At 34.8% G+C, this 51,609-nt stretch overlaps 4 protein-coding genes across 7 annotated transcripts; 3 read left to right on the top strand and 1 right to left on the bottom strand.

The window, feature by feature from the left end:
• The first annotated feature begins 20,879 nt into the window (after positions 1-20,879).
• On the top strand, positions 20,880-30,452 carry LOC146951673 (Ubiquitin-like superfamily protein). Of its 4 annotated transcripts, none has more exons than XM_085753996.1 (18): positions 20,880-21,030; positions 21,156-21,314; positions 21,428-21,545; positions 21,646-21,753; positions 21,855-21,976; positions 22,122-22,202; positions 22,801-22,935; positions 23,030-23,099; positions 23,173-23,324; positions 24,111-24,275; positions 24,357-24,428; positions 25,458-25,578; positions 25,646-25,966; positions 26,144-26,295; positions 26,383-26,610; positions 28,175-28,936; positions 29,780-29,935; positions 30,058-30,452. In XM_085753996.1, exons 2-18 carry the CDS (start codon positions 21,183-21,185, stop codon positions 30,127-30,129), a joined length of 2,967 nt encoding a protein of 988 aa, XP_085610122.1. In that variant the 5' UTR covers positions 20,880-21,030; positions 21,156-21,182; the 3' UTR covers positions 30,130-30,452. The 4 variants fall into 4 exon arrangements, with proteins under 4 accessions (XP_085610122.1, XP_085610129.1, XP_085610139.1 ...); XM_085754003.1 differs by having other exon boundaries at positions 20,880-21,025; positions 21,155-21,314; XM_085754013.1 differs by having other exon boundaries at positions 20,880-21,021; positions 21,155-21,314.
• A 5,329-nt stretch (positions 30,453-35,781) lies between these two features.
• LOC146951674 (L-ascorbate oxidase homolog) lies at positions 35,782-39,030 on the top strand. The gene is made up of 6 exons (XM_085754052.1): positions 35,782-36,114; positions 36,239-36,348; positions 37,084-37,354; positions 37,428-37,530; positions 37,646-38,357; positions 38,437-39,030. Exons 1-6 carry the CDS (start codon positions 35,974-35,976, stop codon positions 38,726-38,728), a joined length of 1,629 nt encoding a protein of 542 aa, XP_085610178.1. The 5' UTR covers positions 35,782-35,973; the 3' UTR covers positions 38,729-39,030.
• Positions 39,031-40,268: 1,238 nt separating this feature from the next.
• Positions 40,269-45,499, top strand: LOC146951675 (Pseudouridine synthase family protein). The gene is made up of 13 exons (XM_085754063.1): positions 40,269-40,385; positions 40,488-41,028; positions 41,115-41,203; positions 41,309-41,380; positions 42,141-42,209; positions 42,308-42,388; positions 42,471-42,590; positions 42,677-42,751; positions 43,377-43,457; positions 44,384-44,457; positions 44,561-44,621; positions 45,012-45,067; positions 45,254-45,499. Exons 1-13 carry the CDS (start codon positions 40,293-40,295, stop codon positions 45,333-45,335), a joined length of 1,494 nt encoding a protein of 497 aa, XP_085610189.1. The 5' UTR covers positions 40,269-40,292; the 3' UTR covers positions 45,336-45,499.
• Positions 45,500-46,663: 1,164 nt separating this feature from the next.
• Positions 46,664-50,570, bottom strand: LOC146951676 (uncharacterized). The gene is made up of 11 exons (XM_085754036.1): positions 50,134-50,570; positions 49,759-49,959; positions 49,587-49,663; positions 49,248-49,410; positions 48,571-49,164; positions 47,983-48,363; positions 47,812-47,887; positions 47,659-47,722; positions 47,368-47,503; positions 47,148-47,261; positions 46,664-47,063 (listed from the first exon to the last, which is right to left on the bottom strand). Exons 1-11 carry the CDS (start codon positions 50,464-50,466, stop codon positions 46,998-47,000), a joined length of 2,205 nt encoding a protein of 734 aa, XP_085610162.1. The 5' UTR covers positions 50,467-50,570; the 3' UTR covers positions 46,664-46,997.
• Between the last annotated feature and the right edge of the window lie 1,039 nt (positions 50,571-51,609).

Genomic DNA, 51,609 nt, shown 5'->3' on the forward strand with positions numbered 1-51,609 from the left:
AAATCACGGTTCGCTTAGTGAAATCGTCGACATACACCGATCAATTTCACCCCCGAAATAGGGCTTAAGCCTTTGCCCATTCACCGTCCAGTCGGACTTTGTCATTGGAACTTCTACACTACCGTTCCATAAGGCCTTTTTTCTTTGATTGTAAACGGATTAGACCACCTAAACTTGAGCTTTCCCAGAATTAACCGAAATCTTGAGTTACAAAATAACACCATTTGTCCTAGCTCAAAGTTTTGTTTCACAATCCGCTTGCCATAATAGCGCTCACCTTCTACTTGTACACTTTTAGAAGATTCAACGCTTGTTGCGCATTTCTCCGCATTCTTGTATTTGAACCTTCCTCTATTCGCCCACTTACTCTTGGTCAAAATTAAGAAATCAAAACGCTTTGTGCGCACAAAACGCTTCGTGCTCTAGTTCAACCGGCAAGTGGCACGACTTTCACATGCCCCATCAAGCTTTACTGACCAATCTATTCGTGATGCCAACACGACCTTCTTTTCTAAGATTCCTTTGAATACTTGATTGGACACATCGGCTTGACCAAGTGGTTAGTAACATAAAAGAAAGTATAGGTGTATATATGTACAACAAATTTACAAGAACCAGTTTGTGCAAAATTGCTTAACATGACAAAATTGTTTCGATACTTATGAAATTATCCGCTACTCCCCGGCAACGGCGCCATTTTGATGTAAGATTTTTCCTACACGTCATATAACTATGTACACGTGAGTATATATAGGATCGTTTCCACAGGGAGTTACGTTTAATCATAAGCATTTACACAATCGTTCACATTAAGGGTTTGGATATAATTTGTTTGTGTGTAACACTATATCCATGTTTGACACTAAAGTAAAAACGAGAGGGGATCGAACTATTTCGCTTGCGGTATAAGATAACGAGCAAGCATAACAGCAGCAATCTCTCGATCGATTAACAGACTCTAGCTTTATAACCAATATTATCACAATCATTTCTACAATATCCTTCGTGTCCAAAGCGACATCGTTATTTCCAAGTTAGCGTTTAAACATTCGTGTCCAAATTCCTTAAACGATAACAAAGTCGATTGGATAACTTAATCGACCGTGTCCAGCCTGATTAAGTATCCGAAAGCATTAAAATCTTGATTAAAAGTAATTATCAAAGGTTTACAAACTTGTCAAGAGTGATATAACATAAGATAGATTGTTATTCTAGTTCTAGATTCAAGAGTTTGTGTCCAAATCATCTTGAATCTCTTTGAAAGCATTAAAAGCAAGAATAACAACAATATTGAATCATTAAGCTAGAACCTTATATATTAAAAGATCAAAAGATTACATAATAGCTTGATAGTTTCCTCAATACTACAAAGAAGATGATAGCTACACATAGACATGTATACTATAACAAGGGATGAAGGAAAGATGAAGATTCCATGTCAAGATCCTTGATGTCTCAATGAATCTAGGGTTGAATCTACTCCTAAACCACTTGCTTTGTGTTTCTCTCTATGAAATAGCTCTAACCTCTCTCTAGAAATGTATAAAATGTTTCAATGGAATAGTGAATACCTAAAAGAGAGGTAAAAATGCTATTTAAATGGCCTGTGTTTTTGCACCTGCGCTAATAGCGCAACTCACGCTAATAGCGTGGTAAGGCGGCCTATAATTTGGCCAATGGGAGCCTGCCACGTTGTTCTTGCCCTGCTGCTACGCTCCAGCCACGCTAATAGCGTGGCTCTCTGGAGCATTTACGCTAATAGCGTGAAATACGCCAATAGCGTAGCTCTTCAAACCCAGCTTCTGCTTCCACGCTCCAGGTACGCATATAGCGTAGCTCTCTGGACATTGTACGCTAATAGCTCAGAATACGCTATTAGCGTACTCTTCAAGAGTGCTCCAGATCCACGCCCCAGGTGCGCTAATGGCGTATCCCTCTGACCTTTGGCATTTCTTCATCACGCCAATAGCGTAGGACACGCTAATGGCGTAGCTTCTTTGAACTTTGACATTTCTTGCTCCTTGCTTGTAATTTCCTGCACAAAAAGGGTAGACTAAGGCTCAAAAGCATAAATGACATATTAACACACTATTTGGAGTTTTCCATAGAGAATCTTGCAAAACAAGTCACTAAAACGCCTAAACTCCTATGCGAAATATATCACTTTTAAACACTTATCATTCTCTTCCAAAAAAATGTTTTTGTTTTTGTTGGTTGATTTTAAGTTTGAAAAATGGGATTTTGAAGAATGAGAGAGAGAGGCCTCAAGGGCATGAGGTTGTGAAAATGTGAGGTGGGATTAGTTATTTGCAAAAGAAGTCCAAGTATGATTAGAGTTCATTAAAGTTTTTATTTAAGAAAAGAAAGGGAAAATCAATGGGATCTTGGATCCCAAGGTTTATTTAGAAAAATATTTGAGTGATGTTGTTCATATTATTTGGAAAAAAGGATTTTTGTCTAAGTTTCAAAGTTCCTAGACATACATCTAAGCATACATTCCCTAAACATACATCTAAGGCATGCATATCCTAAACATACATCTAAAATATCTATGTGATGTGTGTGCATGTGTCGGTGCTTGTGTCGGTGTACATCATTAGAGTCCATTGTCCTTTACATATGCCCTAGTTTACATTCTATGGTCTTGCAAGAATTTAAAAGCATAAAAGAAAATTACGAAATCCCTAAATCTTTGCATACTAAGTTTTCGTAAGAAATATAAGTTGCAAGAAAATTAAACTAGAATATGAGATGAGATGAGCTTATGGAATGCATGAAACATGAAATAAGAGGGGTTAGTAGCATAAGACATAATAGAATGGAAATTATAAGCAAAAGAAACACTAAAAAACTTGACAAAAAGTAATAAAACTCTTAACCTAAAAGTAGCAAAATATGCCTAAGGTTTACCATAACATCAAAGCAATTATATGACCCATAATCCCCATATCATGACAATTTTCAAAGGGTTTATTTCAGCCATGACATAAGAAACACCAAGAAATATCAAGCCAAGAGTTATGACATATTCATAGGCATATTTTTACACTTTATTTTAACAAACAAGTGTTCACATGACTTGTAAAACAAGTAACTAACCACACATATTCACATACAGCAAGAAACATATCTAAATAGTGACAAATCAATCCTCAATCCACACATCCCAACTCACAAGTATACACCAAAAATTGGGATCAAAATTATGCATATTTTCACAAGTTCTTAACCTAAAATTCAAGAAATAAAGCAACACACAACACAATATTTCTTTCAATTTTGTATGTCAAAATATCCTAAGTAACAAGTTTTAAGTGTCAAAACTACTTGCGAGGAGGTTCACAAAATTTTTAGAAGCTTTCAACAAGATTTTTTTTACAAAAGATAAAAAAAGAATTGAATTAACAAAGCACCAATTATTTTCAAGTATTTTCATCAAGATTAATATGTAAAATACATCAACATTCATTGAAAATAACAAGGAAATATTAAACCAATCTTTTAGGAATTTTTATCAAAGTTTTTAGGCAAACAGTGGCGCAAACAGCAAGAAATAGTGTGCATATAGTGAGAAAATAAGGAAAAAGTAGTAACAAAAGTCCAGGCCCAAACACACAAGATCCAGGTTCATACAGGATGAACAGGAACCGTATGATTGATCCAACTGGATCAAAACATTGATCCTGCGATCCTGGAGGCGAGGGAGCATGGTATGGGCATGTACTAGCGCGCATGGATTGAAAAATGAAACAAGAGCTTCTTGAAACAAGAACACGTGAAAGAAAAGTTCATATCAAGAAAAACTTTCTCTCTCTAAAGCCAAAGCATGTGTGAACTCTCTCTTCTCTCTCTTAAATGTTCATCTTCAACCTTATGAATGTCACCGGAAAGTTCAACAAACTCGCCAGAATCTTCAAAGGCTCGCCGGAAAATTCATAACTCCAGCGATACTTCCGGATTCCGGCGAGCTCCGATTCGATTTTTTTTTACACTTTTGAAATCGGATCGTTATCCTCTTTTCGAATATGAACTCGGAAACATTCAAAACACAATCAATGCACCTAAATCTATAGCTACAGCCGCGAAAATCTGAGGCAAAAGAATGAGATAGAAAGCTTGGATCAAGAACAATACCGTAATGCTTCTCTAACTCGTTTCTGCTTGCTCTTTACCTTTCGATCTGGACACTTTCTTCACGTTTTCGCGAATCCGAATCCCTTCCCCTGGATCAGGCCTGAGTTTCCTTCGATTCACTTTGCTTCTTCAGCCTTTGATTCGGTTTTGAGAATGATGATGCGGTTTGTTTTGTGTATGTGATGGTGATTGTGGTTTGTGAGGATTTGCAAGGAATCAGATTGAATTTAACAGTGTGGGATCGGTTTTGTGAAGATTTTTGGTGAAGGTTTGCGATGATGGAGTTTATAGGTGGTTATGGAGGTTTGTGGTGAATTTTGGTTATGGATGTTGTTGATGATGATGGTGGAAGAAGAAGATTGTGGTGGAAGAAGTTTGTTAGAGATGAAGATTGTGGTGGAAAGAGTTGGTTATGGTGGAGATTAGGGATGAAGTTGGAGTTTGTTATGCTGGTTAGAGATTGAAGATGAAGGACACGGTTTGGAGAAGAAAGAGGGAAAAAGAAAATTGATTTTTTTTGTGATTTTTGTGTATTTGTGAAAAATGATTAGTTAGTCCTTGACTTTGACCAATGGGACCTATTATATAGATGGTGAAAGGGATGTTGGACCAATAGGAGTAGGACATGTGGCGTAACTAACTTTTTGGACAAAAAATGAACTAAGATGCAATTTTAACGACTTGAGGACTAAAATGCAAAATTAACTAAAGTTGCATTAAAAAAGTAATTTGAAAATTAACGTAAAGTGAAACGATTAAAAAAATAACAAAACGGACTAAAACGAACCAACTACTAAATGAGGTACTTTAAAGTAACCTCTCTCTGTCAAAATTACATGTGAAACGACCAAAATGCCCCTAGGGACTAAAATGACTCAAAATGACTCAAATGCAATTTTAAAATGGTTTTTTAACAGGGAATAAAAGCAAGAGTTTATACAGGCAAATCAAAAGACTCAGAGACAATTTTTAGGGATTAAAAGGGGTTTTAACACAGGAAATGACTAAAATGCCCCTTGGGGCTAAACTGACTCAAAATGACTTCAACTGCAATTTTTTGAAATGGATTTTGACATGGAATTAAACAGAAACTCATTTAAACCAATTGAAAGGACTCAGGGACAATTTTTCAAGGATTAAAAAGAGTTTGAATGCAGGGAAATGACTAAAATACCCTTTTTCATGAATTTTGTAAACAATATTGAAATAAGATGCAGAGAAAGATGCAATTGATCAGAGACAAATTCAAATGACTTGAAATGCAAGAAAAAATGTTTTTTGGATGACTTGGAATGCAAGAAAACATAGACAAATACACAGTTGAACAGATTTTTAAAGCTAAATTGAGAGATAAAGCAGAGTAAAATGTCAGTGTAAAACAATAGCAAATTGGCAATCTTTCAAGAGTAATAGACATATATTCAAGATAGAAGAAATATTTTGAATAAGTATTTTTAGGTCCAAAATTAGGGTATAACACCGTACAATTTTGCTAAGACCTCCCTGTAGTATTTTTCATCATAACTCAAAGACTAAACTTCATTTTCACGTCAAACCAAAGCCAATAGAAAGCTAACAAAATTATCTAAAACTTTCATGTTTACGCCTAAGACCAATTCTGTACCGATCAATACCAGTTTTCATTTTAAATTCGGAAAAGTTGTGCTGAAAGTCCATAAAAATTCACTGTGACCTACGTGCAGTAATTTGACCATAACTCAAGTTCTATAAATCGTTTTGACATGAGACCAACGGCATTAGAAAACTAACATCCATACCTACAACTTTCGTGTTTACACCTAAGACCAATTCCGCACCGATCAATACCAGTTTTAATATCAAAATTCGGGCAGAATGCAGATTTTCTTCAAGTTTCACCTAATCTCATGGTGCTAACCTCAAAACTACTTCCAATAATCATCATACGGATTATCTAAGGTCTGTACACAATTTCTACATCAATTCAACAAGTTTTCATCATCTAAATCATCAAATCTCTCTCAAAACCCTAATTCTCAAATCTTCACAAACTCTCCCCAACTTGTTAGATGTAATCTAATGATTTAACAACTTAATATTAATGCAAGATAGTCTCACCCTCACCTTAGATTAATTCCTGAATCAGCAACAACGTTCTTCTTTCCTAAGGTATTCTCCTCTTCTCTTGACTTTTCTCTTCTCTTCTCTTCTTTCTTGTTCTCCTCTTTTCCAAAAAGCGGTTTAAGGTAAACTCTTTCCAACCTAAGCTTCTCTATTTATAATACTAAAATATTCTTCCCAAATCTATTTAGGCCCAACAACTTATTGTTCTTTCTATTATAACCTCCAATTTTACTTACACTAATAATCCTCATATTCTAATGAATAATATTTCTCTACTAAATATATAATAATACACCAAATAACAAATATATATCTATAACAATTAACAAATATATTATGCTAGTAAATACAAACATATAACATAACAAAATATCACTCAACAAAATATATTAACTAAATTATAAAAAGACATCTAATCTCAACAAATCATATATCCCTCATATACATCATATAAATATATAAATATATTCTAAAACTAATTAAAATAATTAAATAAAAAGGAGGGCGTTACAAGTGTATTTGGAGGAGGAAGATCAGAGAGAAGGGAAGGAGGGGAGAGGAGAGGGGTGATGTGGAGTAGGCTGGTGGGTCCCACATGTTTATAGTGAATGTCTTACTTCTCAAAACAATTACCCTTCTAAAATCATTACCATTGAAATTTAAAATTATAGATCAATGGCTTATATTACATTTGAGGTATGGTACACAAAAAGTTTCATTTGTGTATCCTAAATGCCACCTCTGGCACATCACATAAAACATGTCTTTCAATTTTTGGATCATTCCATTGTTTTCACCAAAATCCCAAATTTTGTACTCCCTCCGTTTCAAAATGAGTGTCGTTTTAGGTGTTTACACACATATTAAGAAATGCAATGATTAAAAGAAAGAGAATGGTTATTTTACCAAATTATCCTTATTAACTATTGGTTAGTTTTAAAAGTAATACTTTGGAAGTAGTGTGCAGAGTATTAATTGGAGGGTACAATTGAAAAGAAAAAGTTATTATTGCATTGGAAACTGAAAGTGACGTTCATTTTGAAACAATTTTTTTTGGCTAAAGCGACACTCATTTTGAAACGGAGGGAGTAATATATAATAATAGTAAAAAAAGTTCTAGAAACTGAACCAACGAAAGTCATGGTAGTAAAGGCATTTTTGAAAAATTTACAGGGCGCGTTAGTGATGGATAGAGTGAGAAAAGTAATAGTATTTTTTTCCTCCAAAATCCCAAATTTTGTAGTCGTAAGGAAAAAAAGCCCAATAAACCGAAACAACAAAGTCTTGGAAGAAGAACGAAATTTTGAGCTATTTTTTCCTTGGTCTTGCATCACATCGCAGAGAGTAGGGCTGAAAATGAGTCGAGTCGAGTCGAACCTGTTTGTGCTCGACTCGATAAGAATTGGTTCGACTCGAAACTCTACTCAAGTTCGAAACGAACCTTTTTTTTTAACTCATTCGCCTCATTTAAAGTTCACAAACAACTCGGTTCAACTCGTTAGACTCAACTCGTTTGCTCAAATTACATATTTCAAAAGCTTTTTTCTATATAAAAAAAAAACTATATAGGCCTTTTACCTTTAAAAAAAAACAAAATAATTTAAATAAAACTATCAAGCTTTTGGTCTCAAGAGTCAAGACCATTAGCTATGTCTTGTTGTCCGTATACTGCCGGTAGTAGTTGCTATGCACTGCGTTTTTATGTACACTCCTCCTGTTTAATATTTCCAAACCTCCCCGATGTGGGACTATTTTTTTGCACATGTTTGTGTGAAAGCATTCAAAAGGTATTAACTTTTTTTTCATCTCTCTATTTTTAAAATTGTCGTTGATATTTAATCAAATTAGTAATAATTTCTATGAAAAAGTATATAATTATTAAAAGAAGCTTGTAATAAATTACACATTATCGAGTTGGTTCATGATTCAAATGAGTCGAACCATACTCAGTTCAAGTTCAACTCATTTATTTAACGAGTTTAATTTTCAACTCAAGTTTGGCTCATTTGGCTCATGAACCAAGTTCAACGAATCATTTATCGAATCGAGTATCGAGTTATTTTCGAGTTGGTTTGGTTCATTGTCAGCCCTAGCAGAGAGCATATCTGCAAATATTCGATCCTTTCCAATTTTTTTCTCATAATTTTGTGGTCTATAGTAATGAAAAAAATCCCTAGAAATCATACGAAAAATACTTGAAGGGGAATCAAATTTTGAGTTATATTTTATTTCAAAGACTTCTAACATATCACGTAGATTTTGCCTTTCAATTTTTGGATCATTCCATTTTTTTTCACCAAAATCCTAAATTTTGTAAACTATAATAATGAAGAAAAAAAGCCCTAGAAACCAAACTGTAATGAGTCAAAGAGTTGAAAGGGGCATTATAGGAAATGTGAATGTGGACTCTTATAAATAAGAGAAAGCCAAGAGAAAAAGACATGGAATATGTGTGATGTCAACATTCTTCTTCTAACCTCTTCTCTCATTTTACTATCCTTATTTTCCTGCAATTTTATTTACTGCAATATTATACTCTCTCTTTGTGTGTTCACATTATCAATTAATTGAGATTTTTATATCAATTTTAGTACCATTACATTGGTGCTTTCATTTTCACCATGGCAGAGCATAGATTGATGACTGATGCTGAATATGCAGAAATGGAGGAACGCCGCAATAAGACATTCGATCGAATTTTTGCTGTATTGGACACATTATTGCAGCGACAGGGTTTACCACCAGTCTCTTCCCATGGTGTTGAGAACTCATCCAAGGAAATAAGTAGCTCTTCCCGTGGTGTGATGAACTCGTGTCAGGAAACTGTACAACAACCATTACATTCCAATTACATATTCCCTGTTGTTGAATCGTCAAGAGAAATTAATCTCCGCACGGCGGAATTGTCGCGAGAAATCAAGCAATCTTATACAAGAATGATGTTGAGGATGACTCAAAATTTGGTGTTTTGGAGTTTTGGAGGAACAGAGAAATCGTGACACGATTTCGTGAGCGTGGCACGATTTTGGTATGTCGTGAGCATGTTTTCTGGATGTTCAATCGTGACACGATTTTGGGAAAACGTGACACGATTTTCGGCTTGCTGGGCAAGTTTTCAGGATAAGGTTGGTCGTACCTTGGGTCGTACGTATCAACCGTGTCACGATTTGGACAAACGTGACACGATTTTGACAGATCTGAAACACGTTTTAAGCACTCCATGACCCATTTTGTTGGGTAAGCTTGGTGAATCTCATGGAAACCAAAGGAGGGAACTTTTAGGGTTTTAGATACTAAATGTTGAGGGTCTTTGGGTGAGGTTCAAAGCTTCAAGATGTGAATCTTAGAGAACCAAAAGAGGGGGTTCTTGGGAAAAGGGTTGGTGCCTTTTGGGGAAGATTCATGGGGTTGGGAAACACATGAGTGAAGAGTCTTTTGTAAGCAACATGGGTGAGTCTTGTGAAACCAAAAGAGAAGATCCTTAGTGAAATCAAAGGCTAAGGGTTGGTTCTCTTTTGGGGGTTAGATTCTAGTGTTGGGAAACAATTGTAAACACCTTGGGAGAGTGAAAATTCATGAGTGTCTTGTTCATTGGTGAGATTGGGAAAATGGGTAGAAATTAGGGTTGTTCTTTGTGAGCTTGTTGAAGCTAATTTCTTGTAACCCATTTGTATCTCTTTGAAAGAACTCATTGATAGTGGATTGGAGAGATCAATCTCTCCCCCAGAGTAGGTCAAGTTGGACCGAACTGGGTGAACATTTCTTGGTGTTGATATCTTTTATTTACTCTCTTTATCTTGTTTATTCCTTGGTTGGATTGTGGTTTTGCTATGCACTTGGTTTATAGACTAGGTTTATATTGTTGTTGTTGCTTGTGGTTAATTTTGGTTGTTGGTTGCCATTGATACTTGCTCCACACATCATAGTTTGTATTGGTGTGAAATTTGAGTCCGGAATTCACAACAATTGGCGCCCACCGTGGGGCAAGGGGAGAAGTTTGTCAAGTGTGCACCATGGGTACCAAAGGTTACATCTTGGAGATGGAAGCAAGCATGGTTCAATGGAAGTGTATGGAAGCATTGAAGGTTGAGGTTTCGAAGCCGGTCATCCTAACACAATCAAAGAAGGAAAAGTATGAAGAGAGGAGGTCATGATGGTGATGTCGTGGCGGTGATGTGTGTGTTCCCAATTATCAAGTTCGGCTTGGAGAGGCGGTGTGAAGAATACTCGCGATCAACCTTTGAGGTGGAGTGGCAAGGTGGAAGCATAGTGTGAGTACGCATTTGGAAGTTGAGGTATAGAAAGCTCAACTTGAGGTGGAGTTGATGACACCGGGAATGGTACGACTATGGAGGCCTTGGGTGCTATGCTCTAGTTGTGAGCATGTGAATTCTTCAAGAGGACGGAAGGCATTCCGGGGGTTGAAGAATGTTTGGCATGGCTTGTGGAATTACCGGAAAAGGCCAATGGTAATTGGAGGCAAGTGAATCTTTGGGAGGACGGATTTGATCACTCCGGGGGCCGAAGAGGTTATGGTGTAGGCTTGTGGAACTACCTAAAAATCCTAGTGTAGTTGGATGCAAGGAACTTCAAGAGGGCGGAAGGCATTCCGAGGATTGAAGAGGTAAAGGTGAATTCTTGTGGAGCTACTTGGTGTAGTTGGATGCAAGGGAAAAGAAAAGGGAATTGATGGTTGATGGTTAAAGTGGCATCACCACAAATTTAGAGTCAAGGTGGAGAATTGTTGAGGATGACTCAAAATTTGGTGTTTTGGTGTTTTGGAGGAACAGAGAAATCGTGACACGATTTCGTGAGCGTGGCACGATTTTGGTATGTCGTGAGCATGTTTTCTGGATGTTCAATCGTGACACGATTTTGGGAAAACGTGACACGATTTTCGGCTTGCTGGGCAAGTTTTCAGGATAAGGTTGGTCGTACCTTGGGTCGTACGTATCAACCGTGTCACGATTTGGACAAACGTGACACGATTTTGACAGATCTGAAACACGTTTTAAGCACTCCATGACCCATTTTGTTGGGTAAGCTTGGTGAATCTCATGGAAACCAAAGGAGGGAACTTTTAGGGTTTTAGATACTAAATGTTGAGGGTCTTTGGGTGAGGTTCAAAGCTTCAAGATGTGAATCTTAGAGAACCAAAAGAGGGGGTTCTTGGGAAAAGGGTTGGTGCCTTTTGGGGAAGATTCATGGGGTTGGGAAACACATGAGTGAAGAGTCTTTTGTAAGCAACATGGGTGAGTCATGTGAAACCAAAAGAGAAGATCCTTAGTGAAATCAAAGGCTAAGGGTTGGTTCTCTTTTGGGGGTTAGATTCTAGTGTTGGGAAACAATTGTAAACACCTTGGGAGAGTGAAAATTCATGAGTGTCTTGTTCATTGGTGAGATTGGGAAAATGGGTAGAAATTAGGGTTGTTCTTTGTGAGCTTGTTGAAGCTAATTTCTTGTAACCCATTTGTATCTCTTTGAAAGAACTCATTGATAGTGGATTGGAGAGATCAATCTCTCCCCCAGAGTAGGTCAAGTTGGACCGAACTGGGTGAACATTTCTTGGTGTTGATATCTTTTATTTACTCTCTTTATCTTGTTTATTCCTTGGTTGGATTGTGGTTTTGCTATGCACTTGGTTTATAGACTAGGTTTATATTGTTGTTGTTGCTTGTGGTTAATTTTGGTTGTTGGTTGCCATTGATACTTGCTCCACACATCATAGTTTGTATTGGTGTGAAATTTGAGTCCGGAATTCACAACAAATGATCAATTTGTTGCAAGAAGAGATCGATGCATCTGAATCGGCGAAGGATTCTCTACCAACTTTGAACAAAAACTTTTCTGTCGTTGAACCAATTGAGCGACATTCTATCACCGGAGAAGATTATGTTGGTTTGACGATAACGACGGAGACGGCGGATGCTCTTTTGGTACCGACGGTTTTGCATCCCTCAACGGAACAACTTTAAAAGGTACAAGTCACACAAATTTCAGAATCGTCGAACAATCCAATTTCATACGTAATTAATGTGCAAGCTACGGATCAAAAGAAACTGGAAGACGATGTCGTAATTATACCTCTTCTACATGATGCGACTCACTATTTCACCACTCATGCGTTAACCATACATAACTTCCCATATGACCCAGGATCATTCGACACACCGGCGGCAATACCCAAAGTAAGCAACCCTCGCGATTCCTTACTATTTGAACAAGAGGTAATGTCACAAACCCTGTCTCACTTTGACAAAGAAATTCATCCTCAAACTATTACCATCTTGTGGAAAACAAACTGTGCAAGAGTTGCTACTGGTTCACTTCTTATTCCAACTTCTCTGTGTCCTATTGTGATTCATATGCTTAGTGCTGGTGGTTATTTTGGGTATGGAACATGTGCAATTGATGCATCCAACAATTATATGTCCTCATGTGAAGCACACAATGTGTTTGTTAAAATGCCACTGAAAACTAATTTCTCTTGGGGTCCTCTTACAAGCTTGCTAATTAGAATGCACATCCATGTATTTTTTATACAAGATGATATGGTGCCATGGATTCATGTTTTGCTTTGTGTGAGTGTACATAGTAAGGTTGTGCCTGCTAGGTGTTGGATGAAATCATCGGAAAATGCAGACTATGCTTGGGCTGTTTTATCTCATGGTAGTGTTCCCGTATTGCAGAGTAATTTTCATATTGTGATCAGGCTTCAAAGTGTAAGCCAATCCTTCAATCCTAGAGCTGATTATTTTTCGGTTGTGGATCTTTCTTCTACCAAGTATACAATATGTATGGTGAAATTTTCTATATGTTCTGGTTCCTTGGTTTATAGACAAAAAGGGGTTGGTTTCATTCACATAGTTAACATTAGCAATATGGGTCTTCCGAGTGATTATGGCCAATTTGGATTTTTTGATCTTTTTCATCATACATTAAATCCAATTACCACACCATTTCCAAGTAGAAAAATTTGTGTTGTCCCCATTTGTGCACACATTGTTGCATCTCTTATCAAGGATATATGCACATGTCTTGGAATTAAGGTCTTTGATTGTGTTCATATGATGCCCACTTATGAATTGCATTTTGCCACAACTATTTTCATTTCGGTGCATTTTGACTTGTCAGAGGCATCATTATATGTAGAAGAGTTTATTACATGTGTGATTAAAGGTGATTCAGATGATACTGTGCATACAAAGCTTATAGTTGACCCTATGGTTATCATTTTACCTATTGAGAAGTTGGAGGCTTCAATCAGTTTCTTTTTGCCACTTTTGAATAGTATGTTGATGCTTGATTGTAGAGGTAAAAAGAAGAGTAGTGTTGGAAATGACCACTTTTATGTTCATAGGAACATGTATGCTTCTCTTATTCGCAAGGTTTCCAATATCAAATATCATGTTAATACTAATCCTACCTCATTGCTTGTCTATGTTGGTAGTTATATACAAGATCTTTTAGTAGTTTTTGAAGAATTTTCTTGGGTCTCTTATTCTGATCAAGTGGCTCTTGCAAGGATGTGTCCTGAAGTTAATATGAATTCTGCATTGTACTTGATTGTTGATTGGTTCTATCAGAATTTTTGGTTTCTGTCCCTGTCCATATTTGAGCAGATACAATATCAAGGTTTTCCTTCTCAAGTACCAAACGATGGCAGGGAGAGTGATATCAACAATTGGTGTGGTTTGTGTTCTAGGTTCATGTCATGTGGTGATTGGTATGCAATGATGGGGCAACTTGAGAGTTCTCTATTGTTTTCTGCAGTAGACTTTGGTCTTAGATTTGGGGGCTCTACACTTCGGACACTGAATGAAGCAATGAAAGACATTCAGTACCAAGGTTCTATTATTGCCAAAAAATGCTTCATGGTTCCTTTTGTCACAGTAGCCTATTTTGATGAGAATATATACAATGAAATTCTGCACTGTTCACATACAAAAGGTTGCTGCTATTTCAAACAATGGGATCCGGGTGGTAATGGCTATTTTTTCTATACCGAATGGTCTCTACAATTTCATCAATGGGATCCGGGTGGATGTTCTCTTGTTCATGGGAAGGTCCATCTGACTTGGAAGCAAAGGAAAGAAATTACTATCACTCAACAAACATTGAGTCAACCTTGAGGACAAGGTTGATTTTTAATGGGGATGGTAATGTAATGAGTCAAAGAGTTGAAAGGGGCATTATAGGAAATGTGAATGTGGACTCTTATAAATAAGAGAAAGCCAAGAGAAAAAGGCATGGAATATGTGTGATGTCAACATTCTTCTTCTAACCTCTTCTCTCATTTTACTATCCTTATTTTCCTGCAATTTTATTTACTGCAATTATACTCTCTCTTTGTGTGTTCACATTATCAATTAATTGAGATTTTTATATCAATTTTAGTACCATTACACAAACCAACAAAAATCTTTGGACAAGAAATAAATTTTGAGTTTTTTTTCCTTGGACGTGTATCACATTGCATAGAAGCTATATACAAATATTCGGTTCATTCTTTTTCACCAAAATTTATGATCTATAGTAAGGTAAAAAATCGCTAGAAATTGTACCAACAAATATCTTGATTGAGGAATGAAATTTTGAGCTATATTTTATTTCAAGGATTTCCAGCACATTGACATAACTTATATATTCGACACGATCCTATATTAAATTTATTCTTAAAGTCACTAATTCAAATTGTGTAGTGATGTTATTGTTGATAACATCTAAGTTCAAACAAAATGTAACAATGATAGCATAATATACCAATTCAACTAGTTTGAGTTAGAGATAAAAAGTTGGAGGTTTTGAATTCCAATTCGAACAAAAGAGAAAAAGCTAATCTAACAATTAATTACTTACATTCACTATTAAAAAAAACTTGCATAATGGACTAATATGATTTTTGACCCATCTAAACAAAAATTGAAATGTGAGAAAAATCATAAAAATACCAACATGCATATAAAATGATTTGCTAATTGGAAGTACTATAACGTTATTTTCTAACATAATATATTATGCAAGCCACAATTCTTCAAATAAAAATTATTAATAAAAGGTCTCTTATGTGTATTGATATGTTATGTTTGTCCCTTTCGATCAATAAACATCTTAATGGTCATTATAGCTTATTCTTTCTTTTATCAATTTTTTTATATTGTTTTTTTCTTCTGGAAACAAAGCTCTCACAACTCTCATAGGGCATTCATTGGAGAAATGGGGGTCCTCCGCATCTAAATAATCTCAATGATAACGGTGACATGACTCGTTTGCCACTGCATCACGATGTTGTGCATGTCTACCATAATGTCATAGCCTCATTGATTGGGTCCTCCCTCGTACCACAAATTATCCTCTATCATCATTTCTTCAAATCTTATAGTGCAGTCATCAACAAACATCACCAAGTTCACAATTGAGGAATCACTAAATTTTAAAAATAGCTAATAACTTCATATAGGAATTACAATGATCAAAATTGTCAAAAAGTTTTCAAATACCAGCACATTAAGTCAATAAAACATGAAAATCACAATCAAACAGTTGAAATAAAGCTAATATTAATTAATATACAACAATTATAATTTAGTGTATAAATGAGTATTTTTTTAGTCATGAAATGTTAATTTGAAAGTGCAAAAGAAAATATTAGAATTGAATAGTATGATATGATAATGAACGTGAGTTGGGGAGGGGTAGATAGAAGTTAAAGTGAATGGGCCGGATAGTGAGCCTAGTTCGATAATGACTTGCTGATGACTCTAGATTTCAGCTCTTCTCCCAACACATTTTGCTTGCGTCCAGCTGAAATACTTAAACTACCCTTGCGTTAGTTAACTAATGCAAGTGTAAAAATTTGCGCAAATTAAGTCATGCTACGTGATTTAAGTCACGCAGAGTGACTTAACTCACTTTTTTTAATTTATTTACTATATTCAAATTAATTTATTTACTTTATTCTAATTTATTTGTTCACTTTATTCTAATTTATTTATTTTCTAAATTATTTGTTCACCTTATTCTAATTTAATTATTTTGTAATTAATTTATTTACTTTATTCAAATTAAGTTATTTACGTTATTCTAAATTATTTATTTGCTTTATTCTAATTTATTTATGCACTTAAAATAAATATTTATTCGAATTTATTCATTAAATAAATACAAATATAAATAAAAAGAAATGAACTAAATTAATATTTATTCGGATTTATTCATTAAATACAAAATTAGAAAATAAAAGCAAATATAAATAAAAAAGAAATGAACAAAATTAATACATATAACAACATCTCAATTTATTAATAGAATTCATACAATAATTGATACATTTATTCGAATTCACTAAATAATCTACTTATTTTCTTTTTACCCTCTTGGGGTAAAAAGTTCTTTTTACCCTCTTGGGGTAAAAAGTGAGGAGCCTTCTTCGGGTAAAATAGTGACCAACCATCTTGGGGGAAAAGATGTAACAGCCCGATTTTCGTTAGATTTATTTTAATTAATTTTTATGTGTTTATATGTGCTTGTACGTGATTAATTGTCTATGTGTGTATTTTGGTTGGGATTATTAGAATTCGGTGTTAGAAGGGTATTTTAGTCATTTTGGACTTACGGGTATTTTGGTCATTGTGTGAGCAAGGGTAAATTAGTAATTTCTCTGTGAGGATTATTTTTTAGTGTTTCAAGTGGGAACCATTAATTTTACCAAGTTACTAGTGGGTTGTGGTAATTAATTAAGAACCGGTAACTATTCGTTATTTTTATTCGTAAGTGGGTAGAAACGTTGTGAATTAGTTGTAATAGTATTAGGCCCATTAAGACATTTGAGGGTTGAGCCCAACAGTGAGGAGCCTATTTAAACTCTAGTCTTTGAGGAAATTAGGTCATATATAATCATTTACACATTTCACACTTTTGAGAGATGTAGAGAGAGAAAGAGCAAGAACAGGGGTTAGAGAGAAAAGTAGAGATTCAAGAGGGTGGAGTTAAAGTGAAGCCTAAGCTTAGTTTGTGCTCAATTGAGCTAATGGGGCTAGTATTCGCTCATAATTCTTTAGTATAATCTATTTTCTATAAACTCATAAGTGCTTAATTGTGAAAAGTGATTATTGTGAATTTAATTGGTGAAATTCGTGCTTTAATTTTGATGCAATGTTTAAGTATGTGAATTTGATGAAAATTAAGTTGTTGATGATGAATTTGCATGCTTGAAATGTATATATGGGTATACTTTGTATTTTGCTCAAAATTGGTGAAGTATGATATTGTTAGTGTTAGATTGTCGATGAATTCATGGTCAATTGATATTGTTGTTGTTATGAGATGTTGTTGTTGATGATTCATGCCATGGATATTCATAATCATGGAATTGTGGTGTGAATTGAGTTGTTGTTGAAAGTTTTGGTGAAACTTTGTTAAATTGTGTTGAAATGATGTTTTGATTTCATGTTCCATATGATTTTGAGTGTCTTTTTATATACATATACTTTTAAACAACTTTTGGGAACGAATTTGGACATTGGGGGATACAAATTTCGGTTTTTGGGTAAAAAATGGTTGGAACCCGAAACAAATTGTGCAGAGCTGATGACTGGTCGCTTAAGCGAGCTCCAAGCGTGCAGTCACTGCAAGCTTCTGGAGCTTGGTCGCTTAAGCGAGCATATGGTCGCTTAAGCGAGCGAGGCCAGTTGCAGCACCTTTTGTTTCGTGTTTCGGGAATTCGGGGGCCGATCCGAGCTTTCTAAAATGCTTCTTTCAACATGTTTGATCACTGTTTTTACTATTTAACTTACTGGAACATCTTATGGATTGGATTTGACTTGATTTTGTGAATTGAAGTAAACTTTTGAAAAAAATGTCCAAAAACGTCGATTTTTCCGAAACTCGTTTTTCTCAAGGAAAAGGGGTAGGGTTAAGGTTGTATACTGATTATATGATTTCTAAAAATGGTTGTGATCGTTTTCAATGAGTTTTAACTTATTTTTCCTTGAAAATGGAATTCTCTGGAAAAGTTATAAAGAGAGACAAACTTTGTGATTTTGATGATTTTGTCGTAGTTGGGCGGTGAAACGCACATGTATACTCAACTGCACTTATATGTGATCTAAGTGTATACATAGTTGAGGCACTAGAGTTTGTTTACTTAGTTTTGGTTCAATTGCCTCAATTGTTTTAAAGTTGTAAAATGATAGACGAACTTTGTTGAAAATGATCTTTAAGGCCAAATACTACGCAAGTATTTTATGAATAGCTTTATATGATTATATGAGGATGTATGAATGATTGATAGGTGTTGAATATGATGTTTATCATAGTGTGATGCATTTTCTCCTTTACTTGGATTGTGAGAAATTGAATGAAGTTGTTGAATTATATGATGTAGTTGATGTTGATGAATGCGTTTATGTTACTTGATGGTGAACGCATATATGCTAAATAATGGTGATGATGTGGTGAATTGTTTGTGTGAACATATGCATTGTTGTTGAGTCATATGTTCATGCATACATGACTGATGATGATTGATTTTATATATCCGAAATGACGACGATTATGATGTTTTTGTTGCATCAAAGGTGACGACCTTGTTGGTGATGGTACCACATGCATATAGGAATCATGTATAGGTGCATTATACGTCCTTGCATATGTGTTGGTGAATGAATGTGATTGGTACATTGCATGATGATGATGTTGTGAACTTGTTTGTGTTGATGAATATTTTTTTGAAGTTGAATGATCCGTTGTGCAATTGATTGAAGTTAGTTCAATGTATATCTTTTCGAATTGTTTATGTTTAATTACGATCGATGTGATGCTAACCCCCAATGGTCTTTGACTGCCTACCTGTTTGTATGAATGGATAGACGGCGTGCAAGAGTGATCTTTTAGCTTGCTTGGTGAGTTGCTTGAGGATAGCGGGAGCTTCCTCTATTTACCTGTTTAGAGTATTAGATTAGGCTCTGATTATGATGTCAATCTTATGTTATTTTGGATTGATTTTTGTTGTTGAGATTTTACCCATATGTTGGGTTTTGAGGATTTTGTTGGTGACTTATTTATGAGTTTATGACATGTATATTTGGAGATGTATGATATATATCCGCTGCGACTTTTTGGAAGGTTTATATATGCATGGTGTTTTGAGATCTATTGAAGACGTAACGTCTATTTCTTGAATAATTGTATTATTCGCGTGTTTTATCGTTTTAATAGAAGTAGGGCGTTACAAAAGACATCATCAACTTGGGGTAAATTTAAATATGGTTCTTTTTATACCCAAGAAGATTCTCTTTACCCACGGTAAAAAGTTTTTGGGTAAAAAGAACCAAATTTAATTTTACTCCAAATGTTGATCTCTTTTTCCCCAAGCGGGCTAGTCACTATTTTGCCCTAAGAAGTTTACTCACTTTAGCCCCCAAAGAAACTTTTGACAAAAAAAAAAAGAAGAGAAATAGAGGGAGAGAGTGAGTAGGGAGAGAAAGTGATATGGTGGTGAGGAAATATGGAAGTATGGAGGGGTATTTATAGGTGGGAATGGTAGTATAGGTTATAACTATAAATGTGGTCAAAAAAACTTGTAAATTTGGTAAAAAAAAAACGTGTAGATTGAATGTTGAAAAACTGACCAAAGTCCAAAAAACGCGTGTTCTTCAGTTCTGACCACCGACCAACTTGCATGAGTTAACTCGCCCCCAGGCCTGTGGTGCATGACTTAACTCACGCAGAACTTATAAGGTGCATGAGTTAATTCACGCAGCGTGACTTAACTCACGTAAGGGTATAATTGAAAATTATGTTGGGCGTGAGTAAAATGTGCTGGGAGAAGAGCATAAATCATGACTCTATGGTTAAAGAGCTACTTGTTGATTAATTAAAATTAGAATTCTGCTCTTCTCCCAACAAGTTTTGCTCGCTCCCAACTGAATTTTCGAAAATACCCCTGCGTGAGTTAAAACACGCCGGGTATAATAACTAGTTAACTCAAGCATGTGTTAAACATGAAAAAAACATACGCGTGGGTTAACTCACGCAGAGATTAACACTAGTGTGAGTTAACTCACACTAATTAACAATTGTAAAAGCATAATCACGTTTGAGCTGTGATTACCACGCCGCAAGCAACCATTGTCTCCACCTAAGATGGAAATTATTAACTCGCAAAATTTCTTAAGCTTTTTAGACAATAGTGGTCGCCACCTAATCATAGGCTAATGTAGCCATCTTAACATGTGTTGTTTGTCCAAAACTCCACCTCATCATCTTCTTTTTCATTGAATGAAACCTAGCCAACTTCTGATTTTGGATTGAAATGCATCTTGGCTATGCAGCAATAAAAACGCGATTGTGCTTTTGAAATTATTAACTAGCGTGAGTTAACTCACTCAGCATGTCTTAAGTCACGCATGTGTAAAATCAACGTGATGTTAGTTTTACACATACGTAAGTTAACTTACGCAGAGATATTTTCGAAAGTTTGGTTGGGAGCGAGCAATTTTTGTTGGGAGAGGAGCAGAATTTTTAAAATTAATTAATTAATGAGAGAAAATAATTAATAGTTTATTTAGAGGTTTGAAAGAAAATTCTGTCAAAAAAAAAAAAGTTTGAAAGAAAATGATGATCGACTCTTGTTATTGATTAACATCATCGTCGTTTTTGGTACCCGAACGAAGACTCTAGAATCTTCTTCTGAACCAACGCACGCAGATCTTCTTCTCTTTCACTTTGCTTTATCTTCTCAATCAAATCAAATCAAATATTGATAGATAGATAGATAGATAGATAGATAGGGTATTTCAAAACCTCTTTACCCTCGACGACCACTCTTCTAATTATTTTACTTTTTGTAGAATAGAATAGGGTTTTTTCCCATATATATATAATACAATACAATCATGCTATTTTCTTTCTATTAGGTTTGCAGCTGAACAACACACCATACCATGGCGAATCAATCTTCAAATGAAGGCAGCAGCTCCAGTACCAATGTTTCTGAACAACAAGATTCAACTCTTCTTCATCTCAATATCAAGACTCTTGATTCGAGAATCTACACTTTTCAAGTCGACAAAAATGTCAGCTTTATTCAATCTCAAATCAATCTGCTTCTTCTTCTGTTTGTTTGTTTGTTTTTGTTATGCGGTTACTGATTGATTACTCTTTTCAATTTTCAATTATTTCATTTCAGATGCCCGTTTCTCTCTTCAAAGACAAAATTGCAACTGAAGTAGGTTTACCAGTTAATCAGCAACGACTCATTTTTAGAGGAAAAGTCTTAAAGGATGAACACCTTCTTTCTCACTATCGTATCCTTTTATTATTTCTACATCAGCTTTTAAATCACTCATGTAGTAGAATTTCATGTATCATAAAATGCCTCATTACTGTAATCCTTATCCACTAAAGATGTTGAGAATGGCCATACATTGCATTTGGTTGAAAGACAGCCAAATCAGACACACACTCCTGCTACGGGGTCCGGCAGTGAGACAGCTAGTGCAAATAGTAACCGAGGTATAACCTAAGGCATTTGCACTCCCCCGTTCGATCCAGGGTTTTTCATAGATCAACTTGTATTGTGCTAAATGCTGATGCTAAATTTTATCATTTGAAAGGAAACAATGTTGGATCAGGTGCTCCTCGTAGCCGTGTTGGGCAAATTTCACACAGTGTGGTTCTTGGGACTATTAATGTGGGGGATCAGGGTGGTGAAGGCATTTCTCAAGACATTACTCGGGTTCGTTATTGTATTCTTTGCTTCTACCTACAGTATCTACAACTTATACTTTCTATTAAGTTTTCTTTCTTTCATATGTGTTAGTGATGATGTTTTGCTTTGCTATTGCCTGAAAACATTATTTATTGATGTAATATGGTTTCAGGTTATTGGGGCAGTTTTGAATTCTTTTGCAAATGGGGGCCAGGGCACAATGAATGCTCCTAATTCCGCACAAACTTCTTCGGTCAGTGTTACTTTTTGCTTGAGAAAATACGACTTATTGCCATTTGTGTAATTTACTAGGTTATTATTTTCTTATACGCGAATCACTCATCACTCTAAATTAAATTCACAGCCATCTATGATTTTAGTCTGCATTTAGATTATCCTTGAAAGTGCATGGTAATTGTTGTTTAGGTTCCTTCTACTCGTCCTTTCAATTTTATCTTCTTTGATCATGATTAATGAAGTAATCACATCACATGTTGCGGTAACTATTCCAGCTGGTTTGTGTTTCGTAGTGGTAAACAGTTTCATCTGTTCTCCTACTAGTGATAAATATCAAATATCCTATAAATGATTATATTTATCTTCAAAAGTTGATAATTTATTTACTTTTGGCATATCTTTTCCCCCTTTTGGTAAAATGAATAATTTTTTTTTTCCTTATGATTTTTATGATGACACGGTTAATTCCTTTTATTCTCTACCAGTAGTTTAATTTTGAAAAAGATTCAGTGCAGCACAAACATTTGTCCTCTTGAGTCGGTAAATGTTGTTTTGCTACATCCATACTGCAATATATGTGCAACACCTTAACTGTAGCTGAATCCATTTTCTAGGCTCCACCGGGGAACGAAACTGAAGGAAATCAAGCTGGAAATCAGGCACCATCTGGACAGGCATTCCAACCGTTTCCTCATGTTGTTCAGATTCCTATGGCTGCGGGAGCCATACCCGTTCCTTCTTTCAATGCAGTAGGAATATAGTCTCTCTTCTGCACTTCCTCTTAATTTTTACTCCTTTAAATTTTGAATTTGAATATCATTTAACTCTCTCCCATCATTTCAGCCAATTCCCCATTCCCTCAACACACTGTCTGTGTTCATAAATCGCATGGAACATGCACTCTCTCAAAATGGTAATGGTACTGAAACTGTAATCTTCTATCTAGAATTGAAAGGGCACATAAATATTTATGTTTTCTTTTGCAGGTTATGGGCCAAATATATCTTCAACTAACCTTGGAGATCAACGAGCAGAATTGCCTTCTAATACACAAGGGTTGCCAACACTTGAAGCACTAACCACTGTATTGCATCGTACAGAACAGTTGCTTAGTGGTCAAGCTGTTTCTGCGCTATCTGTAATTACCACATCCCATTTATATACATACATTTTTTCACTATCTGTACTTGTTAGTTGTTTGTTGTTGTACTATAAACTTTACTGGAAACTGGCCAGAATTCTTGCCTAGGATAATCCTAAATATGTCCAAATTTCGGACACAACTAAATTGTCTTAATATTGTAACCATTGTAAATCTTTAATTTGTTATGTGTGTATATATGTGTGTGTGAGAGAGAGTGAAAGAAAGGGAGGACATAAAATGTCTTCATAACGATTGGTACTTTGAGCATGCTTTGATGGTAAAAGGAAAACTGTTTGTATGAACTGAAAATAATTGAGTCTTCCTTCTCTTTGCTTTTTTATCTCCATTAAACTCCTCATATGTATGGAAATCTACTACTTTTAGCAATGTTGGACTTTGTTGTACTAAGATAACACCTGCAATTTTACTCATAATATCAGTTGATTAATCGAGGGACCACCCATATGCATCACATTCTGTTGTGCCAGTTAAAGATCACATAGGATATGAAGGATGTATTTTTCTGAATACCCTCTTGTTGGTTAAAATTTCTAATCTAATGTATCCTGCTTTCCATCCCTGATATATGTGTTGGTGCAATGATCCATGAATCTGATAGAATCCAAGTCTCAAACAGAAGTGCTTCTGTTTATTTAACACAATAATGTTGTCATGATGAAGTGCATTTTAATTGTATGGATTTGTTAATGTCAACTAGTCTCAATATTTTCATCCTTTATGTTTATCTGATTCTGTTTTACTTGTAATTTGTGACTCTAGCATATTGCAGGACGCATGGAGCGAGAGGGAACTTCTGCTGATCTAGGTGTAAGAGGTCAAATACAGTCAGAGTCAGTACAAATAGGAATTGCTATGCAGCATTTGGGTGCACTTCTACTTGAACTGGGCCGAACTATGTTAACACTGCGAATGGGACAGTCTTCGGTATGTTTTCATTATTTTCATTTGGGATTTGGATTGCTTTCTTTTGACAAAATACTTTTCATGATCATATTCAATTTTCAGGCAGAATCTGTTGTTAATGCTGGACCAGCAGTTTATATTTCTCCATCAGGGCCAAATCCTATAATGGTGCAGGTTTGTCATTTTTGATATATTCACATTATTTGATTATTTGATATTTCAATTAAGTTGATGACAACATGCAATAAACTGTGCTTAGTTGATATGTCAAAACTTGACTCTAGACATTATAAATAGTTAAGTTGGTTAGATTATTGATAAAGGATTGAAGATTGGAAAAAAGTCAGTTGATAACCATTTTCATTTCAATACCTTGCCCTAGTCAAGCTGTTTGATGAAAGTTCAATTGTGCAACATGAGTCTTCAAATTTTATGACCTGAACTTGACTCTTAACTGTTCACGTGTTATACTGCATACTTGGGGTTTCATGGCTTAGGAACAATACAAGCTATATTTCTGCCAATATGCAAGAAAAATAGTTGATATTCATTAAATTATGTTTAAGATAACATGTGATCTCTATTAGGCATTAGTTGAATAGATTGTTCGTGAAAGAAGAGGTTTTAAGAATGATAAAAAATTCATATGAATCTGATTGCATTCAAATATTTTTGTATAAGGCTAATTTACTCTGTATGGTACATCAAAGAAGGAAAAAACAGATATCTTTTTTAAACGAAAATAAAGCAAGCTAGACAAGAGACTAGTGAGGGAAATTGAAAAAAATCAATATCATATTTTCCTGTTTCGGTTGTCTAGAATTAGGTTTATCTCTTCCTAATACAACCATCGGGTGAGAACAAGTTTAAATTGTTAACCAATCTAATATGACGATGGAGACTACTATGTTTTGTGTCTCTGTAGCTGGATGTCGGTGTAGCAATTTTCAATGATCTTAATTTCGAACACATCATTTTTGTTGTACAATCTAGATCATGGTTCTCTGGGGGTTGATAATTGTGTATGCTCAAGCTCAATCAACGTAAGTTCATCGTTGAAGACTGTAGCATTTTTGATGGTCAATCTACTGAAATTTGTCTTTATCTGCGTGGTTTTGTTGATACTTTATATATTCACTGTTTTTTTTTTTTGAGCAAATATATTCACTGTTTTTGTTTACACTGATAATGTGCTATTTTCAGCCATTTCCACTTCAAACAAGCTCCTTGTTTGGCGGTCCACTTTCTTCTTCAACTCCTGCAACTTTAGGCCCCGTTGGTGTTGGAAGTGCTCCTAGGAACGTAAACATTCACATACATGCTGGTAAGTAAAACTAATTGTACTTCTCCTGGTGAGATATACAAAATTTTTTAATTTTGTATCCTGCCAGGTGCCTCTCTTGCACCAATTGTTTCAGCAATTGGCTCTAGACCAAACAATGGGGAAGGGACAAGGACTGAACACCGTAGTGAGCCCGGTTCTGGTGATTCAGGTTCGACACGGGGTTTACCTGTTAGAAATGTCATACCAGCAACTCTCCCATCTAACCCTTCTGGCATCGGAGCTGCTGGCAGCACACCATCTGGATTCAGTATCTCCACTTCACAGCTACCACCCGATTCAGCTCCATTGTCATCTGTTTTAGCTGAAATCCAGTCACACCTTAGAAACTCTGTTGGTAATATGCAAGGAGACAGCACAATTTTGTCAGGTGGTTAGCAATTCATTGTTTTAATAATATGTATGGGTCTCAATACAATAGCATTGATTCTGCTCCTTCATCATTTCCTTCTGACAGATAGTTTGCCTATATATATTGTTTCATTATATGTGTAGATAGTCTCAATACAATCATATTTAACTTCTAAACTGTTCTGCATCCAATTAGGCCAAATGCAATCAACTAGCAGGGACTTGTCTTCTGGATCTGAACCAAGACCTGAACAGGTAAATGAACAGAGAGATACCGCGGAGATGAGCGGACGTGGGGCTTCCGGTGTATCCTCAGTTGGTTGCACTTCTGAAAGTGGAGTAGAGAAGGTATTACTTTTGTTCATACATGGTGATATATCTATCCCCTACAAGCATAGTTTTTATTTGACTAATAGTTAGTCCGATCACAACCAGACCCAAACTGAGGCAATCAAAACCTGTAGTAATGATGAGAGAGATGTTTTGGTCGACAAATTTGTTTCAAGTTCTTCCAATCAAGATTTACAAAGTTGTTCTAGTGGAGAAGCAGCTGTAAAATCAGAAAAAGTACAGGATGCTCCATCTTCAAGTGAAAGGCGAGATGTAACTGAACCTGCCAAAACTGCTCCTCTTGGACTGGGTATGAGTGGTTTAGAGCGTAAGGTAAGCATATTGTTTATGTTTTTGTGAATGAGAAGCTTGAATTTCGTAATTGATGCTATGTATTTTGCCAATGGATTTGTTTGTTGGGAGGTTATTTGCATGGTGTTTGAAAATTTTCTGGATGAGTCTTCTCTTTGAATTTATTATATATTTGCTTCTTCTTTTTTTTTTTTTTTTTTTTTGTACGTTATATTTTATGATAAACTTGCTGCAGTAGTTCCATTCATCCCTTCATATTTTGTCCTCAAGGATACATCATATTTGTTGTAATTATGATTGGGAAGAAAATTGAACACTGAATTATTACTAGGTTTAACTTTTAAGTACTTTCGGTCCATCATACAAATTGACGGGGAGGAGAGATATCTAGATGTCTATCATACGATTCAAATGGGGTGGATGAAATAGTTGAATGATTGGGGTGGGATATGTGATAGGAGAAAAATACCTCGCAAGGTTAAAGGACAATTTTATCACATGCATATAAGACCAACAATGTTGTATGAAACTAAATGTTGGGTGGTAAAAAGTCAACAAGAAAGTAAACTTAGTGTCACAAAGATGAGTGTTATGATAGATATGCAAAATAGGACTATAATACAATTGTTAGAGAGAAAATTGGGACAACTTCCATAGTAGAGAAAATGGTGAATTATCGTCTTAGGTGGGGTGAAGGGAGACCAAGGAAAAGTATATGTCAAACCATTTAGAGAGATTTATAGGTGAATGGTTTGTATTTGGACCTGACACATGGCAAGAATTTATGGAATCAATTGATGCATGGATTAAACTGCACCTAGTGTAAAAGGGTTTGGCGTTGGTTGTGGGGATGACATGGTTGATCAGCCCTTATATGCCATTCAGCTGTTTAACCTGGAAGTCTCGTATTTATGTTTTTATATTTTGCCAGTTAGCATGATTGGTAATTTTAACATTCTTTTGAAGGTAATTTTAGTGCACTGTGCACATCAATCGTTATGTTAAGCTTAATATTTGGGGATTATCATTAAAAAGAGCAGATCTCTAGCTGACATGATAGGAATATTTACTATGTTTCTGTACCTATGAAAATAAATCATCCCTTTTGCTGCATGATCTGCTCTGCATGATTAGGGTGAAAATCACCCTATTCCACCCTTTCTCAACAGTGATTTGTGGGGCTTCTTTATTTTTTTGGAGACATTTATATATATTTGATTTTCTAAACTTTTTACTCCAGGGATGGCCAATGGGAGACATTTATTGATTGATTTTTTTTACATGGGAACATGTAATGTAATATAAAGGATAAAAAAAGTGAAAAAAAGAATTGATTTGGAGGCAGAAGCATGATGTAAGGAGGATAGGAACCTTATTGAACTGCATGGAGTGTGTGTTGCTTAGTTTTTATCACATTAACAATATAGAATTGTAAACTTGACACATTTGTTCATTAGCAAAGCCTTGGTGAACATGTTTTGAAACTTCTTCTCTTCTCTTGTTTTTTTGTTTTTGTTTTTGTTTTTATCAAATTTGCACGTCCTCGTTCATGACTCATCCTCCATAAATGTGTGCACCACAACAGAGACGAACCAGACTCCAACCTCCTAAAGGTGCTGATGACGGATCCTCCAGTTCTTTCATCAATCAAAGTCAGGAAACCAGGACAGATGGTCAAAATATATTGCAAACACTCGGGGGTCAAGGTTCTGCTGTTAATTTGATAAATGCTGATAGGCCTCAGCGACCCTTGCCCACCAGCGGTAGTCAGATTGATGTGGCGGGTTTAATGTCTCAGGCTCTAAATAGTCCTGCTTTGAATGGTTTGTTGGAAGGGTTTTCACAGCAAACGGGAGTTGACTCACCTGATGGCTTAAGGAGCATGTTGCAACAGTTCACACAAAGCCCGCAGATGATGAACACTGTCAGTCAGATTGCCCAGCAGGTTGGCAGTCAGGATATGGGGAATATGTTAACCGGAACGGAAGGAGGGCAGAGGGGTGGTGTTGACCTCTCAAGGATGCTTCAACAGATGATGCCCATTGTATCACAAGCCCTTGGTGGGGGAAATCCTCCACCACTATTCTCTGCTACAGAACCAGAAAGCCCACAGATGAACATGGTCAGCCCGATTGCCCAGCAGGTTGACAGTCAGGATATGGGGAATATGCTAACTGGAACGGAAACAGGGCAGGGTGGTGGTCTCGACTTCTCAAGGATGTTTCAACAGATGATGCCCATGATACAAGCTCTCGGAGGGGGAAATCCTCCACCACTATTCTCTGCTGCAGAGCCAGAAACCCGTGCACCCTACGGGAATGAAAATTCTGATAATCGAAGTTTGCAGGTTTGTATGCATGTACTTACAAAAAAGGCATAGTTTATTATTGCATTTGCATGTTATATTTATTTATTTTGGTTACTTATTTTGGCATTAGATGAAACTGAAAGTCCTTTTCAGCTCATACTGTTCTACTTGAAGCTTTAAGTGTATTATGTAGATAAATATATCGTTTCATTCATAGGGTGAGCATTAGCTGCAAGTTGGCTGGCAGCTAATGCTTAGGCTTTGTTTGGGAGTTTGGAGGGGAAGGGAGGGGAGGGCTTTGGGGGGTTGGAAATATATAGAAAAATGGACAAAAAATTCACATTTTTTGAAAAAACAGTTTTTTAGAGAATGATAAACTAATACTTATGATTAATATACTTTTAATTTTAAGAATATTATAACAACATAGATTGAATTTGAAAAATTCATATAAACCCTCCATAACCCCCCAAAACCCTCCCCCAATACAATTTTTGAGTTCCCCCAAATGAGGGGGATTTTTTATTATGAGTAAAAAATTAACCTCCAAAGCCCTCTCCTCTCAATGTCTTCTATTTCTTCCACTTGCTCCTTCCTTTTTTCCAAAACCCTCCCCTCCAAACTCCCAAACAAAGCCTAAGTGTTTGTCCTGTAAACCAACCCCTCTAGGGCTGTAAACTTTCAGGCCTGTTTGACATAGTTGGCTGGCCTTTTAGCCTGTAAACTGACCCTTCTACGTCTCTTAATTTTTCTTTATCGTTAGATGATTCAAAAATATTTTGGACTAAGATCATTAATAAATATCTGCCTCACTAGTTGTAAGTAAACATAAACTTATGCTATTATAGTCGTTCTATTGTGACTGTTACCTTCTTTCTCCAGTTTGACCTTCAACCAGTGGCTGATAGGATTGATCGCCTGAGTCCACCTACAGATATCTTCCGTGCTGTAGCTGAAAATGCAGTCCAGCTGTCTAGCAGTGAAAGGGCTTCTGATGATCTTTTGGATGAGTTATGTTGCAACGAGAGTCTTGCCGGCGTAAGTTTATGTTTGTATACTTTGGTGTTTGAATTGCTGATACGCAGTCTACTTTTATTCTCTTGCTTGATTGTTTTGTTTGTGCACAATCACATCAAAAATTTAATTTCTTTCTTGTACAGGAATATTTGGAGATGTTGCGATCTGATGTAAGTAAGCTGCTCGAAGGACGTTCTGGGAGGGACAAGTCCTAATTTAAGTTTATGTGCATATGAATCTACTGCGTCGTTGTTTCGTGTTAAACTCTTAACGCTCCAGAAAAGTGCTACAAATGAGTGTTGGCGTGTTGTGCCCCAAATGGTTTATTAGTTTGGATCATTACCTCCAATTCATGCGCAAAAATTTAGCATACACGACATGCTTAACAGTTGTATCCAATGTTGGATTGAGGTGATTAATGGCCTCCACTGTCATACTTTGATGTAATTGTGACTAGCTGACAGTGGATGCTTTGATTAAATATTCCTGTACATCTTGTGCTTTCATTTTTCAGTTATGAATGACTAAATCTTGCGAATGCCTTTTGTTTATTGTTTTATTAACGAGAACCTTCGGTTGCAAGTGAGCGGAATGAAGGGGACATTATTACTATAATCTCTCGGTAAGGGATGAGATCTTCCTAAAATAGAAAATAGTAGGAGGAAACTTGAGCAGTGAGAAGTGAGTATAGGGAGGAAAAAGTTAAGGTGGTTCATATTTAAAAGTTTCTCTCAAATGGAAAGGGAACACGTATTTATAAAGGTAGCAATTTACTCTTTTTAATCGTATACAATTATCTTTATACGTAAAATGTCGATAGATGCTGGAGCAGAAGGGGGTCATTTACGCAATGTTCCTTAGGTGGAGGAAAAAACATGCTTTCTGATTTTGTTTGTCCTCTTTGCAATTTTTGCTTGGTTCTTAGGATAAGATAGTAAGAGCATCTACAATAGAGATTCTCAATTTAGAGTTCTTAAATGAATCTTACATGTACATATCACTCTTTTATAATTTTTTAATAACATTATCTAATCACTTAGTCACTTCAATAGAGACCATCTGACAAAAGGTTTAAATGGGTCTCACCAATAACTCTTCATCATTTACATTCCAACAATACAATGATTATTTTAATAAAAAGTAGTATGAGGTTCACTTAAGAATGATTGTCTTAAGTTAGATCCTAGGTCTTAAAAGACCCCCAAATTTTTTCTCGAATGGAAGTACCTATTAGGTACCAGATCTTAAATGGTTAAGACCTCGTCATTGAGGATGATCAATGAAATTGATGTTTTACAGTTTTCTCAGAGATTTCAAGCTCACCTAATTTCAAATGAACTAAAAAGGGCACACCTTTTCTGTGGTGGAAAGCAGGAACTGACATTTGTAGCTCCATTTCGATTAAACTTTGGGGTCTTTATTTGGAAATGAAATTGCCAAGGAGCTTATCTAATGAATATGTGATTCGAGTTTGATTTTAGATATTTCTTTTAGCCTCTTATTTAAAATATCATTTGTAGGACTTGTGTGTATCATGTTTATCAAAAGCAAATAGGAGTGGGATTTGCTTGCTAATTAAGATCATTTTGGTACTTTAAGCCTGATAATAAAAAATTGTGCACTTTAGTAAAAATAATATGGTCGTAGCTTCTTAGAATTTGGAATGAATTCATTCCTACAAAACTGCCGTATAAAATGAGGGGTTTCACGCTTTATAAACTCATTTTGGACTATATTGACTTTGATTTTTCCCAATATACTCCTAACACCACACTTTTGGGTTTGGTGCTTGGAAGTAAATGAGGGTGATCGATCAATAAGCTCTAATACCATCTTAAAATTTGGGTTCGACCTAACTCATAATTTAAAAATTAGCTTGTAAGATGAGAAACGTCACTTTTTCAAAATTATCTTGCAATACGAGAGATGTTACTCTTTATAAATTTATTTTTGACTTTATTTTTATGTCACATTCATTAGTTTATATTGTTTTTCTGAAGAACCTTAGTTTATATCTTTAGTAATGCTAGGAACACTCTATTTTGAGCACTCTCTCTAACACTCACTCTTTTATTGGGTAAAATCAATGTATGTTCCACCACTTTATGTGGGTTCCATTTTCAAAGTGTAGGTCCCACATTATTTTCACCAAATAAAAAAGTGAGTGCTAGAGAGAGTGCTCAAAAGAGAGTGTTGCTAGCATTTTTCCTTTAGTTAACTTCATTTGCTCTCTCCGTCCCAAATTGTATGTCGTTTTGGGCATTTCACACGTATTAAGAAATATAATTAATTTTGTGTGGGAAAAAGATATTATGAGTTGTTTTACAAAATTGTCTTTAATAAATGGTATGGGAAAGATAAATTAAAGAATTGAAAGAAGAGAGAGTAATAAATATTTAAGGATATAATAGGAAAAGTAACATTAATGTTTCATTGATATTGTAAAACGACATATAATTTGGGACAATTTTTTTTTACAAAACGACATACAATTTGGGAAGGAGGTAGTATTTATTAATAACGTTTAATGGTACTAAGAGCTTCCACAATGGTACTAAGCTTTCACAATGGCGGTCCTTACGATGTTAATACTATTCACTCTGATACTCTCTTTTAACATTCATTTTTTTATCACATGAAATGATGAAATGATGCGAATGTGATATTGAATATAGAAAAAAAAATCAAATGACTATAGAAAATGAACAACAAATTTTCATTCGAGAATATCCACTCATTTAGCGAGTTAATTTAGTCTCTATAAACTATTAAAATCAACTAAAAAGTTCCTAATTATATTCTCATGTATCAATTTGGTCTATAAACCAGTTCACTTTGAGACTTTGGTGATGCATGAGAATAGACAGTTGATTGATTTTAATAGCTTAAGGGCTACATTTGTGAGAGGATAATTTAGAAACTAACAATTGATTGTTTATTCATGATTTAATTTTACAAGGCGTACATGATATGTGCAAGGGCGGATTCTATATTTTAAAGAGAGTATTGGTTCCACAACATAATAATATACAGTACATAATTAATATTGTCCCAATCGTCGCTGCATATATGGATGCTTGGTGGTGCACCTGTCTGTCGAAGTCTGTATAATAATGATTGAACGTATGGTATATTATAAATTCGTCACATGTGAGGGCATGGCCTACCTTTGGCTTCAATATTATTTATATATAAATACAAAACCAGTAGCATCAGTCACTGACTAACCACAGTCGTCAAACGAAGCCATGTGATCATGAGGGAGACAAAAGCACACACGATGCAAATGGTCAGCACATTTTGTAATTGTATTGACCCCATCCATCAATCACCGACGCCTATTTCATTCTCCGTTCCGGAATAACTGACCCATTTTTTTAAAAAAAAGTGTCTCAAAATAACTGACTCATTTCAATTTTCAATACAACTTTCATCATTCCCAATACAATATAACACTAAATAATACTACTTTTATCATTCCCAATACAATATATTCCACTTTCTCCTTTATTTATACATTTTTTTTAATATGTGTGAAAAACAAAATTGTGTCAATTAAATTGGGATGGAGTTAAAGGCTCGTTGTAGCTTCATTATGGAGTTAAAGGAAGTCGGGTGCTCTCAAGGGTTTGTCTTTTTGTCATAATTTTCCAAGGTTGGGAGTCTAAAACGCATTGGCATGTCTTCTTTGCTAATTTTTCTTGAAAAAAAAGAGTTTCATTGTTGCATCATTCATCGAGGTGGACACCCCTCTTTACCGAGTTTGACATCCCTAGACTTGAACCTTACTATTGGGTCATTTAACTCATTATCAAGTGCACTTCTTTGTTGGATAATCATGAGATAATTGGGTTTGTCCATTTAGGCTCGTAGCATTATAAATTTATTTTAAGATAAATAAATATTTTTAATTATTAACAATTAACTTTAATCCACTATTTTTCTATAAAAAAAATTTTCTATAAAAAATAATAAAGATAGGTTGACATCCTTAATATGTACACCCCTTTGCACCACTCTGAAAAATTTCAGTTAACTAAATATATGGTATGTGTGACCACATTTTTTCAGTTGCGTGACCACTATTTAGAAGCTGAAAAATATGGTCGCTCAACTAAAATGCACGTGACCACTATTTTTCGACTTAGTTAACCAAATAAATTCTGAAAAAATAGTGGTCACGAAACTAAAAAAATGTGGTCACACAGATCATATATTTGGTTAACTTAAATTTCCCAGAGTGGTATAAAGGTGTACACATTAAAAGTGTCAACCTAACATTGTGTAAAAAAAACTTGAAGCCACGATTTAAAAAATCAATTTTCATTTCTATATAAAACAATTGTTTTATACTTGAAGGTTTAAATTGCATAGACCTTTTTTAATGTAGCATATAAGGTTGACTTCATCCTCAATTACCCTCATCAATTTTTATTTGTTATTCCCTCCGTCGTTCCATAATACTTGACACAGTTGACCTTATTACGCATGCCAATGCATAATTTTTTGCTTAAATATCTTGAATAATATATTTAAAAAAATTATGAAAATTTGATATTTTAAAAATACTCATCGAGAGAAATCTAACGACATCTTATATGATATTATTTATCTTTGTATATTAATAGAAAAATATGGTCAAAGTAAGTTAGGTCAAAATTACACATTTTCAAATGGGTTATCTATTGTTGGACGGAGGGAGTATTTTTTAATCTCACCAAGCACCTTGTACTTTTCCTTTTGGTCCTAAAGACTTGCACTTTTCTTTTTATTTCTCGCAAAGTTACCTGTAACCTTTATATTATAAAGGGCAAATGTATCTAAAGGTCCTTTAAGTTTTTCGTTTTTCCCAAAGTGATCATTTAAGTTTCAAAAGTCCCAAACAAGTCCTTTAAGTTTCAAAAGTCCCAAACAAGTCCTTTTAGTTTTTGAATCGTTTTAAACAAGGCATTTTAGAGGATGATGGTGATGATTCAGATGATAGCAACAAAGAGCATTATCCACCATTTGCCATACCTAAAAAGATGACTAATTTTAAGTGGGTGTTAGGAGCAAGATTTGGTACCAAAGATGAGTTCAAGGAAGCAATTACCAACTATTCTATCTACAATAGGACTTGTTTGAAACGATTCAAAAACTAAAAGGACTTGTTTGAGACTTTTGAAACTTAAAGGACCACTTTGGGAAAAACGAAAAACTTAAAGGACCTTTAGATGCATTTGACCTATTATAAAATATTAACTTAAAATGTTTAAATTAAACTATTTTTCAAAATAATTATTAAAATAAACTAAAATCAATATTTGAATTTTCTTCATGAATTATTCAAAAAGACATTTTTTTTGTTTTAAATTTTAAAAAGTTTGCCATTCATGTTGGTCAAATTGACAAGGAACGTGGTTTTTATTAAATTAATTCTCATGTAAGAATTTTATGAATGAAAAAAATAGGTGTCTTCTTAAACATATTGACCATTTGACTTTTTCTTTTTTGACTCACTATTTGACTTAATATAAGTAAATAAAAAATGTTGTATGATACAAAGTATAGTGCAAAGAAAAAATGATCTATTAGGTATTTGTGAAATTTGTTCTTCTTTTAATTGTTATTTTATTTATTAAAATCGTAAAAGTTAATATATATATATATATATATATATATATATATATATATATATATATATATATATATATATATATATATATATATAGTTAAAAATGAGGTGAATACATGGTTTTTTGACAAGAATTTAAATTGGTCAACTTGTGGAAAAAAGAAAATCTGTTGGCCTGGAGTTTCCCTCTATATTTTACTAGTACAGTACCCTTTTACGGCTATATATATATTGATTGATTCTTTGATACATCATGATACATATACACTCTGTACAACACTCTTTTGTCCATTCCTGGCCATGTGCTGTGCGGTGCCCATTTGATATGATATAGACCTTCCTCTTCCCTTCCCTTCCCATTTATTTATTGTTAAAAAAGTGTTTTTAAGTTATCTAGCTTCTTCACTTGGAATTCATTCACTCATTCATTTGAGGAGGCAGTGAAATGGCACTGAACTTGGTGTTATTATGTGTTAGTGTTTACCTCTTTGCCATCACTACTACTATTGTTGCTGAAGATCCATACAGGTTCTTCAACTGGAACGTTACCTATGGTGACATTTATCCACTTGGTGTTCGCCAACAGGTATATTTATATTTCACTTTCATCCTTATACCTTATTGGATCTGAATCATTTTGATTAATTAATTGATTCATCAACTAGATAGACCAAACTTAATTTGTTATATGTTTTGTGACAAACATGCAGGGAATACTTATCAATGGCCAATTCCCAGGACCAGACATTCATTCTGTGACAAATGATAATCTCATTATCAATGTCTTCAACAGCTTGGACGAACCTTTTCTCATTTCATGGTTAGTTAGTACCTTTCACATTTCTTTTTTCATCCATCCTAGCCTCTATCTATGTGTAAATAACAAAAAGAATTAAACACGAAAGCATGTTATGTTGTTAGAGTTGGTTTCTTTTAATGATGTTCCTGTTAGTTAGTTAGCTAGCCACACGTTTGATATCTTCATATTCATCATATCATACTACCTAGTACTACTACATTTTGGGATGTTTGTTTGTTGGGTCACACCACTTGTATTGTGTTGTGTGGCTGCAAAGGATAGGAAAATGATGAAACCTTACAAAACACACATACTATACTATCTTATCTCTTGTAGTACTATGCTGGTCATGGTGGGTCAATCCATTCCACCCAGATCTGCTAGCTTCACTTTTATATTCATTTATATGGAGATGGAAGACATTTTCACAAGTAATATTAATATTCAATTCCAAATTAAGTAATTGGCCAGCACTGCAATTTGGCTTTCTATACTTGCTTGCTTGCTTGCCTGCCTGCCTGCCTCAAAAGTCTTTTTAATTGGGTGGACCCCATTTACTTTATTCATGCTTTGCTGTTCTCCTCTAGCTAACCATCAAATTGAGCTAATTATCTCCTTGATTACGTGAAATAGTAGTATATTAGGGACCACTACTTTTTAAATTATTGTGAATTTGTGATAATACTAACTGATAAGACATATAACCTTGCAATTGATTAATAAATGATGACATGACATGACATGACATAAAAACAGGAATGGAGTCCAGCAAAGAAGGAACTCATACGAAGATGGAGTGTTTGGAACAACATGTCCCATTCCACCTGGAAAGAACTTTACATACATACTTCAAGTGAAAGATCAAATTGGTAGTTTCTATTATTTCCCATCTCTTGGATTCCACAAAGCTGCTGGTGGTTTTGGAGGAATTAGAATCCTAAGTAGGCCAAGAATTCCAGTTCCCTTCGATGATCCCGCTGGTGATTACACTGTCCTTATTGGTGATTGGTACAAGTCCAACCACACGGTAACTAATCATTTACTATCTTCATCATCAATTTCATTTTCAATAAAATTGATTGTATTGTATTATGTGACAGGATTTGAAGGCCCAACTTGATAACGGAAACAAGTTACCTTTCCCTGATGGAATTCTTATCAATGGTCGTGGGTCTGGAGGATCATCTCTCAATGTGGAGCAAGGTACTGCATTACCTACATGAATAAGACTCATATAATGTTTCATTTGGCTTTCCTCAACATTAGTACTAAATTTGACACAACTAATATTTTTTGGCCCTTGTCATTGATGTTACAGGAAAGACTTACAGGCTTAGAATATCAAATGTGGGATTGGAAAATTCACTCAACTTTCGCATACAGAATCACAAGATGAAGCTGGTAGAAGTGGAAGGAACACACACCCTCCAAACCACCTACTCCTCCCTTGACGTTCACGTGGGTCAATCATACTCAGTTCTAGTAACCGCGGATCAACCTGGTCAAGACTATTATATTGTTGTTTCCTCTCGATTTACCAATCCTGTACTCACCTCCACCGGAATTCTTCGCTACAGCAACTCTGCAGGTCCAGTTTCAGGTCCACCCCCTGGTGGACCCACCATCCAAATTGATTGGTCCTTGAACCAAGCCCGCTCCATTAGGACAAACCTGACAGCAAGTGGACCAAGACCAAACCCGCAAGGATCATACCATTATGGCATGATAAACTTAACGAGGACAATTGTGCTATCAAGTTCAGCTGGACAAGTTAATGGGAAACAAAGATACGCAATTAACAGTGTGTCTTATGTTGCCCCCGATACTCCTCTTAAGCTGGCTGACTTCTTCAAGATAGCAGGTGTTTACCGTCCTGGAAGCATCTCTGATAGACCTAGTGGTGGTGGTATTTATCTCGACACTTCTGTTATGCAAACTGACTATAGAACATTTGTTGAGATTGTTTTCCAAAATGATGAAGACATCCTTCAGAGCTATCATCTTGATGGCTACTCTTTCTTTGTTGTTGGGTGAGTATGATTTTCCATCATATAGATCATTTTCATTTCTTTAAAATCAGTCTAATCTATATATGAATGTTGCATGCAGTCTGGATGGAGGACAATGGACAAGTGATAAAAGGAACCAGTACAATCTTAGAGACGCAGTTTCGCGTTCCACCACTCAGGTATATCCAAAGTCATGGACTGCTATCTATGTTGCACTTGACAATGTAGGAATGTGGAACTTGAGGTCAGAATTTTGGGCACGACAATATCTCGGGCAACAGTTTTATATGCGTGTATATACAACATCAACATCACTCAGAGATGAATACCCTATTCCTAAGAATGCATTACTTTGTGGTAGGGCAACTGGAAGACATACTCGACCCCTTTGATGACTTAGCTACCACATGAATCAATCCTACTTATTTTTATTTTTTTTGAAATAATACTTAGCCTTTATTAGAAGAATATGATCAAATTGTACCCAAAAAAAAGAAAAGAAAGAATATGATAAAAAAAAAAGCAGCTACCTTGTCTGCTTCTTCTTTTATTGTTCGGATGCTTTCATTAATTATTGATGCTGTGTTGGTTGATGGAAATGTATTATTTGAACTATAAATGACCCCTACTCGAGGTCACATTCTTTCTCATAAGCAAACAGAAACAATATATTATAGGAGTATTCCATTTATAATCTTCCCAAATTTTATTATTATTATTATTATTATTATTATTATTATTATTATTATTATTATTATTATTATTATTATTATTATTATTATTATTATTATTATTATTATTATTATTATTGTCTCTATGTCATCCATTTAACATTTGATTGTCTCTTCTCTAATTAACCGCTCTCACAGTACTGGAATATTTATTTAGCTATGGAAATGCAGAACTTTAATTTCAGTTTGATTGTTTTTGTGAATTATGCATTTATTTTATAATATAATAACATTTTCCTTTTTATATATTTTAAAAAAATAAAGATACCATTGATTTACATTTTATTTTCCATTATTAGTACTGTGACATATGACAATTGAAACACATGATGCTTGCTGGTTGCAAAGAAGAGTTTGAGTGAGAGTAAAGGCAAACGCATCCATCACTTTGGTCCTCAAATTATAATGGTCAGTCAATTTTAGTCACTAAATTTTCCTAATAGGCAAATATGTTTATGAATTTGTAACACGTAAATCATTTTAATATCTTTTTCCATTACAAGGTATGAGCTAAACGATAAATGCTTATTGGACGCCACACCATTGGCATTGCTATGTTATAGAGATCATTTTGTCCGAAAATAGTTCAACTGCACAAGGACTAATATACTACCTCCGTCCCTAATTATAAGACCCTTTTGAGAATTTTTTTTGTCCCCTTTTTATAAGACCCCTTTGTTATTTTCAACTACATTAATTATTTCTTTACATACATGCCCCTATTTATTATACATCTTTTTCTTCAATCAGCAATAAATAACATGTTGAAAACATAAACCAACCCTCTTTTTAAAGGATAAAATTGTAAAAACAATAGTAATTACAAACATATTTAATACAAATATCCACTATCTTAATTCCCGTTATTTTTTCAAAAGGGCCCTATAATTAGGGACGGAGGTAGTAATAAATATACGTATAAATGAGAAATTATCAGAAATAATTTGCCTATAGATGAAAAATTACGACGGACTAATTTGACGTATTTTTAAATTTCACAATATTAGACAACAAAAATAAATAATTAGACCGTCAATATTATTCTATTAAGGACTGACGTTACGAGCCCTCTACAAAAGCTTATTGACCCTTTACGCCTTTCCCAAATTTTTTTTTTTGATATTTGTGCAAATTTATTTATAAAATAAAATAAAATAAAATAAAAATGAATAAAATGAATTGCAGTTTACAGAGTTTGGTGATAGTGTAATCGTGGGAGAGGAGAATGGAGTCGGAGTCGGAGCAGCAGGAGAAGGAGTTAGAAGAAGTGGTTAAGTCTCTTCCTTCCGACGTCGTCAACGATTTGTTCTCCCGAGGGGTAATCACTTTGTTACTTCTTCTTCTTCCTAATTGATTAATTAATTAATTAATTAATTAATTATTACTACTAATCAATTTCAATTTCAATTTCAATTGGCAGTTATGTGTGCGGTGCATCTTTCGTGTGTTTAGAGTTGAAGCCAGCAGCGTCTATGCTTCTACATCCCTATCATCACTTTCCCTATTATTCCCTCCTCACCAACCAGATAATAATAAACAACTCTGCACCCTTTGCTTAGGGATACTCCAGTTTAGATTTCACGGTGAAGATGATAACAATACAAATACAAATGTCCCTCTTCTCATTTCTGATATGGTTAAACGTCAAGGCTTTCACTCTCCTCATCATCATTCCTCCTTTTCCCTCGATATCTCTATTCCTTCTTCTATTATCCTCAACAACGATAACACTCTTAGGCAATACATCAAAATCAATTATGGATCCAGACCTTGCTTCAAACATAATACTACTTTCATCTCTGCTAAAGATGCTTTCAACTTTTCTCTACTGCCTCCACTTCAAACTCTCCTCGGATTCCCATGTAAATCAACTGAGGCTTCTTTTCGCATTCGATTGACTTACACTGTGTCTAAAGAGGTCGAAAAAGGTTCAGATGACACTTGTAAGAGAAGAAAAACAGGTTTCACTCTACTCTGCTATGTCTTCTTCTTCCTTATAATAATCATTTCCTATTTCCGTCCACTCACAATTTCCACATTTTTATAGATGAATGCAATTTACTTGGACACAACACTACTTCCACCACTTCTCTTCAAAATGAATCCTCCGATTGCTCTAAATTCTTGTTCGAAACGGTAATGGGAATGATGTTTGTTTTCCTTTCATACTATAATCAAAAGTTCAATGCCAGACTCTATTTGTTCATCGTCTATTGCTAATCAAATTTTCTTGCTTTTTAGCCAAATGAACCTTGCCATTTTACTTACTCTTGCTACACAACACCTTTATATTTTGGTGGAAGATACCTCAAGGTAATGCCTTTCTTATGTTATTCCCCTGTTTTCCTAATTCAACTAACATATTGCAACTATTAACTATATCAAATTTCTTTGTCGTCCTCATATTTTTACTGCCATATCATTGGCTTTATTAAGAAACAACCCCATCAAAGATCAAAATCTGCGATCTGTTATGGCCTTTATGGCTAGTAAGTGCTCAAAAGGCTGTTGCCATCTTAAATTTTGCTATATATGGTTCCTCTTTTTCTTACCCGACCCCCCATTCTTTCTTCAATTGAGGGAGTTCCCATCTGTGTCTTTGATCTCTTTCTTTTTTTCACTCACTTTTTTCCCATCCCCTTGCTACCTCTTTTTCTTAAGGCCTGGCCGTTGTTGATGCTGATCTATTTGCTATTTCTCAACTTCCCTTTCTCTCGCCATGTTTGTGTAATACCTGTCTATTTTGATGGAAGGTACCTGACGGTAAAAAAAAATACTCTAACCAGTTTTCCCAAAAGTGGCACCAATAAGCTTTACATATTCAAATGTGCTGATATGCATATTATACATACTAAAAACTATGTAGAGATGTTCAATTCTTGTCTTAATGTGATCTGCAAGTGTGCTTTCTTTTGTTTGACCAGTTGTCCCAGAAAGAGATTCTCGTATACGGAATATAATTTCCATAATTTTTTCTGGACATGGCCATATTTCTATGACTTTCAAAGTAATGATCGACTAAGATTGAACCTAGCTTGTGCAACCTAAAATTTATACTGATACTTTCACACAGTATTCACGGAATGTGAGTCAATCACGCTGGATCATTGATGATGAAAGAATGGGGGAAGCATCAGTTGAGGTACCGTCTGCTCTTGCAAATTTCAATCTTTACAAAATACTTCCTTTTAAAGTTGGTTGTGGTAGGTGACAATAGTGTATGCTTATGTAACGTTGTAGGAAATAATTGGTGAAAACATACTTCAAGCATGCCAAGCTGATAGTTTCAAGTTTCATGCTGCTGGAAGAGAAGACATTGATGTACTAAAATTCATGGTTTTGATGTATTATTTTTTAAGTTTATTGGTGGATAAATTTATCTGATGTGTAATTATTCTTCTAGGTTCGAATGCTGGGGCCAGGCAGGCCATTTCTTGTTGAGGTGCAAAACGCTCGACAAGTCCCATCTGAACTGTCTGTAAAAGATATAGAGAAAAAGATAAATACCACAGAGAATAAACTGGTAATGTTCTAGCTGAATTGATAACATTTGTATGTCCGTTATTTATTTCATGGCGAGTAAATGCATCATGTCATATGTTCATGTAGGTTAGAGTGAAAAATATGAAACTTGTTGGGAGTCAGGGCTGGGAACTTATGCGTGAAGGCGAAGCTGAGAAACAGGTCTTGCATTTCTTTTCTTAATCGTATACGTATTTTATAGTCAATGATTTGCAGCTTTGATTCATTAATTGTTGGGTTAAATATGTTTTTGGTCCCTATAAATATGTCAACTTTTCGTTTTAGTCCCTCTAAAATTTTTCTTCAACTTTTAGTCCCTGTAAAATTTTCAATCACTACTTTTGGTCCTCATTTTTAATTTAATTTTTGTATTTTTTAATGAAATTGTGCAGAAATGTGTAAAATATTCTAAAAAAATTTCCTAAAAAAAATTAGAATTTTTTAACAAAACAAAAATTAAATATGAATTTTTAACCTCAAAACATATAAAAATTCATATTAAATTCATGTTTTGTTAAAAAATTCTGAATTTTTTTTGGAGTGATTCTTATAATATTTTGAATTTTTCTGGAAAATTTTATTAAATAATATGAATTCTACATATGAGTTTACTTTAAAAGAGGGACCAAAAGTGAAGATTGAAAATTTTATAGGGACTAAAAGTTGAAGGAAAATTTTAGAGGGACTAAAACGAAAAGTTGACATATTTATAGGGACCAAAAACATATTTAACCCTTAATTGTTTCATCCGAGTCATGCTTACTATTATAATCTTCAAATTGTATAGAAGCAATATGCTGCTTTAGTGTGGATTTCTCGTCCTCTGAAGGATGAAGATTTTCAACATGTGACATCACTCAAGGATTTGGTGAGTTTTATGTTGTTGTATATTACTTGTTAAGTTGTCACCGAACTTGTACCATGTAAGAAAAGTTTTAACATAAACTGGCAGAACTTGGGTTATTATTTCGGTCTCTGCATGATTGATATAAGTTAAGTAGAGCTCAAAGATGTGTCATCTTTTATTATAACACATCCTGATTGTAAATTTTACTCTTCTAAATCTGTAATTTAACCATATAATATGCTTGCTCATTGAATCCATTTCTGAACATTGCTTATATTGACCCTCTGCTGCATGTTGTCTGATGTATCTCCTCGTTTCATGTTCAATCAATCACATAAGTTTGTATCAAAATTGTACTGCCTCCGTTTCAGAATGAATGTCTTTAAGGTTTTTACACACATATTAAGAAATGCAATAAATAGAAGAAAGATAATAGTAATCTAACCACCAAATTATTCTTATTAACTATTGGTGTGTTTCCCACTGTCATAAATGCATAGTGAAGTATAATGCTTTGGGAGTAATATCCATTATATTATTTAGATGGTACAAGTTGAAAAAAATTATTAATACTACATTGAAAATTAAAAGTGACATTCATATTTAAAACAATATTTTTTTACTAAAGTGACACTTATTGTGGAATGGAGGGAGTATATATACAAAAAACTATTGAAAATAATAGGACCCATGTAACAACTTCAAGCATTAGATTGAAATCTGTTAAGCAAAACTTTAAAGACTTAAAATGGAAAATTGAACCAGATATTAAATTTCATATTCTTGACTCCTTTGAAGTTTTGTTGTAGCTTGACCGAGGTCTGTTTTACCCTTGGATCATGCTTGTAATCATAGGGATAATCTCTTGTGGGATTTCTGCATAAGCGGAATTTTTTGTTTTAAATTGCAACTCTGGAAACCACAAAATTTTCTCTTGTTTTGTGCAGAAAGTCATGCAAAAGACCCCAATAAGAGTGCTACACCGTCGCAGTCCTTTAGAGCGGGAAAAGATCATTCATTGGTATGACTATATATTGATAATTTTATGCCAAGCTCACAATCAAGGCCACATTTAACCTCTTAACTGAAAATTTTCAATCCCTTCTGTTTCTCCAAATCTTTAGGATGAAAATAGAGACAATCGCTGGAAGTTCCCAATATTTTCTTTTGCATTTGTGTACGCAGGTATTGTTTTAATGTTCTCTCTTATGTATTGTAAATGAAAATTCCCAATGACTGAATTTAATTTTCAATTAGAGCTAGATAGTTATGTTTTTAACACCAATAATTTGGTAGCTCCAACGATTGGCCGTTAGACTTGATTTGCAATGAATGGTGACAATTTGGCTGAAAAGATATGTAAGCTGGTTTGTACTATAAGTACTTTACTTGGGAAAATGGAATGACTATCACATAGGAGTAACTGACTGCCATTTTGTCTAGCTAGAGTTCTGAGTGATTTGAGCTAGAGGACATGGCAAGAGTACTATTCCCCCTTGTACCACCCCATCAATAATTATGGGTCGTGATGGTCAGCCAAATCTGTAATCACTAATTTATAATAACTCTGTGCAGGCTGGGACCTATATCAAGGAGTTCGTTCATGGGGATCTTGGACGCACGAATCCTAGGTATGACAATAAACACCCAAGGCTTCTGGGAATTGCAATAATATTTATTCCTTCCATCCATTTCTATGCCTTTATATATATAATACTACTGCATGCCCTCAACTATATTCTTGCCCTCAACTAAATAAATACCCAAGACTTATGGGAATTGAAATAATTTATTCTCTGTTACTTTTGGTTTTGCAGCATTGGATCTATGTTGGGTTGTAGAGCTGAAATTTTGCAACTTGATGTGACGGACATCAAAATGGAATGTTTTCTGACTTAATAAGGGTATCTGATTGCCCCCATTTTTAAGTCTTAGTTCTTATTGATTTAGATAGAATTGGTTTTGAGAGTGTTACTTGTATTTTATTTTTTTTGAACAATTGACAGTGTTATGGTTAAAACATGAATTCATACCGGAAATGATATTTTATTTATGAGTAGGAATCTAACTTGATATTCCGAAGTTTACAACACTCGCGCACACTCCGCACTTTTGCAGTAGACTCCAGTACATTTGAAATGATATTCTAAAAGTGAGTTAAAAAATTGAACTTGGATGAAATTATGGAACTACCGTGCGATGAACAGGAACTGGCGCTCTGTTTTGAATCACACACGATGTGTCCATTGCATAATTCGGTTTCCATATTCTTTACTTTCAATCAAATAATAACATCAAATTCCCATTCATTCATATGTTGAAAAGTGTGTTTCTCATGCGATGAGCAAAACATAAATGAGTGAAAAATACTGAGTTTTTGACTGAGTGAATCTTGAGCTAACTATAATTCAATGACTGACCCAATCATTATCTTCAAGTTGAGCAGTTTTTTTTCCAGTTCTAGTAAACTATCATGTTCTCCTGAACGGTTTCTTCTCGTATTGCCAACCCTATTATATTGGTCCTCTTATTGCATGTTTTGCTCCTATATGGTTACTTTTGAATGAATTAATTTTGGCTGAAATTGAGTTACACTTGTTTTTCTCGCGTCGATGTAAAATGAACATGGTATTACTGAAGTAGAAAACACAGTTGAATTGAATCTAAAGAATTATTGTTCCAAAATAATATGGAGGCAGAAATTGGCCACCTCTTAACATGGTTTTGATTGTGTACATTTGGAAAATAATTATCATCTAAAAGTATATTTTTGAAACATGTATACGTGATTTTTCTAGAAAATTTGAAGGTGAAGAGTAGCACCCTAATATGGAGGTTCATATTATATCGGATTCAATTAATAAATGTTTTGAGTAAGGTCTATAATTCTTAAATAATATAAGTTCGGGTCATGCTGACGAAAATGTGTTCCTATAAGTTTTTTTTTTCCCTCACGAAGATATCTTTAGAGACAAGTATCCACATTACTCAAACTTAAAGGTTTGTAAGTTGTCCACTACAAGCCGTGGACAATACAAACTAACAATGTAACCAGGTCTTGTGATTTACATCCATCTAACCCAATAGATGAATTTTCCTCAAAGAAGGACCTCAAATGAGTCAAAATAAGGGGGATTCAACCCACGTCATTTCAGAGAATCTTAAGTATGTGGATTCTCGATCAAGTTTATGTTCAACCACTTTCTCTACTTAACCACAAAAGCATGAACATGATAAAGTTTTCAATGGTCATATACAACTACACTGTCCAAATATTTCACGGAAGGAAGGTTGTTCCATTCCCATAATACAAGGGGTTAAGTACATATTTTTTTTTTTTTATATATAATAGAGGGAATGTACAATTTCATATTGCAAACCTATATAATGTAATGATGTTATTAAAGAGTGATAAATTTTCTAATGAGCACGTCCCGCCCCCTAAAGAAATCACTGAAAATATCCATCCCTCTATGCCACTGCCATCAAGACATCACCTAATGCTGATTCTTTCTTATCAATTGTCATGGGTGGAAAAGGAAGAAATGAAGTTGCACCGCATTACTCAATCCAATGAGCCTCTAACATCTTAGCCATAAAACCATACCGGTCAGCGGCTTCATCAATCTGCAGTCAACAACTTGTAAGTATAGCTTACCAAGCCAGTACAACAGTACAAAATGGAAGCTAGGAAGAAAACAAATTTATTACTGTTTTCTGTGTCGGACGCCCAGCTCCATGTCCAGCCTTGCATTCAATTCGAGCAATTATTGGGTTCGTCTGGGGACTTTTATCCAGGCTAGTAACAAGGACATACTGCATGGTCTGATCAATATTTGGAATACAAGTTAAAAGTTTTAAAGCTTGCAAATTAAATTCATAACTCAATAAATCAAAATGCAATAAATTCAATTATGGGAAGCAGACAAACCGCCAATAGCTTCAATGAATGTAATGGCACAACACGATCATCATGATCAGCTGTCAATAGCATTGTTGACGGGTACTGAATCGACTTATCAGGATGCTGTTCCCATGGTCTCCGGACATTATGCAATGGTGAGTACCTGAAACACCATAGTATTATCATAAGATGTCACATACACAAATATAGTCTTACATAACAGCCTGCAGCATCACATATTAGCAAAACTTTCAGATATCTGTTTATGTAATGTACAGTTTCATCTTACTATTTAACAATAGGTTTAACGAAACTCACTTGATTAGCCAATGAAATTCTTCCTCCTTGTCAGAACAGCCAAAATCTGAGGTCCAAGCATGACCTGAATAACAAAACACCAAATCAATATACAACTTTACTTTTACAAAACAACAAATTAGTAGACACTACAAAGAGCGCATCAGAACAAACCTATAGTGAATTTATGGAACCGTAACATGTCCATGACACCAACATGAGCCAGTGCACAACCAAAAAGATCAGGTCTCTGTTCAAAATGGGGAACAATAGTAAATACAGCTAGCTCAATGCAGGGAGAACAATACAAATGCAACTTCCAATTGAATAGAAAATGAAACAAACCTGATTTATGCAAGCACCAACAAGAAGTCCACCATTGCTTCCACCTTCAATGCATAACTTTTTGGGTCGGGTATAACCGGCTGATACAAGGTATTCAGCTGCAGATATGAAGTCATCAAAGCAATTTTGCTTTTTCGAAAGGGATCCTTCTTTATGCCACTCCTCTCCGTATTCTCCACCACCACGAATATTTGCTATGCAGATAACAGAACCTAAATGTCTTGCGAGGACAATACGACTGACACTGAAAAATGGTGTAAGACTGACGTTAAAACCACCATATCCATATAACAAACAAGGGTGTGAACCATTTAAAATTATATCCTTTCTGGAAACAATGAACATCGGTATCTTGGTTCCATCTTTACTAGGCGCAAAAACCTGAAATGTGTAGCTTTATGTCAAACAATCGAACACAAGCAAATGAAACAACAATAAACAAACAGATTCCAAAAGACGGCAATGGCCACACTCATTAAAGACTGACAAGTAATGATATTTTACAGGGCCTAATTTATAATACAAACTTTGAAATACAATAACAACATATGCACAAGATTGAGTATTTTTCTTCACTTTATTTCTTACCTGATTGACGTGAAAATCAGAGCGATCAAACCCAGGGACAACAATCTCACGAAATATCTTCACATCAGGAATCTGTGTTCCTAGGTTGCATTGATATATGATACCAGGAGTCAAAAAACTTGTAAAGCTAAAGAAAAACACACTATCTTCACGCCGTGCAGAAATTTCACCAACTGTGCCTATGTCAATTGGTAATTGATGCTGCAGGGAACCTGTCTGTAAGTTTCTTACTTGTAGAACATATTTCACATCACTCAAGTAGCTTACTATCAGTTGGTTACCGTTTACCACATATGCCGACCCGAGTACATCTTTTTCAGATTCTTGGATAACATCAGTCCAAGTATTTGGTTCTCTCAAATCTACACGGACTAGTTTATATTTTGGAGCATCTTTATTAGTTAAAAATGTAAACACGGCATCATCATTTGCAATGGGCTGATACTTGGCATCAAAATTATCAATAAGCTTTACAAAAGGGAGGAAGGAATTTTTATTCTGAAAACCTTCCAGACCATTAGGAAGTTCGGACAAGTCAAAGTAGTATATTTTGTTAACCGGATCACACCCCTCTTCAATAGAGAGAAGAACATACTGCAAAATCAAATAAAGCAGCAAGTTTTTTAGGAAATTAGTCACATGTTCTCAACCGTATAAAAGCAAGGAAAGAATAGTACCTTTCCGTCATCAGTGACACTTGCTCCAAACATATATTTAGGGTTGTGAGGATCTCTCCAGCACAGAATATCTTGTGATTGGTCCGTACCCAGAAAATGATAATATAGCTCATGATAAAGGTTAGAATCAGTCTCAGTCCCAGCATCTACTACTTCCCCATCCCTACATTGTAAATTAGTAAAGTAATCAATCAAGAAAAAGGAAAACTGATCCTAGTCCTTCATACCATCATCAGTAACGCTATGATTCACTTACTGTTATTGAGAAGATCTCCACATAATACTTAACCGGAAATATGAATTGCAAAACAGAATAACAAATTCAAAGGAACGGCTTACTTGATTGTTGGAGCCGGATAGCGGCTGTAAAAGAAACCTTTGCTATCATGCGTCCAACTAATAGAGGAAAACTTAACCTGAATGAAAATAAATTCCAATCAATCTTGATTCACGGTTCAACTCTTGAGTATCATTAATTTAAGTTAGTAAAACAGTATGAGATATTACTCACCCATAACAAAGTATCAGGCTCAACAACCTTGTCATGAACACGCATGACATTTATGGTGACCCAATCACTACCGCTTGAACTGAGCCCATAAGCCAAAAACTTAGCATCTTGGCTAATGGAGAAGTTGTTGAGTGAAACAGTACCATCTTCACTAAGGACATTGGGATCAAGCAAAACCTCGGCTTCACCCTCGAAACTATCCTGAAATAATTAACGAAATTGGATACATACATATAACTTGAAGAATAGAAGTCCGGTAAGTGCAGCTGCTCAGATGATATGATAAAAGGTTGTAGAGACATTTGATTTGTGAGAGTTTCATGCTATGCTACTACGCTACTTGAAACAAAAACAGTAGATGAGAAAGTAAGTTACCTGAACATAAAGGACGCTCTGAGGTTGAAGACCAGTATTGTGGAAGTAAAAGTAGTGATTAGCACCTCTTTTGAAAGGAGCGCTATAACGAGGATGATCAAACACCTTTTTGATTGTTTCACCAAGTTTGGCTCTACAGTCACATGTCTTCAATACTGAATCAGTCAACACAACCTGTTTCTGTACAAACTCTTTGACTTCTTCAGCATCAGGATTTTCAAGCCAACGGTAAGGGTCAGGAACATCAACGCCGTGATAGTTGTCAATGACGGAGTCGTCTCTGTGAGCAATGGGATATTGGATGGTTTCATCAAACACAGAAAGTGAACCCATTTTTTTTCTTGAATTGTTGTTAAGGAAGAATGAAGAAGAAGAAGAAGAGTAATGAGATTTGAATAATGTGTTGGTGGTAAATAAAAGAGTAAGAAAGTTTGGGTATCTGATGCCGATGCTGCTACGGAAAGAAGAAGAAGAAGAATGTGGCGGGAATGGACACTAAATGACAACATTGTTTTGGTTTCAATAGGGACCAAATTTCTCTTTCAGAGACTCTCACTTCACAATTCACTCCTGATTATGTCGCCATTTTCAACCATTATGTTGTTTCCTCTCACTTACAAGGATAATTAATATACGGGTCATGTTAACCAATGCCCCGGGGCGGTAAATGAAGCCAAAAATGGAAATTTTAAGTCAAAAAGAACACTTTTTAAGTTTTTAATGCAATGACAGCACAACTTTCAATACAAGATACTACTATATTTAACTCCTTAACTGGTTAACATTTCCATTAATATATTTCTTTAATTATTTATTATTTATATATTCATTATTAAATACTCCCTTCCTTTTTCAAGTGTTCGGGTGATTTTGTTTTTTTTTTTTTCATCCTATTTAACTGTCATTTTGGTATTTTAGATGTATGGTTTGTCAATTTAACCCTTTGTTAATTATTCTTATATTTTTCAATAAAACTAATTAGTGTTATATATTTGAAAAATTAAAGTTTGTTTTTTTAAACAAAGTTGATGTAACTCCTCAGATTTTGATCCAAGACATTATATCTGATTCATTTTCATTTTTCTAAAAACACAACTATTTTTTTCTGAAGGAGCTACTATTTTTTTTTTATCATCAATAATAAATTATTAGAAAAACTTATACAAAATTCTTAACATAATTTAATTAAAAATTTTAAAATAAATATCCTTAAAAAAATTCTTCTAAAGTTACAATTCAATTAAAAACCCAATTTTTGTCCTCGCATATGCTTTCATCACACATCAAACTTCATATATCATCTTTGGTACCTACAACATTACATTAATGTAAGGATCAATTTCCTTATCCAAATTGGTCCATACTCAAAGCACCAAAAATAATGTCATAAAATAGATAGTATTAACACTTCTCAATCAAAAGAAATAAAAAAAATACAACCAAGTTATAAGCTTTAAGATAAAGTTCACACTCATT

The sequence above is a fragment of the Medicago sativa genome, chromosome 1 (assembly GCF_051527215.1).
Source record: "Medicago sativa cultivar Bolivia chromosome 1, Bolivia_mono, whole genome shotgun sequence".
Lineage (NCBI taxonomy): Eukaryota > Viridiplantae > Streptophyta > Magnoliopsida > Fabales > Fabaceae > Medicago > Medicago sativa.

Coding starts and splice junctions, on each gene's coding strand:
- LOC146951673 (XM_085753996.1), top strand. CDS start 21,183: ATGGCGAATCAATCTTCAAATGAAGGCAGCAGCTCCAGTACCAATGTT. Junction 22,936..23,029: donor CCGTTCCTTCTTTCAATGCA/GTAGGAATATAG, acceptor CCATCATTTCAG/CCAATTCCCCATTCCCTCAA. Junction 29,936..30,057: donor GCAACGAGAGTCTTGCCGGC/GTAAGTTTATGT, acceptor TTTCTTGTACAG/GAATATTTGGAGATGTTGCG.
- LOC146951674 (XM_085754052.1), top strand. CDS start 35,974: ATGGCACTGAACTTGGTGTTATTATGTGTTAGTGTTTACCTCTTTGCC. Junction 37,355..37,427: donor GGTACAAGTCCAACCACACG/GTAACTAATCAT, acceptor ATTATGTGACAG/GATTTGAAGGCCCAACTTGA. Junction 37,531..37,645: donor ATCTCTCAATGTGGAGCAAG/GTACTGCATTAC, acceptor TTGATGTTACAG/GAAAGACTTACAGGCTTAGA.
- LOC146951675 (XM_085754063.1), top strand. CDS start 40,293: ATGGAGTCGGAGTCGGAGCAGCAGGAGAAGGAGTTAGAAGAAGTGGTT. Junction 42,389..42,470: donor CTGGAAGAGAAGACATTGAT/GTACTAAAATTC, acceptor TTATTCTTCTAG/GTTCGAATGCTGGGGCCAGG. Junction 44,622..45,011: donor TTTTGCATTTGTGTACGCAG/GTATTGTTTTAA, acceptor AACTCTGTGCAG/GCTGGGACCTATATCAAGGA.
- LOC146951676 (XM_085754036.1), bottom strand. CDS start 50,466: ATGGGTTCACTTTCTGTGTTTGATGAAACCATCCAATATCCCATTGCT. Junction 49,165..49,247: donor GTGTCACTGATGACGGAAAG/GTACTATTCTTT, acceptor TTGATTTTGCAG/TATGTTCTTCTCTCTATTGA. Junction 47,504..47,658: donor GAATTTCATTGGCTAATCAA/GTGAGTTTCGTT, acceptor ATGGTGTTTCAG/GTACTCACCATTGCATAATG.